Source organism: Lacerta agilis, chromosome 11 (assembly GCF_009819535.1).
Source record: "Lacerta agilis isolate rLacAgi1 chromosome 11, rLacAgi1.pri, whole genome shotgun sequence".
Classification (NCBI taxonomy): domain Eukaryota; kingdom Metazoa; phylum Chordata; class Lepidosauria; order Squamata; family Lacertidae; genus Lacerta; species Lacerta agilis.
In genome coordinates, this window is record NC_046322.1 from 51,717,125 (window position 1) to 51,789,213 (window position 72,089).

At 42.4% G+C, this 72,089-nt stretch overlaps 1 pseudogene; it reads left to right on the forward strand.

Moving 5' to 3' along the window:
- The first annotated feature begins 17,267 nt into the window (after nucleotides 1-17,267).
- Nucleotides 17,268-17,702, forward strand: LOC117055068 (annotated as a pseudogene).
- The last annotated feature ends 54,387 nt before the right edge of the window (nucleotides 17,703-72,089 follow it).

Below are 72,089 nucleotides of genomic sequence, written 5' to 3' on the forward strand. Positions count from 1 at the left end.
AATTTATGTTGTGTATGCAGCCTATAATTCTTTCCCCCAAGTTTGTTTTAGATGAAACATAATTGGGGGGTCCTCAGAAATCTAGAGCAGAGGATCTGTAGGGGGTGAAAAGCCTGTTTAATGTTTTATCTGCTTGCTGCTCATACAATTCACCTCCTGTCCCAGTTGCTTTCCCACCTGTAACTTTGTCCCCACCCCCGGGGCAAACTGCAGCTCAGGTGCACGTGAAGCTGAGCAGTCAAACAGCAGGCTGGGGAACAGTTATTTTGCCCCTTACCCCCGGGGGTTATTCTCCACTCCTGTTTTTAGTCAGGATTTGGGAGGGGGGAAACCATGGGAATGCTCATCACACAAAGTTCTTGTCTTTGGTGTTAAAGCTCGCCTTGGGCAGGCTGAACCGCCAAATTGAATTTCTTTCCCCACTGAGCTCCAGCTAAAGGGGAAGAAAAAAAGTTTTCTTAAATTAAGTATTGTACACCTTTGTGCATTATTTGGAATCATAACGACACATGGATTTCCTAAGCCGCTGCCGTTTCCCGGGGGGACTGCAAGAAGACGACCGGTATATTTGCTGGAAGAGAGACCGACTTTTGCTGTTGAGAGTCTGACCACTTTTCAGGCTTTGTGGATCTCTAATTGGTAGTGAATATCTGGTTAAAAGCTGCGGGAGAAGGAATCTGAGCGGCCTGATTAAAATAACAACAAAAAAGTTAATAGTTAATCTATTCTTTCCTGTGACATTACTTTGTTAATCCATTTAATCAGATCCAATAATTAGCCCTTGCTGAAAGAGTGAACATTTCATTTGAGAGCAGTACAAGGCCAGGAGGAGGTAGGATTTAAAAACCTGTCCCTGTGCTCCTGTTCTTCAGTCTTCTCTGTGAGAGATCCATTATTATTTTTTTTCCCTGAGAAAAGCATCCAAGAAGGGGAACAAGCCAGCTTTTCCTTTCTGAACTGAGGAATTAACTCCAAGCAGAAATATATATTAATTAGAGAACCAGCACGGTTAAACAAAAACAACAACAAATGACTTCTCTGAAGTAAATTGAACGGAATCATTGGACCTCTATTAATCTCCAGTAGTTCATTGCGTTGAAAAGTGTTGTGAAATGGGTAACACCGGGAAGAGGATGCTAGAGGAATAAAGTAATAAGAGAGGAATGGGGATGTAGCCTGGAAAAGCAATGAAAGTTCATCTAAGGCAGGGATGGTAAACCTGGCGTCCTCCAGATGTTGTTGAACGACCAGTTCCACCAGCTCTAGCTGGCAAGGCCAATGGTCAGGGATGATGGAAGTCATCCATCAGCAACATCTGGAGGGGACATCATTGGTTTTGCTTGTACAGTGGTACCTCTGGTTACGTACTTAATTCGTTCCAGAGGTCCGTTCTTAACCTGAAACTGTTCTTAACCTGAAGCACCACTTTAGCTAATAATAATAATAATAATAATAATAATAATAATAATAATAATAAATAGGAATAATAATAATTTATTATTGGCCAAGTACATTTTCCAACATACTTGGAATTTGTTTCGGCTACATTGCAATGTAAACATACAGACACTGTTCCTCTCACAATACAAAGAAGCAAAGAAACCCCACCCATATTTTACCTCCCCTTAAGCTATACAACTACGAATTTAACAATTTAATGGCACAAGGGAAAAAACTATTCTTGTGCCTGGCCGATTTTGTATATGAAGTCCTGTAGCGACGTCCAGATGGAAGTAAATCAAGCAGATGATGACCGGGATGTAAAGGATCTGCTACAATTCTCTCTGCTCTCTTCCTAACTCGGGTAGCATAAATTGTCTCTATTGAAGGCAAGCTAACACCAATTACCCTTTCTGCAATTCTTACAGCTCGTTGGAGCCTTTTCTTGTCTCTCTTGGAGGCTGTACCATACCAAGCTGTTATAGAATAATAATTATAATAATTAATAATAATTTATTATTTGTACCCCGCCCATCTGGCTGGGTTTCCCCAGCCACTCTGGGCGGCTTCCAACAGATATTAGGATACATTAAAATGTCACAGATTAAAAACTTCCCTGAACAGGGCTGCCTTCCCTAATGGGGCCTCCCGCTGCTGCTGCACCGCCAGAGCACGATTTCTGTTCTTATCCTGAAGCAAAGTTCTTAACCTGAAGTGTTATTTCTGGCTTAGTGGAGTCTGTAACCTGAAACGTATGTAACCCGAGGTACCACTATATGCAGATACAACTATAATGCTTCAGTTCTCAATGCTAAGGTGGTTTGTCCCAACATTTCTGAGTACAGGTACCATAGCTGTCAACTTTTTCCTTTTTCAAAGGGAAATTCCCTTATTCCGAATAGGATTCCTCGCAAGAAAAGGGAAAAGTTGACAGCTATGATAGGGACCCCTCATTCATTCATTCATTTTAGGCCCTCTTGTCCAGGAAAACTAATAATCTAAATTTATAGTGTTTTATAGATTATGCTTATTACTTCAAGCTACAATGCCAAGGGCACCAAGTCATAACATAAAATGGAAAAGAATAGTGTTATTGCTGTTTTCTCCCCTCTCACAATGCTTAATATGGGCAGGGAACTGAGCCCCCCAATACTGAAGGGACCAACATCCCCTGCCACTGCTGGACACCCTCTGTGTGCTCACATATTGTTTGTTGAATAGGCACCACCAGTGATGTGAATTACTGCACAAATCATTGCAGGTCAGTGTGTTGCCAGCTTTGCAAGTGAAGACAAACTGTTTTCACTATTTGTTTCAGCTGCAGAGTGCATAGTTTAGTAAACAGCCCGTAAAAGACATTCTGCAAGCCTTATGCCTCGTGTTTTCAGTTTGGTATCTTACCTTCTTCTCCTGGAAGTGGTGCAAGGTGATTCTAGATGAAGCTATAAATCTCGAAATAAAAGTTTTTACACAGGTTTGTCAACTGCAAAATCCAAAAGGCACATTGCATCAACGCCTACCCATGAGTAGCTCTGTGTTAGCTAAAAAGTCTTTGCAGTTAACAGGTAGAGGGCAGAGAAAGGTCCACATTAATACTTTTCACAATTGTTTGCTTTGTTCCAGGATGAATACTGGTGAAATTATACAGATGAAAGAGAACGACTTTCTCCGCAGCATTGATCAAATGGCAAGGAAGACAGGAGAACCCAAATTATCACTTGCTGATTTACTGTAAGTGAAATTGAAATGTCACATCGTTTTGAAAGGAATATGCAAACCTTAAAAGCAAACAAGAAACCTATAATCTATGGTTCAGCTGATAGAATATTAAAAATAAGAATTTTTTGGGGGGAAGAACTTTATCACAAATTGCAGCCAAAGAGTCAGACACACACACACACCCCTTTCCAGCAACTACTCAGAGTTTGTATTTGCTGAAACTGCATTTAAGTTAAAAGCACTTGTGTTGCCCTCATTACGATTCCCATGCTGTGCTTTTCTATATATATGCTGATCTTAATATTTGACAAGCGGTGGTTTTATTTCGGGGTGGGGTTGAGAGAGATCTCAGCAGGGACTTCATTTCTCTTCGGCAGCTCTTCCTCTGAGTAGGAACAATTTCCCCCCTCGGAGACGTGATACGCAGAGCTTTGTTCACGGTGCAAATCCTAGATCAGCAACAGAGTGGATAGCAAAGCATTTCAAGGTACTGCTGTGCTCTGCTTTTTAGGATTAATCGGGGCTTTACCTTAGTGCCAGTTTATAGTGCACTAAATGAACCATGGCTCCTTAAAAATAAAAATAAAAATAATTTATCATTTGTACCCCGCTCATCTGGCCGAGTTTCCTTATTCTGCAGCAGTACAGTCATACCTCAGATTGCACTCGCTGCGGGTTGCACGTTTTCGGGATACGGACATGCCGAACCCAGAAGTACCAGAACAGGTTACTTCCGGGTTTCGGCGCTCACGCATGCACAGAAGCACTAAATCGCACTTTGCGCATGCACAGAAGCGCCGAATCACGACCCATGCGTGCGCAGATGGGGCCCTGCGGGTTGCGAACATGCCTCCCGCACGGATCACGTTCGCAGCCTGAGCGTCCACTGTACAATGTTTCTTCGCATCCTTTCTGTTGCATGGGTACCACTTTCCCCACCATACTAAATACTGTATTTTTACGTCTATAAGACGCCCCCATGTATAAAACAGCCCCTATTTGGGGGGACTCAGATTTAAGAAAATTGGAGGAAATGGCCCAGTGTATAAGACGCTCCCTAATTTTTGACATTTTTTTAAAGGGGGAAAAACTAGTCAGGTTGTGCTCGCTGCGTGTTGTGCGTTTTCAGGATATGAACACGCAGAACCTGGAAGTACTGGAATGGGTTACTTCTAGGTTTTGGCGTTCACGCATGCGCAGAAGTGCCAAATTGTGTCATGTGCATGCTTCCAGGTTTTGGCGCTCACACATGCACAGAAGTGCCAAATTGTGTCATGTGCATGCTTCCAGGTTTTGGCGTTCACGCATGCGCAGAAGTGCCAAATTGTGTCACACGCATGCGCAGACGCAGTGGAGGAGGTTGCGAATGCTGCGGGTTGCGAACGCGCCTCCAGCATGGATCGTGTTCGCAACCCGAGCATCCACTGTACATGGAAAAATACGGCATTGTATTACCGGGGACATGTAACATTTTCATCGATGATCACATCCCATTCAATATCAAGTCCTGTGTGAATGTCAGAGGCACCAATTGGATCGTGCCAGTAATGTCTCAAATAGACAAATGCCCTCAGTGGCTGTATGCTCCCCATAGCATGGCCATAAGATTTGAGTGCTCATGGAAGAACTAGTTTTTGTTTGTATTTATTGTGTTTTAAATCTAAAGCTTGGAAAGCAACCAGAGTGTCTTCTGTTTTCCTTGTTAACCTTAACTGTGACCTTCCAAGGAATTTGTAGGGCATGAACAGATCAGATCTAGTTTGAATGCATTTTATTTTGTACACATTTGAAGTGCTGCTTCTTCTTAGGCGATCACTTGCAGCCGAGTAAGATTGTCTTCCATAAACACGGTTTAAACAGAGAGTCTGTAGGGGACTGTGGAGGCCAATACTACAGATCCACACGTCCTTCTACAGTGGGGACATAGGTTTCTGGGCAGGAGTTGATCATGGTGAGGGTTTGTCAAGCGTGCCTTCCTCTTAGCACGTTTCTCCCTTTTGTCCTGAGTTCGAGCGTCTTCAAAGCCCCTGAACCCTTTGGTAAAGGCTGTTCTCCAATTGGAGCAATCACAGGCCAGTGTTTCCCAATTGTCGGTGTTTATACTATATTTTATTAGATTTGCCTTGAGAGAGTCTTTGCACCTCTTTTGTTGACCACCAGCATTACACTTTCCATTTTCAAGTTCCATTTTGAAGTGTAACAGAATGTTGATAAATCTGAAGGAAGAAAACTCGGAATGAGTGAAGTGACATCTCTAACTGGTTACAGCTTTTCAAGCCTGTAGGGTTTTCAACATGCCGGGAACTTTACGTGTTGTATAAAACCACCTGAGGGGAATTAATTCTCCTTGCCCCTCAAACTATTGTCTTTGATGACTGTAATTTGGTCCTTTCTCTACTATCATAATGATGATCATTTGCTGAGCCTTTTCACAGCTTCGTAGGTATTTAGAATGCAAATACGAGACATTACTGATTATTGCCTGTTTACACCATAGTCTGCATAGCTTGGGTGCTGTGGCCGAGGTTTTTGACAGTCTAGGTGTGACTGCATTGCACAAAACAGCAAAGCAAATATATATCATTTGATCCTGTTTCCACCAGCCCTTTGCATTCAGAATTTGGCCAATTATTTGAATTCCCAACCATTTCCCTATATATTTTTTATAGTGAGAGGGTAATGCAAATCTGCTGTTGTTGTTTTTTTTAAAAAAAGCATTAGCATCCCACTCTAATCAGCCTCCTGCTTTTTATCTGTGGGTTCAGAAAGATTGCATGAGCAACATATGTCACTTCAAACTAAAATAGGCGGGGGGGGGGGAGAGGAGGTTCTTGTTTTGGTTGTGGGTTGTTGTTTTTTGTGTTATTGTGAGGGGGAAGCTGCAATTATTAGCGAACACTTGTGTTATTAATTAAATGAGGAACTCTAAAGATGTTTCCTATGAAAAGGACCAAATGAAAGCAATTTTAAAAACAATTATTGCATCCACTGTGAGAGATATGAGCCTCCTAAAAGCCTTAAAAATATAAATCTGCCAATATCCCTCTTGTTTCAACCAGCCTAAAATATCACATCTTAAAATGTCATGCTACACAATGAAGAACTTTCTATGGGCTATTTTGGACATAATGCTAAACCATAGTTTAGGGTTACAAGAATAAACCTAGGTGAGCTTTGAGCTTGTGTGCTCCACTCATCTTCCTTTTCTGGAATGGCTATAAGGAGGATTTTGGAGATTTCCATTTCCATTTTGGATGAACCATAGCTTGCCTTGTCATGTGAGCCTGGACAAAGGCTGTTTCAACTTCACTATGGTTCAGTGAAATAAAGAAACTCCAAACCGCAGTTTATGAAGCGGTTTTGTTTTCACTAACTGTAGTTAAGATTCACCGTAGTTTGGGTTTCAGGTGTAGTCCTAAATTGAGATGGAAAGAAGATAAAGTCCCTACCAGGGAAAAATGGCAGATGAAGTTGATGGATTATGCCGAAATGGCTAAAATGACCAGAAGAATCAGAAATCAGGAATTTTAATAAAGAATGGGGGAAATTTATAATTTATCTTTAAAAGACCATTGCAAACAGTTAAAATTGTCAGAGGGATTGGAATAACACTTGGTGAATTTTGGATATAATGGAGATGTAAAAGATTTGGATTGTTCTAAAAAATGTAGGAGGAAATGGTTAAAAATAGGACCCACAAAGAGGAGGAGGGTAGTCCAGGAGATTCTTCAGAATCTTGTTTTTATGTTGTATGTTGGATATGTGATTGTAAAACTGTAATTTGAAAAACCAATTTATTTATTTTTAATGTTGCTAATATAAAATGAAATCAAATCTCCTCTTCACGACCACACTGGAGGGAGTGGCAAGCAAACTCTGTGGGGCTCATCCTCATCAGACAAAACCATGATTTGCCAATAGATGTGCAGAAAAGACCCATCGTCTTTTTTTTAAAAGGCCCACGTGGTTGTAATCTGAAATTTGTTAGTGCCATGCACAATCCGCCACATTCCACTGAAGCAAATTCATTGACAAAATTCACCGACATTTCAGTGGGCTCTCTTTACATTTCTGATTGAATGTGTGGGCATGCTGCCAAACTTTTCATGGGGAAGTAAGCAGTGGCGTAGCAAGCGAGGGGCGATGGGGGTGGCGCGCCCCAGGTTCCAGGGGAGGGGGGTGACACTCGGTGGCCCCTCCTGCCACTCCCTGCCACCCAGCACCCTGTCCGTGCTGCTCCACGGATGGCTGGGGCAGCCCCACGAGCCGCCACTCGCCTGGCGGCTCCCCTGGTCGCCGCGGGAGCAGCAGTGCCGGGCCGAATGCACTGCGCATCCCCAGAAATTTGAAGTGCGTCACAACGTCACAACGCACGCGTCACGATGCCCTGTCCCCAAGGGGGTTCCTCCGCCCCTGGAAGTAAGACGGCAGTTGCTGTTTTAAGAAAAGAAGACCAACCAAGGCTTTTGATTTTCGCTTTTATGAAAGCTGAAGAAGGAGCTCATATGGCAGGACAGTGGTGGAGCACTTCTTCCTGTCATTCGCCAGCAGTGACATTTCCACATATAATATATTTAACCACATCATGAGCATTCATGAAAATGAATCTCCTTCAGACTGTGGTTAAATCTAATGCAGCTGGAGCAGATTGGGGGGGGGAGTTGTAGCTGTACAACCATCATCTCTGGGGACTCAGCTGCATTAGTAGAGAAACAACGATTTGAATGCACTCTAAACATGCAACACCAGATGTCACCAGAGAGCAGGACATTTTTATACACGATTTTCCATAGGGTTTATTTTTCTTTTGTTATAACGATCTAATTTCTGACTTGTTTCTGGCAGGGTGTAGATCCACCCTGGGCTAAACATAATTGAACACTGATGCTGCCTGATGTGAAACAAAAGTTCATCATGGGAAAATGACAATGAAAAGGCACAACAGAATGATGTTTTCTTATAATACACTCACTGTAAGACAAAAAGGTATTTTAAGGGAACCGCTGGACTGAAGTAAGCAGAATATGGTCCACACATCACTATTGGGAAAACCATAATTTTAACTATATGCTGCTGTGCCTTTAATCCTGAGGTGTTGTGTGCTACCAAATGTCTTCATATAATTCTTTGGCAGAGCCACTCTCCAACACAAACAATCTCACATCGAATGTATAAATAGCAAATGTACTTCAAGTAACGTATTTCCTTCCCTAATGACTTTTGAGTTGTAGAGACATAATTGTTCCCCTACACACAAAGCGAAGCAATTTGGTAATCTAGTAGTGAGCATTTCAGTTCGGAGCTCCTGTGTTATAACTCTGCTTTACCAAATAATGAAAGTATTAAATCCTAAGCACTCAGCAGAGGTTCTATAGATAAATAGCTATCTCATCAGGTCCTCTTTTCTCAGGAGGGCTGCTTTTCATTTAAAACAAGCAAATGAAGAATTCCTTAATCTCTCTGGCTGTGACAAACAGCATTTCGATGTCCTGAGCGCAATATGCCCATGGAGCCTGTCTGGTTTCAGGTGCAAACATTTTTGTCCAATGACTCTGGCATACCCTCCAACATTTATCCTATGAAAATAGGGACGTCCCATTCCATAATGATAATTTTACTATTTATACCCCACAGATCTGACTGGGTTGCCCCAGCCTCTCTGGGCAGCTTCCAACATATATAAAAACAAAATAAAACATTGAACATTAAAAAAAAAAACCTTCCCTATACAGTATTGCCTTCAGATAGCGCAGGGGTCGGTCAGATAACTCCATACCCTCCAACACTTCTCGAATGAAAATAGGGACATCCTAAGGAAAGGTGGGACGTTCTGGGATGAAATCAGAAACCGGGACGGCTTCTCTAAATTAGGGACGTCCCTGGAAAATAGGGACACTTGGAGGGTCTGATGTGGGGTTCAACTGCATCCCAGTTCAGCCCTGGCAATGCATTTGTCACAGTGTCCCAATGTCATTAGCATAAAATGGCTGCCTGTGTTCCTGCCCCACGCATTGTAAATGGGATTGTTCCTTTCTGTAGAAAATCTGGTTTATTTATTTTTAAAAAATAACAGCAACACAACAACACTGTTGCCGATGACCCATTTACAATATCCGAATGACCCATTTGAAGTATTAAATTCTCATTTTGGAAGCACCCTGTGAAAGAGGTGCAGGGAACTTCATGTGTGAATAGCTGATACATGAGTGGTTCTTGCCTGAATGAAGCTTCTGAGCCTGTGCTTACAGTTCCTGCCTCTAGAGTGGGAACATCAAATTCATTCCCAGTCAAAAAGGTCTGAGTCCATCCTGACAAAAAAAAATCTTGTTCAGGGATAGGGCGACTGAATATTCTGATTTGCAGCAGCTCTCCAGCTTCTCAAGCTGAGGACTTTCCAGTCTCCCTGACATCTTTTTTTTTTTAACAAAAATTTATTGGTTTTCCACATTAAAGAAAAAAGACAAATACAACTAAAGAAACAACAGCAAATAATAACAATCATACAAAGAAAGAACAAATACAAAAAACATCAACGAATTCAAAGAAAACAAATACAAACCTTACATACAGGAACACACCACTGTTAATTTTTATCTTGTTTCAAAATCTTATTTGGAGGACTTCCCCCGTTCTCTCTCCTGCGTTCAATTCTAATCTACTTTAGTAACTTTCCTAATTATTTTAACTTTACATTCACCATCATTCTTATTCTTCATCTCCACACCTTATATCATTTAAATTCTAAATATAAAAAATACTTCATATTACGAATCTTAACTTCTTATTGCCTTTTCTTCTCTTAGTTCCATAAAACTGTTGCTATTATTATTTCTAATTCATACCTTATAAGTTATTAAAACAATACAATATCATAAAAGCATAAGTATTTCTTCTCCAAACCAAACCAAATCCATTTTTACTCTCTGACGTCGGGGTACCGTGATAGGCCTTCCTGTTTAATCAAATGTAGTCTTTCACCCTACCCCCCTTCTTACCATCTTTAACTGTACATGCCAATGAATCAGTCTTGGGCCTTCTGCATGCCAAGCATGTGTTCTGTCACCAAGCTGTGGTCCCAGGTGCAGATAGGTATGTGCTGGTGTCTGCAACTTTGCTGGATTTTGATGGTGAATGAAGTTCTGGTGACTGCCTGTTCTTCAGCAGTTCTTCAGATGATGCTAAACTCCCACTCTCATAAGACTCAGCCAGAGAGGTTGCAACAGCATTTGGGGATGATGAGAGTTTAAGTCCAACAACACTGGAAGATTCCCTATCCCTGGTGCATGCAAAAGCTATCCTATCCCCCTCCCCCATGGCTGCTGCATGTGAACAATCCCAGGAAGAGATCCGCAGAGCATTTTATGACATTGTTGAAAACTGGGCAATGAAGCCCTTATTCTGAGGATTTTATTAAAACTATATTGTTATGCTACATTAACTCATTTTTCATTCCAATAATAATAATAATTTTATTTCTTCTTTTTTGGTGATCACTCATAACCAAGTAAGATTGTCTTCCATGAACACAGTCTTAACAGGTAGGTAGCCATGTTGGTCTGCCATAGTCAAAGCAAAATAAAATAAAAAATTTCTTCCAGTAGCACCTTAGAGACCAACTAAGTTTGTACTTGGTGTGAGCTTTCGTGTGCATGTGGTATCTGAAGAAGTGTGCATGCACAAGAAAGCTCATACCAAGAACAAACTCAGTTGGTCTCTAAGGTGCTACTGGAAGGAATTTTTTATTTTATTTTGTTTTGACAGTCTTAACAGTGAGTCTGTAAGTGACTGTGAAGACCAATTCTAGATCCACACGTCCTTCCACAGTGGGGACATAGGTTTCTGGGTGGGAGTTGATCATGGTGATTGTTTGCCAAGCGTGCCTTCCTCTTAGCATGTTTCTCCCTTTAGTCCTGAGTTCGAGTGTCTTGAAAGCCCATGACCCCTTTGGTAAAGGCTGTTCTCCAACCGGAGCGCTCACAGGCCAGTGTTTCCCAGTTGTTGGTGTTTATACTATATTTTACTAGATTTGCCTTGAGACAGTCCTTAAACCTCTTTTGTTGACCACCAGTGTTACGCTTTCAATTTTTAAGTTCAGAATAGAGTAGTTGCTTTGGAAGACGGTAATCAGGCATCCAGTCAACATGACCAGTCCAACGAAATTGATGTTGAAGAATCATTGCTTCAACACTGGGGATCTTTGCTTTTTCTTTATTATTTATACCCTGCCCATCTGGCTGGGTTTCCCTAGCAATTCTGGGTGGCTTATAGCATATAGTACAAATGTTCATTACTATTCCTTTCCGGTCTATAGTTTTATTTTGTTTTTGTTTTGTTTTGTTTTGCTGTGGTGTTTTTTTTAAAGACACTGTTCCACTCGTTCCTGACTCCTTTTGTAAGCTGCTTTTTAAAAAATCAGTTCAAAGGCAGAATATATTTGCTTTCAGTAAACAAAGAATGATAATTCCCTATGGGGCATTGATGACTTGATGTGTTTGCAGTTCATTCACCCAAAAGGGCTTACCCCTTCCACTTCAGAGAAAAAGGCAAAGGCAGGCAGGCAGGCAGGCAGGCAGGCAGGCAGGCAGGCATGGAGCTGCCCTGTCCATTGACATGAATGGGTAAGCCTACTCAGAAGTAAACATCTGAATGGAAACAAAGGATTCCAATCAGAGGCCATAGTGTATATGACATTTGCTCCTCAGCTAAAATAATATAACCCTTCTAAATCCTTAAGTCCCCGAAGGCTTGAAAGAGCTGGAATTAGTTTAGCCTGGGTTACATCCCTAATTGCCTGATGTCGCAAAACATGTCAAGAAAGAGGCAAAGGCACATTTTAAGAGGACAATAAAAATGGCAGTCATTTTCCTGCCATTGCACCAGCCTCACCCCCTTTTGCTCCCTAATGGAGAAAGATGATCAAAGTTGAAGTCTCCACTGCCCATCACCGGCAATAGAAAGAGCATTTCATCTTGGAACAGGGCATCAATTTCCGAGAAGTGACAGCAGCAGTACGGTGGCTTCTCCAGTTGGAAAAGTTTATTCCCTGCTCTGCACACAGCCTTCCCACCCTACACCCGCCATGCAAAGCATCCATCTGGAATGAAATAGACCGCAAGCTAGAAATGTTTCTCAAGCATCTCCAAATCCGCAAGAAGGTAATTTAATCTTTGAAAGAGTGGAAACATTCTGTTTTTGTTTGCTGGATATTACAAGAGGAAAATACTTTCTTTTTTCCCCTCATAAAGGTCTGTGCGGAGGGATGAGTTCCAGTTTCTCTCAATTTATCATTTTTACAATCTTACATTGAGTTGTCCACATTTCCACATCAATTTGTGGGTTGTTGTTGTTGTTGTTGTGTTGTTGTTGTTGTTTAAAAAAAAGCGCTCATGAAAATTCACCACCAAATTTCTCAAAATGTATAGTTTTCTGTATGCAGTTTTGCCTAATGTAGTTTTTTTTTGCAAATATCCCTCCATGTGATGGATTTTTCTGTGTTATTTTCACTATATGCATTTTAATGCACACTTCACCCTAGTATCTGCATTTTTTGTACACATTACTTGACTGTGGAACTGTGATGCAGCATTCAGAGAACTGAAAAATTTGGAAGGATGTCTGGGTTTCATTTCTCGTATGGTTTCAGAAAGTGATATTTAGCCTTGTAAGTGGGCCCTAAATCAAATTTCTTCTCCATCCCTACATGATACCAATTGCTAAGGGCAAACCTGCAGAAATCAGAAGTTGAGGTTCCCTCAAAATGTGTTTGTACATTGTATAGTAATTATATATGACAATAATCAATTGAACCATAGCCCAGTCTACCTGTGCTGTCTCTTAAACCGTATAGCCCTGAGCTCTTACATAAAACTGATTATAACGCTGTTCCTGTAACAAAGGCATGCTCCCTTAACAAGCGCCTTATTTTTTTATTTTTAGGGAATCATCAATCTGCATTACTAATATGAAAGCTTAACGAAATTATCTTTGTTTAGTCAAATGATTTGTTTAGTCAAAAATGTTTTGCTGGCATGCTTTTAATACTAAAATTGCATGTGCTGAACTTCCTAGCATGGCAGGCTTGAGATTGTGTGTGTGTGTGTCCTTTTCACATTATATCGTGCTTAGATTCTCTGAACCAGCAAGAAAGATCCATATGCAGAAACAACCTTCTGTATGTAAGGACAATGTGGCTATATGTAGATGTACTGGAAGAAGCAAAGATCACCAGTGTCAAGGCAATGATTCTTCAACATCAGCTCCGTTGGACTGGTTATGTTGTGCAGATGCCTGATTATTGTCTTCCAAAGCTCAATTGCGTGTCAAGGACCCAAGGCCAAACCTACAAAAGTTGTGACGACTGCTACGAGGTAGGTGGAAACCAAATGGCTGGTGCCAATTTGCCAAGTGGAAAAATTCCTACCAGGTCCCCTCAACAAGTGACCAACCAAGGCCCATAGTAAGGCCAAGATGTCGAACACATGAAAAGAGGGCGGGAGATCTGCAGGAGCAAGAAACAAGAAGAGCAATCCCCCTGCTGCGCGGCTACTTTTAAATGCTAAGTCACACACCCCGGCTGTGATGCTGCTGGGACACCCCGATGATGTGGGGGCTTAGCCACACCCCCACTGAGTGTGGGAGGCCACGTGGTCTACCTGCAACACTGCCCCACTAGGAAGTGGAGCAGCTTTCCCAACTCAATAATGGAAAGCAAAACACCAGTGGACAACAAAAGAGGTTTAAAAATTCTCTCAAGGTAAATCTTTAAAAATGTAGTATAAACACAGACAACTGGGAAACACTGGCTTGTGAGCGCTCCAATTGGAGAGCAGCCTTTACCAAAGGGGTCATGGACTTTGAAGAAGCACAAACTCAGGACGAAGGGGAGAAACTTGCTAAGAGGAAGACACGCTTGGCAAACCCTCACTATGATCAACTCCCACCCAGAAACCTATGTCCCCAATGTGGAAGGATGTGTGGATACAGAATGGGCCTCCACAGCCACTTACGGACTCTTTGTTAAGACCGTGTTCATGGAAGACAATCTTACTCGGCTTTGAGTGATCATCAAAGAACAAGAAGATGGACATATGCTCTCCTGCACCGCAATGCTTGAGGATAGGCTATTGGAACGGATGGATGGAGATGAACTTTCCACTGAGTGTCACCAATTAGTTGGATGCCTCTATCCTTTTAGTAAATCGCAGCACAACCCTACCTTTGTCTACTCAAAAGCAAGTCTGATTGAACTCCGTGAAACCCACTTTACCTGGGTTTAGGATTGTGCTCTTAATTAACACCCTGAATAAAAGGGGTTCAATTCAAGCCTAAGGGTACACGATACAGCGACTTCTTTAAAAGCGAGGCAGGTCTGAGTCTGGATGAGTCAGGATGTGGATGGGAGATTGATGGAGAACCTGTAACGGACACCTTGACCTCCCCAGAGGAGAGGTGGGATAGAAATGTCAGAGGTTCACAGCTAAGTTGAAGCTCGGCTCGTAAATATGTCTGGCAACAGTAGAAATCTTGAGCTCTTTAAAATTCAGAATGTATTCATGTTACGTCTTAGCAGCTAATGCCTCCAGGAATCAGCAACAATTATCATCCACGTTGCTTAGTTTTGTGAACTGTGAGTAATCCAACCCTCATCTTCTGTCTGCGTCTTTGCTCTTATTTTCTATGCACAGCATTACTCAACTGATGTTAAAAATACTCGACGTTGGTATCATTCTGCACCCAGTTTTCAACAGCATTTGTTGCCTTGACAGATCCCCTTCAGTATGCAGCTGCCAAAGCAGCTTTCTTTCATTCTTTTATTGCATTTTCTGTGCTCCCTGCTTGTTCTTAGCATTTCCACTAAATCTCCATCGGTATTTATCTATTGCATCTAATACAAGTGATTATGTGTGGGGGCGGAGGGGAAAAAAATAAAATTGCAGGCTTAGCATTATTAGTTTAATTAAACTGGTCAAGATTTGTATTTCCAGCTACTTTAAGTCCTTAGGAAATGGTTAGCTTTGAAGTTAATTACTGATTGTCTTGCTGGTGGGGAGGCTAAGACCATCTCTTTTGATTTGGTCATGTTGGCATACTTCTAAAGGCTTGCTCGAGGCACCGAAAAAGCTCTGTTGTTTTCTACTGAGACAGAGTAAGAACCATTTGACATTCTCTATCATGGATTGTGGCACCTTGAGGAAGTTTTATGTGGGATATGAAATCCTTGCATTTTATTTTACTTAGTTCATTAAACCTCTAAAACAATTCTTAGACTTGTCCTGTACAGTCAGCGGGGAAACCAGTGTGGTGTAGTGGTTAAGAGTGGTAGACTTGTAATCTGGGGAACTGGGTTCGCTTCCCCGCTCCTCCACATGCAGCTGCTGGGTGACCTTGGGCTAGTCACACTTCTCTGAAGTCTCTCAGCCCCACTCACCTCACAGAGTGTTTGTTGTGGGGGAGGAAGGGAAAGGAGAATGTTAGCCGCTTTGAGACTCCTTAGGGTAGTGATAAAGTGGGATATCAAATCCAAACTCTTCTTCTTCTTCTTCTTCTTCTTCTTCTTCTTCTTCTTCTTCTTCTTCTTCTTCTTCTTCTTCTTCTTTTGCCCCTCAATTGGGTATACGATTTTTGCCCTGTTTGGGGCGCCATGCGGTATTTGTAGGACGAAGTGGACAATGTTTCAGATGAGGATTGCAAATTGTTGTACAGGGTACCTACTTTCCCCATTCTTTTTAATTTCTTTTCAAGAAATGAACTGTAGTTGCTACTGTAGGTGACATGGTGGTTCTCACGTCCCTCACCCCACTTGAATAGTACAGAGGTACCCAACCAGCTGTCATGGGCAGAGTCTTCGTCTTGCGCCCAATATCTTATCTAAATGGTCAGTTTGTCACCATAGAGAGGAGGCCCAATGTCACGCGCCTGGGATGTCATGCGTGCAATGCAGACGCATTGTTGGGAGGAGGCCGAGCACAAAGCACAGCACCACACACCTTCAATGACCAGGGGCTTCTCGTCTTGCACGTTCAGGAGGAGCCGGCCAAAGATGCTGCACCACGCTTGGTCTCCTCCATTCCCTCAATATTGCCAACAAATATTGAGGGGACTAAATACACCTGCATCCCTAGGAGTTGGTGCCTATGGTCATAACATTATATATAGTGGACAGGTGAACAATCATAAGTTATTTATTATCTTAACTTTCTTTCTCTCTCTCTCTCTCTCTCTCTGCCTCTTTCCTTCCTTCTTTGTTTTTCTTTCATTATCTCCTCTCTTTCCCTCCCCTTCTCCTCTTTATCCCTTCTCTATATTTCTCCACCCTTCTCTCTTTCTCTTTTCCTTTCTCTCTTTCCTTTTTTATTTTTCTTTCTGGTCTGTGTTTTTATTTAGATCAATTTCTTAGAGTTTTTACAAAAAAAATAACAGATGATAATCCTGATCCCTTTTTCCAAATTCTAATAAAATTATTGGAGAGAGAGAGAGAGAGAGAGAGAGAGAGAGAGAGAGAACAGACAAGACTAGGAAGTAGTCTGATCTGGCATAAGGCAATTTCCTGTGCCTCAGGGTTCCAAGTAGCACAATATCAGTATATAACCCCTGACATCTGGCTCTTCCTGTTATGTAGAATTTAGGTTGCTGAACACTATGGTGACAAACTGACCATTTAGGTAAGATACATTTTGTGTGCATGAAATAGCACATTGACACGGGTATATCTTTCCACACCCCAATGCTCACTATGCTATCAAATGCATTATTCAGAACAGTAGTTTCCATGAGCCACTAAGGAAGATAATAACACAATACAATTCAAAATAGTAACCATGCACATTTATTAAAAATCTAATTAAAACTATTTAATGCAATTAATTCAACAAATATGTTGATCTAGATCTAGTGATATTAGCTTTTCAAAGTCTGATAGTTATTTTCACTTCCAGTGACACTCCCCTCCCCCACGCCACTCCCTTGCTTCTTAGCACCCCTTGTGGGGGTGGGGTGCCCACTTTGGGAACCACTACGCTAAACGAAATACAGCTCTGTGACATGTTAAGATTTTGTCAATAGTAGGAGGTGGCACTTTTCTCTCTCTCTCCACGCTCCCTCCTTGTGCGGGTGCCGCCATTCTCCAGCAGACACTATGCTGGCCCTCAGACCCCTCATCAAGCCTAAGATTGTCAAGAAGAGGACAAAGAAGTTCGTCCGTCATCGATCTGACCGCTATGTCAAAATTAAGTGTAACTGGCAGAAACCCAGAGGTATTGACAACAGAGTCCGCAGAAGGCTCAAGGGCCAAATCTTGATGCCCAACAATTGGGTATGGTAGCAGTAAGAAGACAAGGCACATGTTGCCTTCAGCATTCAGAAAGTTATTTGTCCACAACGCCAAAGATCTGGAGGTGCCAATGAGGGGCAACAACTCCTGTTGTGGAGAGATTGCTCACAAATTTTCATCCAAGAATCGGAAGATAATGGTGGAAAGAACAGCTCAGCTTGCTATCAAAGTCACCAATCCAAATGCCAGGCTTCGCAGTGAGGAAAATGAATAAATAGTTGCTCATGTACAACCGTACTGTATTTAATAAAAAGTCAAAAAGTGAAAAAAGTGAAGAAGAAAAACCAGTAGGATGTGGCTACATTCTGGGGTCTGTAGGAACATTTGCAAACCAAAGAAATGATAATGGGTACCATATGCACAGCAACCACTCAGACACGAGTCTCCTCACCAAGAAACAGGCTTGAAGATGGCATTTTTGCTTTTCCTTCCGGGTCTAAGGGAGAGGGACCATTTTCCTGAAGAGTGCAGATGCCAAGAGTTAAGCTTCCACCCTCAATTGCAATCTCGAGGAAGATCATCTTAGATAGATATTTATTATTACGGCTATTGGCCCATCACGCATGATTTTTCAAACAACATATGTATACTTAGCCTTTCTACTTAGAACTTCGAAAGGACTTTAAAGTAACAGACTAAGCAGTAAATTTACAACATAAAACATCACCCCCTATTTATAAAATTATAAAATTATAAAAACTATAAAAAATTATAAAAACATCAATTAAGGTAACACATAATTACATCCTGAGTCATGATTTAAAAGGAATGTCCAATCCGCCCAGAAGTCCGTTTTTCTTATTTTGGGATAGGACGGTGATCAGAAATCTGGCAACCGTAAGTGATCTTGGAGGGTCTTCATCATTCAGTAGGTATCTCAGTTTGGCTTTGTTCGAGTCATCGGCAATTCCCTTTAAATATGGAGCAAGAAACTTACTCCTGGACGATGAGTGAAGAGCACAATCAAAGATTATGTGATACAACGATTCTGGTGCTCTGCAATTACAGTCACATAAGAGCGATATTTGTCCATTGGAGAATCTATTTCCCAACACGTTGGATGGGAAGGTGTTAAATCTTGCCTTTATAAAGGCATATCTATGAGCTGAGGAAGTTAAGGAATTCAAATAATTTGGGAGTTTTAGGGGGGTAGTAAACCAAGGTTTAGAGGTGAACAGGTACCATTAAAGATCATCTTTCTCAATAATTAACTGTACATGGTCAATGTGGTATGCACCTTTCACAGCATGGCTACAATTCTGCAGGGTATTTCCAACAAGCAACATTTGCATATTGCAAAGTCAAAAGCGTCTTTCGCAGCAGCATCCAAAGCAGATGGTTAATGAATCAACAGAAAACACGCATTTTATAAAACAGAATGCAGTCTCGAAGCAGGAATTTGCAATTGTGAAAAGGCATGCCTTAGAAAGGAATGCTGAAAGTGATGCTGTGTTCGTGTTTTTTTTAAATAAGTTTTGCATATTATTGGTGTGTGCAAAATCAGAAATCTTTCTCAACCCAGGTGAGGCACTGAACCCTCTAACATGAGTGATGATGTATTCATAACAGGAAACACCAGTTTACAGAGAAAGTTGCTTTTCTTAACAAAAACTGTGTTGGTAGGTATGATGAGAATAAGCAAAAATGCTGAATGAAAGAGCTTTTCCGGGAGATCAAAGAAGAGTGCTTGCTTTTAGTTATTTAAAACATACAAAACTGAGTTGTTTGTTGACAGTAATTACTCTGAACTAAGGTTAAAAACAATATAATGGCATGTCTTCCCCCCATCTGTCATGAGCAGAAACTTGGAGAACGCGTATCACAATGCATAAGCTTGTGGAAGAATGGTAACACTTTGTATTTTTAAAGTAACCTGGCTTTTAAAGGATCCTGGGTTTTTTAACTGAAGGATTGAGAAATGTGTTTCTCTACATTGGTGTTATTTAGGATATTTAGGGTGCATTCGGGGCATTTTGTGGCATGATGCAAAGGGCAAGATGCCACTGCATCACTATTCCTGTCCTCCAACAAAGGGAAATAGCCAGGGGACTTAGGAGGAACAGCCAGATTATTGGTCCATCTAACTCAGTATTTTTTACACCGATTGGCAGAAGATCTACAGGGTTTCAGTCTCTCCTAGCCCTGTCACGAACCTGGGACCACGTCTTTTTGTTGTTGCAGGCTAACATTCTCACTTAAAACAAAATAAAATTAAAAAATTCCTTCCAGTAGCACCTTAGAGACCAACTAAGTTTGTTCTTGAGCTCATACCAAGAACAAACTTAGTTGGTCTCTAAGGTGCTACTTATGCCGAAGAATTGATGCTTTTGAATTATGGTGCTGGAGGAGACTCTTGAGAGTCCCATGGACTGCAAGAAGATCAAACCTATCCATTCTCAAAGAAATCAGCCCTGAGTGCTCACTAGAAGGACAGATCCTGAAGTTGAGGCTCCAGTACTTTGGCCACCTCATGAGAAGAGAAGACTCCCTAGAAAAGACCCTGATGCTGGGAAAGATGGAGGACACAAGGAGAAGGGGACGACAGAGGATGAGATGGTTGGACAGTGTTCTCGAAGCTACTAACATGAGTTTGGCCAAACTGCGAGAGGCAGTGAAGGATAGGCTTGCCTGGCGTGCTCTGGTCCATGGGGTCACGAAGAGTCGGATACAACTGAACGACTGAACAACAACAACAAAAGGTGCTACTGGAAGGAATTTTTTATTTTATTTTGTTTTGACTATGGCAGACCAACACGGCTACCTACCTGTAACAACAATTCTCACTTAAGATAATTTTGTCTATCATGAGTGTTCAACAGCGGATGTAAGCCTGCTATTTTGCAAATAAAAAATAAATAAAAAATTGAAACAATATGCCATAGTTATTTGCAGGGACACTGGTTCAGAAACTGGCAGAGGCTTTGCTTAATTTCATTTGCATGCAAGTTACGGTAATAGCACAGCAAATTAAATTCTGGTCCAGCTTGGGCTCCAAGTTTGTAGATTTCCCCTCCTAGTGAAAGACTGCCTGCTCCAGTCCTAGGCAAAGCTGTGATGGTAGTTGTGCTACCTGGACCTATAAAAACATCATGCTGAGCTCCCATTTTGTTAGCCCCGCAGGCTCGTACATAATTAGACCTTTAATGGGAAGAGCCAGTGGTAAGTGAGAAGTTCTAACATCTCTGTAGAGGGAGATAGTTAAAAGAAATAGCCTATTTAGAAAGTGTCAGCGAGATGGGCCCAGTGGCCTTTACATGTTCCAAGAATATCATCATATACCTTCTGCAAAGTCCTGGTTCACTGGAGGATGACTCCCTGGGTCTGGTGGCCGCATCATTTTCTCTGTAATAGATTTTCCTTTTTCCAATCTGTTGCGTTCTCTGACAGCTGCTCACCAGGGTGACACAATTTGTGGTTTATCTGTCTCTTCTGAAGGCTTGGACATGTGGGGGGAAAGTGTTGTGACAGCCATGTTCAGCCTGTATTGTACCATCTTCTCTTTAACCATGGGTAAATATTGATTGAAATATTTTGCTTGGAATTAATTCTCTCAACATTTCTGTGTTCAAAACAAAGCGAGCAGATTGACAGGGCTGCTCCTTTTCCTTCCAAAACGCCAGGAAACGCCATTAGAGCCGCTGCAAAACGGAGAGCAGTGTAATTCATGGTCTCTTGCGACTGAAGAGCAAGACCTGGCCTCGTAAACAAGAGCTTACATTTTGTAAAGCCTTCTAAGGCTAGTAGAACACAATTATATGCCTCTTAGGTTTTCAGTAATAATTACTTCTTACTGGGTTAATTGTGCTCCCATTCCACCTCTGGTTTTACTTTGCTGTGCAAGAAATGCAGGAAGCATACATGAGGAAGTGCTATCACCTGCCTCGCCTGCTAATTGATTTATCTATTAAATTCACATAAATTTGTGCATGGATGAAACGATAGATCTGAAGCAAGAAGCATTGTGTTTCTGTTCTTAAATGACATGGACGGTCTCATAACAGGTGTCATGTTGGAAGAAGCATTCCCTTCTGAGGGGTGAGAAAAGGAAGAATGCCTCTTTGCCACCTGCAGTTATCTGGCTCTGCCTGCAGCCTTATTAGGCTGAGTTAATTGGATTAATTGAGTAATGGAATCACTTTGGCTATCTGTTATTTTTCACCCAGGTTAAGGATTCCCATGCCATGATTTCTTACTTGGTTATCACACAGAATCATAGAGTTGGAAGAGACCACAAGCGCCACCCAGTCCAACCCCCTGCCTTTACCTTTTACTTAGTGGTGGAGTTACTTGTCCTTCTTCTGATAGGATATGTTCTGCAATGTAAAGTTAAAGGTACCCCTGACCGTTAGGTCCAGTCACAGACAACTCTGGGGTTCTGCACTCTTCTTGCTCTATAGGCTGAGGGAGCCACTGTTTGTCTGCAGACAGCTTCCGGGTCATGTGGCCAGCATGACTAAGCCACTTCTGGAGAAACCAGAGCAGTGCACGGAAATGCTGTTTACCTTCCTACTAAAGCAGTACATATTTATCTACTTGCACTTTGAAGTGCTTTCAAACTGCTAGGTTGGCAGGAGCTGGGACCGAGCAACACGAGCTCACTCCATCCGGGCATTCGAGCCGCCGACCTTCTGATTGACAAGCCCTAGGCTCAGTGGTTTAGACCACAGCACCACCCGCGTCCCGCTCTGCAATGTGGGAGGGGGCAAAAATGGTGGGGTCAAGGATGATCCTTTGGGAGGAGTGAAAAATGTCCCTATCTTCATCTGAGGAATATTGGAGGGTCTGCTACTTCTGAGCTATGTTACCCATGTAGGCACTGTGGTAGTCTGTTGCATACTATAATCCAGGCCTGAGATGTGGTGGTAGCAGCGGCAGGGATATCCAGCCTCCTTCTCCTCTACCAAAGCATAGAAATTGCTTAAAATAAAAAAGGATGGTACTTGCAGGCCTGGCTACTTGAAAGCAAGCAACAACCCATTTGCACATGGGATTCCTTCTCAAGCCAGTGATATACAAGCAGAGGCCAGCTTCAGTGGTCCAGATTACATGTTATGTTAAATGAGTGTACTGCTCGTTTATTTGTATTGTGTGTGTTTCAGACAGAAGCTGTCTGAAGGCTACCAATGTGGATCAGGATTGTGGCATGTGGGGAGTGGGGTTTTAACCCTTTCACCCATACTGCATATTACAGCGTTGCTTTTTTTTTTTTTTAAGAAGGCACAGGTAAATTGTTGTTGTTGTTCAGTCGTTCAGTCATGTCCGACTCTTCGTGACCCCATGGACCAGAGCACGCCAGGCACGCCTATCATTCACTGCCTCTTGCAGTTTGGCCAAACTCATGCCAGTCGCTTCGAGAACACTGTCCAACCATCTCATCCTCTGTCGTCCCCTTCTCCTTGTGCCCTCCATCTTTCCCAACATCAGGGTCTTTTCCAGGGAGTCTTCTCTTCTCATGAGGTGGCCAAAGTACTGGAGCCTCAACTTCAGGATCTGTCCTTCTAGTGAGCACTCAGGTAAATAGGAGGAAGCAACAACCCCAGAAGTCTTGCACTTTTGATTTATGTTTTCCCCTTTGTCTTTTAGTTGTCTGTCTTGCCACCAAGAACTGACACATAGTTTGACAAATTTGTCTTGTTCCTAAACTTCCAGAGGCACAACATGAAAACATACAGGGGAGGGGGGGCAGCCAAGGAAGAATAAATGAAACTTCTTTCCTAGCTCAAGGTCTTGGATCAAGTTTGTAATCATTCTAGTATTCTTTATAAACCAAGAAATCAAACTTGCTTTTTTCCGTTCCTACTGACCATAGATAATGGATTCTTTCTAGGGGATAAACGGCTTGCTCTCACAAAACGTTCTGCTTCTTTCATTGTTTACACTGCCTCTTTTCACTCTCTGCTTCTCCTTCCAATGCTAGTCAAGGTATTTCATCCACTTTTTATATATACGACAGTCTAAAGCAATCAGGAAAGGAAATGACACCTTGTGCTTGTTTTCGAGGTCCCCTGCACCCGTAATGCCAATCCTGTAGCTGAACAAAACAAAAGTTTTGGACAGTTCAGACACCATCTCTTGCGATATGTGAGCAGTTCCACTTACTCTTTGACACAGGGTAACATGGAGAAATGGAAGACTGAGTATTTATTTGACAGAGTATATTGGAGTAGCACTCAGTGTACTTTTTCTAGAAAGAGGTGCCTCTTAAAAGAAGTAAGTAAAGGATCCCTGGACGGTTAAGTCCAGTCAAAGGTCGAAGGGGCCAGCTTGTGTCCACAGACAGCTTTCTGGGTCATGTGGCCAGCATGACTAAACTGCTTCTGGCATAACGAGACACAGTGACAGAAACCAGAGTTCCCAGAAATGCTGTTTACCTTCCCACAGCAGCAGTACCTATTTATCTACTTGCACTGGTGTGCTTTCGAACTGCTAGGTTGGCAGGAGCAGGGACAGAGTAACGGGAACTCACCCCATCACAGGGATTCATGCCGCTGACCTTCCAATTGGCAAGTCCAAGAGGCTCAGTGGTTTAGACCACAGCTCCACCCGCGTCCCGAATAAATAAGCACACAATCACTGATAGGTCCACTTGCCATTCTGAGGCTCAAAGCAATGAAAATGGTGCCTCCCCAGCTGTTGCCATTGGCTGTGAGTTTCTTGTGATGTCACAAAAGCACTTGGCAACGGAGTGGATATAAAGGCAGGCCAAGGGGAAAGTCCTTTTTTATTTCCAGAGGGACACACCTGGCAATGGAGATGACATTCAGCTCATTCTGCCCAGGTTTCTTCCACTTGCAGGAGGCAAACTGGTGAAAGGAAGGAGGCAATCCTCTGGCAGTGGGATGCTATGGAGCAATAATAAGGCAAGTTTGCTTGCTTGAAGGCTGCTGGTATCTGTGGATGGAAGCTGGTCTATGTCTCATGATGGACCTAACAGTAGCTTCTGGCACAATGGGACACAGTGACAGAAGGCAGAGCGCACAGAAATGCGGTTTACCTTCCTGCCACAGCAATACCTATTTATCTACTTGCACTGGTGTGCTTTCGAACTGCTAGGTTGGCAGGAGCTGGGACAGAGGAACAAGAGCTCACCCCATTGCAGGGATTCGAACCACCGACCTTCTTATTGGGAAGCCCAAGAGACTCGGTAGTTTAGACCACAGCTCCACCCGCATCCCGAATAAACAAGCACAAAATCACTGATAGGTCCACTTGCCATTGTGAGGCTCAAAGCAATGAAGATGATGCCTCCCCAGCTGTTGCCATTGGCTGTAGGTTTCTTGTGATGTCACAAAAGCACTTGGCAACTGAGTGGATATACAGGCAGGCCAAGGGGAAAGCCCTTTTCTATTTCCAGCAGGAATGGATGTGACATTTAGCACTGCCCAGGTTTCTTCCACTTGGAGGAGGCAAACTGGTGAATGGAAGGAGGCAATCCTCTGGCAGTGGCATTCTTGTTGTTGTTCAGTCGTTCAGTCATGTCCAACTCTTCGTGACCCCATGGACCAGAGCACGCCAGGCACGCCTATCCTCCAATGTCTCCCGCAATTTGGCAAAACTCATTCTAGTCGCTTCGAGAACACTGTCCAACCATCCCATCCTCTGTCGTCCCCTTCTCCTTGTGCCCTCCATCTTTCCCAACATCAGGGTCTTTTCTAGGGAGTCTTCTCTTCTCATGAGGTGGCCAAAGTACTGGAGCCTCAACTTTAGGACCTGTCCTTCCAGTGAGCACTCAGGGCTGATTTCTTTAAGGATGGATAAGTTTGATCTTTTTGCAGCCCATGGGACTCTCAAGAGTATCCTCCAGCACCATAATTCAAAAGCATCAATTCTTCGGCGATGGTCCAGCTCTCACTTCCATACATTACTACTGGGAAAACCATAGCTTTAACTATACAGACCTTTGTTGGCAAGGTGACTTCTCTGCTTTTTAAGATGCTGTCTAGGTTTGTCATTGCTTTCCTCCCAAGAAGCAGGCATCTTTTAATCCCTAGTGGGATGCTAGGGAGCGATAATAAGGCAAGTTTGCTTTCTTGAAGGCTGCTGGTATCTGTGGTTGGAAGCTGGCGGACATCTCATGATGGACCTAAGAGAAGCTGGCAGATGTTCGTCAGAACATTATCTGGAGAACTCATCTCAGACCTCAGCAAGCAGAAGAATGGTAAAGGTAAAGTTAAAAGACCCCTGGGCAATTAAGTCCAGTCATAGGAGACTATGGGGTTGCGGCACTCATCTTGCTTTCAGGCCAAGGGAGCTGGCATTTGTCCTCAGTCCTCAGACATCTTTCCAGGTCATGTGGCCAGCAGGACTAAACCCCTTCTGGCTCAATGGAACACCGTGATGGAAACCAGAGCTCATGGAAACACCATTTACCTTCCCGCCGCAGCAGTACCTATTTATCTACTTGCACTGGCTTGCTTTCAAAATACTAGGTTGGCAGGAGATGGGACAGAACAACAGGAGCTCACCCTATCATGGGGATTTGAACCGCTGACCTTCTGATCAGCAAGCCCAAGAGGCTCAGTGGTTTAGACCCACAGCGTTACCTGCTGTAATAACATTGGCCTGTCCACTCTATGTGATTCTGTTACATGCTTCACAAGGAACTAGGCCACATGGGGGGGGGGGAATAATAATAATAATAATAATAATAATAATAATAATAATAATAATCGTCGTCATCATCATCATCATCATCATCATTTATACCCCACCAACCTGGCTGGGTTTCCCCAGACACTCTGGGTGTCTTACAGCACATATAAATGTCAAACATTAAAAACTTCCCAATACAGGATTCTGCACAGTTTTAGACATTCAAATCCAACCCTTAAGGAGTTGCTGCAGAAACAGCCTTAGCTCTGCGCTTCCATCCCCACATTAAAAGTGTGCTGCCCACCTCTCTGTTCTTGGTTACCGTCTCACAGAGTGTCTTTTCCTGCTGAAAAGAGAACGTTAGGTACATACATACATTTGCATTTGATGTGTACGTTTCGCCCTGAAGTCAAGAAATAAATGGGGGGAAACACAACTTGAACTAAATGACCCAGAGAGTTTTCATTTCATAAGAATTAAGGTCATTAGTGGAACACAAACAACATTTTAAGTGAGCATGGGGAGAAGGGACAAATAGGAAGGTTTTGGCATTCATTCAAAGTACACAAGGCTCCTCGTGGATTAAGTGAATACTTGAGGGTCGATTTCAGAAAATCCCACTGGAAAAACGGTTATGTCCATGTGGAGATGGCAGTATGGAGTCAGTGGCTCATGTTCTTCTGGCTTCCACTCTTTATAAAGATTTGAGGAGAGAGGTTATTACCCCTCTACTATTGTCCGTGCTACTGTCCTTTCTTTTAGCAGATCAAGATGATCAGGTGACAGCAAAAACTGCAAGGTTTTTAGCGGGAGCAATTAAAATAAGATCTGTTATTTGATTATTGATGCAAACTCCCAAAATATATTTTCTATAGTTTTTACCTCTTTCTTCGGTACGTTTTATTTTATTTTATTGCTACGGCTAGTGGCTGATGCAAATGAGGATTCTTCTGATTCCGAATGCATGAGGAGAAACATGTACAGGCTACCTGCACACCTCCTTCTCCCTCCAACTCGCCACAAGACACACACACACCCAGGACCGGTGCTAGGGCTTCTTGCATCCTAGGCGAGACCACCTTCTGGCACCCCCCCCCGCAAAAGCCTGCTTTAGTGGGAGGTGGGGGTGGTGGAGAGGCAAGCAGCAGTTTCTCCGCTGTAGCGAAGAAGCTGCTGCTCGCCCATCCCACCCCCCTCCAAAGCCTGCTTTAGCGGGAGCCAGGGGGTGGTGTAGGGGGAAGCAGCACCTCTCCGCTACAGCAGAGAAGCTGCTGCTAAGCCACCCCCCGCCCAAGCCTGGCCAGCGCCCCCTCCATTTTGGCGCCCTAGGCAATTGCCTAGTTCGCCTTAATGGACGCGCCGGCCCTACACACACCCCATTTGACAAACCTTGGATTGCTCCAGGTGGAGACAAACTGACCTAGGACAATCCAGGACTGCCTCAATCCGACCTGTCCAATTCCTGGATCAACCCAAATGAGCCCGGTTAGGGATCCAGGATTTGGCTGGATATGGTGCACATTCCCAATGAACGTAGACTTTGTGCTGAACAAATTCAGCAGGTCCTACAATGGAAGGCAGAGGGCCTTCTCGGCAGTGGCGCCCTCCTTGTGGAATGCCCTCCCATCAGATGTCAATGAGATAAAGAATAACACAAGTTTTTGAAGGCATCTGGGAAGCTTTTAACGTTGGACATTTATTGTGTTTTTATGTGTGTTGGAAGCCGCCCAGAGCAGTTGGGGTAACCCAGCCAGATGGGCATGGTATAACAACAACAACAACAACAATTCATATGTTTGTCTATTTGTTGTTTACAATGTAGAGGGTTAAAAAAGAAAGAAAAGAAATTGCACTGATACCTGAAACTCCAACAAGGGATATTCTGTTTTTCACAACTAAGTGAAACATTTGAAACAGAGGGAGGGGAGACTCATCGCCACTTGTCAAAAAATTAAAAAAGGCAAAATATGTTCCTCAATTGACAGTATTAAAAAGCAAATTGCCTCCTATTTCCATTATGCATTGCCTTTTTGTCTGTGTATGTGCTGTGGGTGTTAGCTAGAGAGACATTTTTTCTGCTTCCTGACTTCCAAAATTAATACAGCGTTTATTTTGGTGCCTATCTGAATGTGCTAATAATGCTGTTGCTGAAAGGCATGCAGAATGCTAACTAAAGAGAAATATGGATATTGCCCAAACTAATTGGTTTTACATTTTAAAACGAGTATGCATAGAGATTTTTCACTCCAGCTACCCGTTTTTTGGGGTATTTTATTATATCCTTATTAATCATCAAATAGGCAGTAGGATTTGACCTACTTCCCGTCCTTCACTAGCGTAATAATTTAAGGAAAGCGTTGAATTCTAAGGACCAATTCCAGTATTTATAAGCAGGAATGACTGATGTGAACAACACTTGAATTGCCGTATCTGCAGTAAAAAGAAAAGGGGAGGAAAAGTATCTGGTATCTGTTCAGAGCTTGGGATGCACATAGTTTATAACTGTATTTCATGGGGATATATATTCAAAACTAGATAATTTAGGTATGCATTTAAATAAAATAAAAAATAAAATAAAAAATGCCGATTAAGGCAGAAAATGCGGACATCACCCATCCAGAAAACACCCACCTAGAATGCAAATGCAAATACTATTTTTATTAATTAATTAATCCATAAATAAATTTTAATTTATTACCGGTAATTTATATCCACCTTTTGATCAAGGTTCCAAAGGCAGCATATGTAGGGGTAAGATACTGCCCCATCCCTGCAAAAGTTAACCTGGAAACTAAAACCAAAACTAAAAATCAAATTAGTGTAGACAGTCTAAAGCAGGGGTAGTCATATACCTACCGCCCATTAATGCATCTTTCTTGATGGTAAAATTTCCTTACCATCTACCAGTTCTCGATGGAAGGAGGAATCAGCTTTTGCCGTAGAACCCCCTACCGCCTGTGGCGGAATAAGGCCTGGTTCATCATGGGTTAACCTATCACTCCCATGTTAGGTAGGTGTTCCCTGGGAGGCGGAGCTACTTGGCATTCTAAAAGGAGGGGGAACAACCTAAAAAGGCAGTTGGGGGTTTGGCAGTTGGGTGTGGAGGTTAGAAAGAGAAACTGGGAGGTTAGGCTTTGGGGAATGGGAGGAAAGGTCATTACCATTGCTAACGGGATGCTGGAAAGATTATAACTGAGCTGAATTATATAAGAAGATTTGTACCAGTATTAACTCAAGACATCCATGTTTTCAAGTTACCTTAATAAAGTTTAAAGTGCTTAAACGTTCGCTGACTGTGGCAGTGCGTCAGTGCCTCAAGAGGTGTGGCTGAGGGGAAAAGCACTAAGGGTTTCCTGTGATAGAGGGAACGGGTGGCTTATTTTCCTGGCATACAGAGGACTGGGCAGGGAAGCCAAAGGTGCCACGCAGTTGCCAAAAAGGGAAGGCAAGCTGCAGTAGTTGGGGAACCCAGGGCGGGAGATCCCAAAGGTGGCAAGAGTTGTTTCGAACCTAAAGCACTGAGGTACCCCAGAGGCACTCCCATATAACCACTGAAGGATTCATCCTAGTGGACAGTGAAACTTAGGGAGAGTCACGGTTGGGGAAGTATCAAAAGGGGAGGGAATAGGATCCCTCACACCGCCTACCTAGAATCCTGAAATGCCCACTAGTAGGCGGTAGGGACCAGGTTGACAACCCCTGTCTAAACAGAGCAATATCAGATTTCCGAACAAGGCTGCCCATGTAAGATTCTTTTTTCTGTTTGTCTAGAGTGAAGGAGAACCTTCCAAGTCCTGAGTGCCGCTACTGAACAGCCCCTGCTAGATACCCATCTACTGTACAACATCTGTGTATCCATTTTCGGAAAAGTAGAGGAAATCTCCGAGGTTGCCTACAGACTGTAAGTATTGTGTGAATGAAATGCACTCTGGAAATTTAGGTTTGAACAATTCAAGTGGATTAAAGCTCTCTGTCAGCGCAACACCACAGATCCAATAATAATAATAATAATAATAATAATAATAATAATAATAATAATAATAAAGAAATAAATAATCAGTGCTTTTTTCTGGGGGTACGCATACCCCTAAACATTTTGTGAATCTAAGTTTGGCCTCATTAAGGGGTAGTATTTCAATATTTGCAGGTAAATGAGAGTACCCCTAAACGGGGTTTTTTTTTTTTTTTTTTTTTACACAAAGAAGCACAGATAATAAAATAAACCTCAGACCTTTCATGATAGGGAAAGACACTGTAAAGTGTGGGATGAATGCATTATTAGCAGGAAGATTTATAAAACTTTGCACAAGCAAATCAGGAGTATGAAAATTCCTTGCCATATAACTACTCTGTAAACAGATGAGAATGAATGCTCATTAAAGACCAGGCATAATCTTGTGCATAATGTATAGATCACCTACACCGGGTAATCAATAAAAGAATTGGCTGGATCCGTGGATCCAAAGTATGGGGCGAAACACACCCTCCAGCAAGAGCGAGCCCCAGCAGAGTTCAGAATCATGCAGCACAGTGAAGAGTGGAAATAACAGGATGTTAGATCTTTGAAATACCCAATTCTAGCTACTTACAGCACTTCCCCTCTTTTGCGATGAACAAACCACACCATTTCACAATTTAAAATGCTTTACTTACAAACGCCAAAGCTCAGATTCATGCCTTATTTCATACAGCAGCAAAAAGAACACAGGCAGAAATTTTGGGTTACAAAATACAGTGAAATAGTCTAAACATGCAGTCTGATCTTCTAGCAAGCAAGCTCAGGCACGCGGTATCTCGGTGAGTTCACACGATGAAAGAGAATGAACAAAGGAGGAAACTTGTAAGAATTGAAACTATCGGGATAATTTGGATATGCAGAAGATATTAAAAAACAACAACACAAGGAACCACAGAAACAGGGGGAAGTCAAACTTTGAAATGTTAAAATGATTGTAAAATCAGTGAAATGTATATATCTGAAGTGTGTGTGTGTGTGTGTTTGTGTGTATTAGTATCTCTTAGAGTGGTGAATTTAGCAAGAAGAAATCCCAATGAAAATCCTCATCATTATATATTTTACATGGCTGTGTATTTATATATATTTTAAAATTTTATATATGGATGTTTTATGGTGTTTGGCCTATGCTTGTAATGCCTAATAAAGGTTTGGTGAAGTACTTCAACCTCAATTCAGTGCTCACAATTCATCTGTAGAACACTTCTTGGTATGCAAGCAGTTTCAGATTCAATGCTAAAACACCTTCAGTCTTCAAAGAAAGCAGCCATTTCTCCTAGAACTATTTCAGTTTTGACTTCCAAATGTAATATGAGAGCCATGCCTTTCAAGCTTGTGTAAGATGCCCAGTTGAGTTCGGTCACTGGCTGAAAAGGTGAAGTATAACAGAATTTTATTTAGACAGTTTGGTCTTCTACGAGCTGAGAAGAAAGTGTGTAGGGTAAACTTGTGTTGCCGTAAGGCAAGAAAATGATTGATTGTGTGTGTTGAAAGGGACTCAAAAAATGTGTGTCCTCATCTGTGTAATAGGTTGTGCCAGAAGCTTGTGTTGGGTGAGGAACTGGAAGAAAAGAAAATGGCAATCTATTTTTGAAAGGGGCTTTTTGTTACTAGGTTCCCCCCCCCTCTCAGTATTAACAAAAAGCTGAAATGCTTCCCAGGAAAACAGGTGTAGCTAAACAGAAACTTAAATACTTTTCTCACATCATAGTGCACATTTAATACCCTAATAAACTAAAGAAGATTTTAAAATCTTAAATATCTGTTTGGCTATTAAGTTTGTTGATGTATTTTACCTAAAAGCACTTATTTGCAAAGGAATAAAACTACCTTGGCAACATCCATTCGTAAGGTACTGCTTTTTGCCTTGCAATATGACCAAACAAATATGTAGTCTACTGTAACTGAAATTTCCCCCTAAAAATAATAATAATAACACAATTCTCATTGTGTGGATCATTTAAAATATTGAATTCCATGACTGCAATTAGTATTAGATGCAGGTAAGTGAATAAAGACAAGAATTTTGCCTTTTATACCCATCTACACAAGTAAAACACAAGTTTATTTTTATTGGAAATCTAGGGCACTTTTGCAGGGGAGATGTAAGTACTTTTGAGATTTTTTGATCTTCACCGCACAATAAATCTAGAGATGTTGGTTTTTGTTGCCTAAAATGATCAACCTGGGGCATCTCCAAGTCTTTTGCCTTAGGCAAAAATTCAAATTTTACTCTGTTGGGATAATGCAAGGCTCCAGGCAAGCTGCTTTTTAAATTTCTCGTCCTACTTTTCCTATCTGTGAATCCTTCCTTCCCTCCACAGGTTAATTGGGATAATACAGAATAAACAGGAGCAGCTAAGAGGTAAGTGTTGATTCTAAGCAAGTGCTTGAAAGCTGAATGATTAGAAATTTACTACAGGGTAGTTAGAACAGAAGAAGAACTATGTCTGTTACATGCATGATGAAATAAGTCAGATGATGACCAAGCCTGACTGCAGTTTATAGTTAGTGAGGAGAGAGCTCAAGTTTGAGCCTGGGTTGGGATTGTTGGGAGATTCATTCCCCATGTGCAGTCATGGGATTGTTGTCTATCACATGACTGGGTATGTATTTTCATTCCACAGAGTGGGAGGTGGAAAGTGACGGAAGACAAGATGTTTTGTCTTACTGTGTTCCCTGAAGTGGGACTGTTGTCCTTTGTTCTTTCTCTCTTTGCTGCCTGATGCTAGAGAGAGACAGGGAGTCATGAAGGAGAGCTCCATGTGTATTATATGTAATAAAGTAGATTAGCCTACATGCTGGGTTGCTGTGGTCTGTTACGCAACTGTGCAAACCTCTGCAGATCCTAAGAGTGTGCTGATGTCTTCCCATATCAGTTGCAGTGATGTTCGGGCTGAGGAAGGCTAAGGAGCCCCCGAACAATCGTCCAGGAAGAAGGGAATATGCCAGTTGGGCATGTGTCTCTGCCAGGGTCCTACTTGTGAGTAGGTGTTTCCTGAAAGGGATGGCATGCTAAGCCAAGAACGGCACAGAAGCAAAAAGGACTGCAAAGCAAAGTGGCTGGGACCAGCTCTCTTAGGACTCAGCTACGTTGGCAAAGAAAAAGTGTTTTATATGCGTTTTATATGCATTATAACACTGTGGCACCAGAGGGTGCTATGGAGTTCCGTTTTTGCTAACTTGATTTCTCATACAAAGTTTGCAATGCTTTTAACTGAAACACTTCTTTGATGGGTCTAGATCCAGCCTTAGTTTGGCTTAATGTATCATGCAAACAAGGGCATTAATAATAATTTTATTAGTTTTCAATTACAGCAATCCAATAATTATAACAATGACAGATTACAATGCAATTACCAATACCAATCATTCAGATGCCAAATTATATAATTTAGTTCCCCCCCCCACGTGCTACAGTTGGTGGTTTGATGATTTACTTTATTTCTGCCTTCCAAAGTCTTGTTAATTCCAATTATACTCCAGTCAAAATAACAATCCCTTATACGACAACTGTAATATTTACGACTTCCATTTGTATTGATACACTAAATGATTTCTAGAACTACAACTGAGGCACTCAAACTATATCCTTGTTCTTCCTGTGCCTGGCAATTATTCTGCCTGTGGTGTTTCTTTCTGTCCTTGTAAAATGTTATGTCTATATTTTCTTGATTGTTGCTGTTCTCCATCATGCCTGGGGCATTAGGAAACTAATTAACTTAACTAAGATAGGTCCATTAATTTCAGTGGGTCTTCTCTGAGTAATACCTTTTTGAATACCAACCAATGTATTTGCCAGGTACTGGAAGGCAAAACCCCGAAATTTTTGCCTCTACCCCCAAGTTACTGTGGTCCTCTGTATCATGTTCCATACTGCTTCAGAAGATTCTACAACCCTGAAGAACAGGTATTCATGAGCATAGGTTGAATCCAGGCCACTGTTGGATACAACTCAGACTCGTTTATAATATTAAAATGAAATTCAAGGGAGAGAGGTGAGAAAGGCCAAAAAAACCTTCATAGAATATCCAAGTGATTGAATGAATACCATCTACTACAAGAACAGGCCAAGGAAGGGGGAAAGATTGTTATTTGTTTATTTTAAAAAATAGATTTACTGAATCAACGGTTTGTCACATTATCTCTTTCGTTGCTTTTAAATTTCAACAGATTTTTTTTATAAATTCATCCTGCTCATAGTCACAGCTAAAATACAAATTACATTGAAGGGTTGTTGTTTTTAACAACAAAGACACATATCACGCAATAGGGATATTGCTTCATGCATCAAATTTGCAGAAATTATTAAATTATCAAAGTAGTTAAGGATAATGATCTGCGCAAATCTTTTTTTAAAAAAAAACACACGAATGCCTCTAAATGTAGGGGTATGCCATTGGGAGCACTAAGTTAGTAACTCAAAAGAAAGATCAATTAATGATAGCTGGAGATATCGTACCGAAACTAGGTAAATATTCCCTATAAACCGTGTTCCTAGCAGCTGCTAATATTGTCAAAACACCTTGGAACAATGTTCCAAGCATTCAGGAGCTTTAAGGCATTGTTGTACCTGCTCCTCTTTCTCTTACTGCTGTATAGTTTTCATTTTGGCAGCAAATTTTCCATAGCAGGTCATAGAAGTGGTTGCCATGGTCTTTATGATATGTAACCACCATGTGTTACAGGACTAAATAGAGAAGTATCCTTAAAAATAAGGAATTTTGGAATCCATATGTATCAAGGAACTTTTTGTATTACATTGTCTTCCACTAGGGTCAGTGCTAAGATCTCAGCATGGCCAGTTGCCAGGACCTTCTGCCTAGTCTTCCATTTCCCTGTTGCTTTGATGGGTTCCCTGCTTCTTGATCTTGTCCCCAGTACACTTGTACTGCGTTATCCTCTCTATTCTTTCTGGGATGAGCTACCAGATTTTACCTAGACTTGCCTCCTGCTCCTGGTAGTTGCATGCTGAGTGTTGTCCAGAATGAAAGCCTCTCTTGTTTTTCATCCTTGATAGGCATCTTGCACTTTGCCTCTAGCAAAATCCCACTGGCTGCCATTTTGCGTCTTCTGTTCCTGATCCTGCCAAGGCTGCCCACGCTCAAGCCTACCTGTCAGGGACCATGCTGAGGAGGGCTGCACTGAGGAGAAATGGTGGGAGCCACCCCCTCCCCCTGATCCTTACCCTGAATCTTCCCAGGAACAGGAGGACAGCATAGATTTGGAACGGTGGTTTGCAGAGGGGCAGAGTTAAGAAGGCAGAAGCTGGGAAATACTGGATGGGGAACAGCTAGAAGAAGAAACAATGGAAGAGAGAGGGTTAACAGATTCACAGTCGTTGGACAGCGTTCCTCCACCATCAAGAAGAGCTCAGAAAGTCTTGCAACAGAAAGTACAGAGGGTAAAAACTCAGTTTACAAGACATAGGAGTGACATAGATTAATAGAGAGGGGGGGGGAGTGAGCCTTAATTGGGAGCACCGCCATTTCTAGGAAGATGTGTTCTTTGTCTCGCACTGTGATTATTAAAGAATCTAACTGGTAAGACATTCCTTTCATTTGATCTTATTTACTGTCGCATAGGAGGAAGCTGATTCTCCGAAGTCTGACACGACCCTACTGAAGAAGCAGGAATATGAAAATCAGCATTCACCAACTTGGAGCCCTCAAGATTCTTTGGTTTACAAAAGCCATCAGCCCCAGCCAGGGTAGCCAGAACGCTTGGGCCTGATGGGAGTTGTGACACCTCTGGAGGACACCTGTTTGAGGAAAGCTGAACTAACCAACCCCACCATTTCATTCAAATCCATATGTATCAAAGGAATGTGCCCTCTGTTAATCTCAATACGTGACTTTTCCACAGATGGTATCAATGCATGCTTTGAAAAGCTCGGTGCTCATCTCGTGCAAGGGCAGCGAGGAGAAGAAAGGGCAATGACATACATGAGCAAGTGTTTCAAAGCCAGTTAATGAGACACTCTGCATAAAAATGAGCTTCTCCGAAACAGACACCATCTCAACTTTAGTGGCTACATGGAGAATAGATTCTCATTAAGTTTTTAAGATTAATGATCAAAATCAGAATTCTGAATGTCATATGTATGACAGGGGTGTCAGAGTCAAAAGGATAAACACCCCACCTCCCCCCCCCCCAGCCTCTAGAATATTTGCCACATGATGTGATGCAAATTCAATCATGTGTCTTGTGAGGCCTCCTCATTCATTTGCTAGATTTTTTTTTTGTAATAGAAATCATGTCTTGTAAATCTGACCTTTTCAGTATTCTGTATTTTGACTAGCTATCTAATTCACCCCCTTTCACAATTCACTCTGAAGCAGTAAACAAGGTAAGAACAGAAAAGGACCAGTGAATGGCATCATGGAGCTCTGAAAAGGCCACTATGAAAAGGCTTAAAAGGATCTGTCAAAAATCCAAGGTGCTATAAAGTATTAGATGCTGTTTTCAAGACAAAAGATACACTGCACAGGCAGTGCCCATAAACCAGAGCAAAGAAAGCCTAACTGCAATTTAATATTAGGTTCTATAGCAGGAGTCAGCAAACTTTTTCAGCAGGGGGCTGGTCCACTGTCCCTCAGACCTTGTGGCGGGCTGCACTATATTTTGAAAAAAATATGAACGAATTCCTATGCCCCATAAATAACCCAGAGATGCATTTTAATTAAAAGCACACATTCTACTCATGTAAAAACACCAGGCAGGCCCCACAAATAACCCAGAGATGCATTTTAAATAGAAGCACACATTCTACTCATGTAAAAACACCAGGCAGGCCCCACAAATAACCCAGAGATGCATTTTTAAATAAAAGGACACATTCTACTCATGTAAAAACACCAGGCAGGCCCCACAAATAACCCAGAGATGCATTTTTTAAATAAAAGGACACATTCTACTCATGTAAAAATACGCTGGTTCCCAGACCATCCGCGGGCCGGATTTAGAAGGCTATTGGGCCGGCTCCGGCTCCCGGGCCTTAGTTTGCCTACCCATGTTCTATAGGGTCTTGTGTAATGCAACTTTTGTCGTTGTGATCCCCCTCGTTTCTGGTTGACTGCAGCTCCCATCAACCCCAGTCAGGCATTTTCGGAGATTGGCCCTATATGGATAATAATTTGATTAGTTTTCAATTAAAGTCCAATAGTAGCCTCATTATAACAATGCCAGATTGTAATAAAAATTCCTAATACCAATCATTCAAATACCAACGGACCAACGGACTGACATGCCAGCTGTCTCCACAGTAGCAGCACAGTGCCCGGGGTGGGGAGGCTGAGGTGGCCACGGTAGAGGCGACGGCGCTCCTGCTCTTCCTCCCCTTGCCGGGCAAGAGTCAACAATGAGCGCTCGCCCCTCCTCTCTCAAGCTGACCCCGCCACTGCCATCGCCGGGGGCCTTCCGGTCGTCTCAGCGCCACCTCCGCCTCAAGTCCATCGTCTGGGGTTTGGGGGGGGGAGGAAGGGGGGGAGCAGCCAAAAGGAGAGTACCCCTAAACATATTTTTAAAGGAAAAAAATGCACTGTGGAGTAGCATATAGAAGTCTAAGCCAAATTCAGTCCTGACAGTTTAGCTGGAAACAACTAAAAATCAGGGCATTTTTTGGTACCATGTGCTTCAGTTATTCCGCAATTTCTCCAGAAGGGCATCTCTCAACAACAAAATTCAACCTGTGTAGCTGCTTCTTCGTGGAGACTTTTGAGAGTTGTCACTCTTTGAAGGAATTGGGAAGTCTCTAGCTCAGTGTGCACAGCTGTTTCACAAATGCTCCATTTCTTTGGAGGAAGCAGGGTGGTTAAACCAGCATAAGACAAATTTATGTCTGTAGCTTACATGTGCTCTAATGCAACCTCTGCAATGTAAATCACGGCACCTATCCTTTTAAAAGCACTTAAAAATGAACAATATTTTATGTCTGCAATTCACTACTTAAAAAAAAAAATGTTTCTACTTCTCCCTCTAAAACCAGACATATCTTCCAGATTTTTAAATATAATTTCAGAGACTGCCAATGTCACAAAGGGTTGAACTAATGGTTCTCTTCTCCTCTTTCCCTCTAGGACCTTACAGCTGAAAATTATACTATATATATAAGCTACTAATAGTATATTGCATGAGACAGAAACAAATGGGCAAGGACGATATGTTTGTGGGGAGAAATGGAAATATAATCAGATGGCAATATATACATTTGCTACAGAAAACAACTGTGCTTCATTTCCAGTGAGAATCAAAGAGAGCGGGGGGAAAAACCATGGATCTTTTTGTACTGCTAGAAAGTTGTCTTGTTGCTTGAGGTCATGAGTTGTCCTTGTGGAGATGTCCAGAAGAAGGGTTAAGCTCCGTTAAATTGAACTTCTGTAAAAGGTTGAATTACACACATGAACCACGTTTCCAAGTCTTAGCACGAGCCAATTGATTTCATGGGGAATTTTGCCTGAGTAAGCAAATTCCACAGTAGGCTGGAAGGCCATTTTAAAGATGATCTTTCTAAGCCCAGGAAAAGGAGAAGCATCAATTTCTTGTGTTTCAGCAAATGGCTAATGTGCTTGTTATGGCAGCACTGGAGGCAAAAACAAGCTGTAGCAGTGGAAGAAAACTGACAACCATTTTTCACACACAGACTGTCATAATACTGAAAAAAGTGAAGCGTGGAAATATTGCCTTTTGGGACATACTAAGCCGAATGAGCAGAATTTCCAGGAGTTCGTAGATTTACCTCAAGAGAGGTAATAGTACCACTATATTCTGCTCTGGTCAGACCTCACCTGGAATACTGTGTCCAGTTCTGGGCACCACAGTTCAAGAAGGATACTGACAAGCTGGAACGTGTCCAGAAGAGGGCAACCAAAATGGCCAAAGGCCTGGAAACGATGCCTTATGAGGAACGGCTTAGGGAGCTGGGTATGTTTAGCCTGGAGAAGAGAAGGTTAAGGGGTGATATGATAGCCATGTTCAAATATATAAAAGGATGTCATATAGAGGAGGGTGAAAGGTTGTTTTCTGCTGCTCCAGAGAAGCGGACACGGGGCAATGGATTCAAACTACAAGAAAGAAGATTCCACCTAAACATTAGGAAGAACTTCCTGACAGCGAGAGCTGTTCGGCAGTGGAATTTGCTACCAAGGAGTGTGGTGGAGTCTCCTTCTTTGGAGGTCTTTAAGCAGAGGCTTGACAGCCATCTGTCAGGAATGCTTTGACGGTGTTTCCTGCTTGGCAGGGGGTTGGACTGGATGGCCCTTGTGGTCTCTTCCAACTCTATGATTCTATGATTCTATGATTTAAAAGAAGATACGAACCCTCTGCATGATTTCATGGTGGACATGCAAGGGCAAGAGTGTTCGGAGGGGTGCATGTCAGCCCCAGCTTCAGCACTGGAACTACGGGTGGAGGAGAGGTTTTATTAAGTCTGTGTTTAAAGGCAAACTTAACTAAGTCATACTTTCCCAAACAATTGGTGGACCAAAACTCAGCACCCCCCTCCTTATAGACTTGCATTGCTCAGACTTGTGCAGTGCAGTTCTTCAGCCAAGTAATTTGTACACAATGCACAAAATAACAAAATTCACTATATATGGGATTCACTGTATACAAAATTCACTATATATGGGAAAACTGCTTTGAAAAATGTGTATATCAGGCAAAATGGCCCAGGAAACATATTTATTAGGAGAAATTGGCATAAGACTGACCATCTGGAGAAATCTGCAGTACAACAACAAAAAAAGACCTGGTCACCAGCTACTATTAGTCTTGGGGAGGTGGAAGCTGTCAGTGGCACTAGTGGGAAATTTACCTCATGCCAAACTGGTATTAACTAGAGGGGGTGGGCGGTTTCTTGAGACTACAGCAGGGAAGGAAAATATTCTCCCCATGTACCTCAGTCCAGATTCTCCTGCAATTTGTGTTTATGTGTATGTGTGTGTGTAATTTTTTAATTAAACTTTCTGTTTTACAATTTAAAGTACTCATTTTTTGCATCCTTAAAATGACAATGACGTCCCTTCTTCTCTTTCCATGGTTCATTTTACATACCATAAATCATATTTTACAAAAGCTATACCCTTCAGTATTCCATTATTACATCCATCATGACTTATTTACACTGTAGAATTTATCTTAATGCTGCCAGTGCTTTTAGCTGTACACAGTTATTTCCCATATATTCAATAAACGTTTTCCAATCTTCTCTAAACGTATGTTCTTCTGGTTCTCTTATTCTATATGTTAAGTCTGCAAGCTGTGCATATTCTGTCAATTTAAGTTGCCACTCTTCTTTGGTTGGGACCTCGCTCGTTTTCCATTTTGGGGCTAATGAAACATGGGCCGCAGTAGTGGCATACATAAATAACCTTTTTTGTCACTTGAGAATTTCAGTCTGAATTATCCCCAACAGAAAGGACTCTGGTGTTTTTTTGGGAAAGTACTTTTAAACATTTTTTTCAATGCATTATGGATCATTTCCCAATACACTTTTACCCTTTTACAAGTACACCACATGTGAAAGAACATTCCCTCCTTGCATCTCCAGCACTTACCTGATTCAGTCTACTCAGAGTTAAATACCATCTGTGAATCATTTTCAGGTAGTTCTCCTTCAAAGAATAACACGCTGTGAACTTCAAATCCAGCCCACACACTTGGAAGAGGCCAACTGGTGAATGGAAGGAGGCAATCCTCTGGCAGTGGGATGCTATGGAGCGATAATAAGGCAGGTTTGCTTGCTTGAAGGCTGCTGGTATCCGTGGCTGGAAGCTGGCGGACGTCTAATGATGGACCTAACAGTAGTTTCTGGCACAATGGGACACCGTGATGGAAAAACCAGAGCACACGGAAACACCATTTATCTTCCTGCTGCAGCTGTACCTATTTATCTGGTTGTCCTGGTGTGCTTTTGAACTGCTAGGTTGGCAGGAGCTGGGACAGAGCAACGGGAGCTAACTCTGTTGCAGGGATTCGAACCACCGACCTTCCGATTGGCAAGCCCAAGAGGCTCAGTAGTATAGACCGCAACTCCACCGGCGTCCCGAATAAACAAGCACACAATCACTGATAGGTACACCAGCCACTGTGAGGCTCAAAGCAATGAAGATAATGCCTCCCCAGCTGTTGCCATTGGCTGTGGGTTTCTTGTGATGTCACAAAAGCACTTGGCAACTGAGTGGATATACAGGCAGGCCAAGGGGAAAGCCCTTTTATATTTCCAGAGGGACACACCTGGCAATGGAGGTGACATTCAGCACTGCCCAGGTTTCTTCCACTTGGGGGAGGCAAAGTGGTAAATGGAAGGAGGCAATCCTCTGGCAGTGGGATGCTGTGGAGCAATAATAAGGCAATTTTGCTTGCTTGAAGGCTGCTGGCATCTGTGATTGGAATCCTGGCGGATGTCTCATGATGGACCTAACAGAAGCTTCTGGCACAATGTGATGGGAACAAGAGCACACGGAAATGCTGTTTAACTTCCCGCCACAGTAGTACCTATTTATCTACTTGCACTGGCGTACTTTCGAACTGCCAGGTTGGCAGGAGCTGGGATAGAGCAACGGGAGCTCACCTCACCATGGGGATTTGAACCACTCATCTTCTGATTGGCAAGCCCAAGAGGCTCTGCAGTTTAGACCACAGCACCACCACGACATGTGGTGCCGCCGCCACCAGGAACGGGTCTTAAAAAAGATTGACTGTAGTATACATCATGAACGCAACTTTCACCTCCCACAAATCTGATTTCAGGGAAGAATCTGGCAACCTCCGGCCATGCTCTCAGCAGAGAATACAAGCTTACAGGATGCTGGGCTCATTGAGCATCAGGCTACTGCATTCAGGAGAGGGTAAAACATGACCATCACAACATTATCGCTGCAACAGAGGAATGCCTACCAAATATACAGTTACGCTGATGGGTGTTCCAACAGAGAAATAAAGGTTTGTTCCCCATGTTTGAGGCTGCTTATCAGTTTCACACCGGCCACATTGCCTAATTGCATAGCTTTGCATAGAATTAGAAGAACGTTGAAGGTGAATATCCATCTTCGCAACAATCATGGCTTGCTTTGAAATACTCTGCAGAGCTCAGTCTGAAATGGCCACCTGCCAAAAATCAGTGATGTTGAGGGCTTCTGCTTTGTTTTCCTAAGCATGAGAGCCGCAGCACATCAGACGAACAAAACAAAAGCTGTCTCTTACACCTCCGAATGCCACAAAAGACAAAGCGCACCAAAATACTCACCTGCGGGCTCCTGATTACAAATTGCTGCGATGTGAAAACCAAACGGAGGGAAATGTAAACATCAGTTGAAGTGAAGAAGCAAGGTGGGTTGTTGTTTTTTGGAGTTGTGTGTTTGTTTGATTGTTTTTTTGCACACTTCAGGAAACTATTTTTATTTGTCATCCGGCAAGAGCCCATATGTTTTATTTGTCTACTCATCATTTCGTGTAGTGAAGGCTAGGTATCCACATCAAAGTTAAGCGTAAATGACATGACATCTGCCGCAGGAAAGCATAAAAACGGCAGTACTGTGCTAGGAATGCGTAGTATAACACATGGAAGTATATAAATTTCAGAGATCCTTAATAAAAGAGTAGTTAAGCCACTCAGGACATATTTATAGTAGCTGTGGAGATGTGTCATTTTTGAAAAAGAAACTTTTGTCTCCATATGATGAATAAGCAGGCAATAATCCCTAAAGCTCCAGATATTTGACAATGAGTCTTCAAAATTGGTTATGCATCGTAATTTTGAATACTATATAATATTATTGTATGTCAATTGTAACCACAAAATTAGCCAGTCTAGTGCTAAGTGTGAATTGCTTAACTTTTTTCTTACATATGGAAGTTTTTTTCCCCTTACATATGTATATTGAAAGAGGAGTTGCTGATGGAATAGAGATACGCAGTAATATGCTTACCTGACTGAAATTATGTACATGCTTTTTCACTTTTTCAAACTTTATTTATTTATACATTTTACTAGTTTTATACATTTCACTAATTTCGCAATCATTTTAACATTTCAAAACTTGACTTCCTTTCCCCTCTTTCTGGGGTTACTTAAATTTATTTTCAATATCTTCTGTATATCCAAATTAACTTAATTTGCTCATTTATTCATCTACTTTAAATATGTACCCTTATAAAACCGCAGGTTATCACAATAATCCTGCCAATGTTCTTATCTGTTTACAATTTATCAGTAAATATTCAATAAACCATTTCCATTCTTTTATAAAAAGTCGGTTATCTTGATTTCTTATTCTTCCAGTAAGTTTTGCCATTTCTGCATATTCCATAAGTTTTTGTAAACATTCTTCCTTTGCTGGGACTTCTGCTTCTTTCCATTTTTGGGCAAGTAGCATACATAAATAAGTTTCTATACGTTTTTGGTAGTTCTGTCCCTATAATTCCCAAAAGAAAAGTTGCTGGGTTTTTTTTTTTTTTACAAAGGTTATTTTAAACATCATTCTCATTTCATTATATATCATTTCATGAGAAATGAAATTATGTACCTGCTTATCTGGAAGTAAAAACTACTGAAATCAGTGTAACTTGGGCCCCAAGCAGTATCATACCATTTAAAGCTGTATCATACCATTTAAAGCAGGGACATCTCTCCTCAAAGAATCCTGGAAGCTGCCGTTTGTTAAGGGTAATGAGAGTTGTTAGAAGACCCCTATACCCCTCACAGAGCTACAGCTCTCAGAGCTATTTAACGAACAATTCCTCTCCATGGGGAATTTTTGGAACTGTGGCAAAGTAGTAGCCTCACTGTAGTATATACATCAAGAAAACAGAAGAAAACAAACACCGAAAAACATATTTTTTATATGTCCTGCTGCCCAGCTTTGCCTCTCAAAATGGCCAATATTTCATGCAGCTGCTGCATAAAGTACAGGGCTGGGAAGAAGATTTCGACAGCATTGAATGTGCCAGTGAAAAACTAACAAAAAAATATTTTCATCATTATTTTGTTTTCAGCCAGCAAGACAAGCCTAGGAGGGATGTCACACGCAAGCAGGTGGCAGGTCAAATTAGGTTTGTTGGCTGTGTCAGGATTGTTTGAAATGCACCTTTTGTCATATTCTTTCCACAGTATGTACCACAGTGTCCTTAATCCAAGGATTAAAAAAAAAAATCAAGATTCAAGCAGTTAGCAGTTTTGTACAGACAAGCTACCTGAAATTGCTACCTGTCATGATCTGCTATGTAGACTACTGTCTCTCCCACCTGCCCTCCTCTGGTGTAGACAAGGTAATGTTATAAGTTTTGGGGGCCAGAGTCTGTGGGCACAAGTCGCCCATAAATCCTGGAAGTAATGGAAGTTAGAATTAATCGAGGTTTGATTAAACAGCGCCAAACATGGAAGCCCTCTGTTTACGCTCACAAGCCAAGCCAGCTTCGCAGAGCTAACTGAATGAGAGTTATTGGAAGAACAAAGGCTAATGATGGAAAGTCATTAACCCATTCAAGAAGCCATCAAGATGGCGGAGATGTGGCAGACAAGGAAGGCTTGAGACCTTCCTCCAATTATGCATTAGTGGGCAGAGATCAAAGAGGTTTAGAATTTCAGGGTGGGTGACGTGGGGGGGGGAATCATTTTTTCCCGCACTGGGCTAGCAGTGACCGGCAAGAATTATAGAATCAGAATAATAGAATTGTAGAGTTGGAAGGGACCTGGAAGGTCCTGTAGTCCAACCCCCTGCAATGCAGGAATCTCAGCGAAAGCATCCATGGCAGATGGCCGTCCAACCTCTGCTTCAAGACCTCCAAGGAAGGAGTCCACAACCTCTACAGTACAGGGATCTCAGCTAAAGCAGGCATAGGCAAACTCGGCCCTCCAGATGTTTTGGGACTACAATTCCCATCATCTCTGACCACTGGTCCTGTTAGCTAGGGATCATGGGAGTTGTAGTCCCAAAACATCTGGAGGGCCGAGTTTGCCTATGCCTGAGCTAAAGAATCCAGGACAGATGGCCATCCAACCTCAGCTTAAAAACCTCCAAGGAGAGTCCACAACTTCCAGAGGGAGTCCATTCCAATGTCAAACAGCTCTTGCTGTCTGAAAGTTCTTCCTGATGTTTAGTCGGAATCTCCATTCTGGTGATTTGAAGCTATTGGTTCAAGTCCTTCCCTCTGGAGCAGGGGAAAACAAGCTTGCCCATGGCGCCCTAATACATTTTCGCCAATTTCACACAATTTCGCCAAAAACCTGATGTCAGCCGATTCACTCGAAAGTGGTGCCAAACAGGTGTGAGCTTGCCCATGCAACGTTTGGCAGGGAAAACCCCCACATTTAATGGCACCCCAGAAAATGAACTTTTGGTGCCCTATCCCACGGGGTCATGGTTTCACCAAAAACCTGACCTTGTCCAATTCACAGCAAAGCGCCGCTATACACAAGCAAAAGCCCCCCTGCAACGTTTGGCGGTGAAGACCCCATATTTCATGGAGCCCCACAAAATGAACCCTCAGCGTTCTATCCCGCAGGGTCACGGTTTTACCGAAAACACGGTGTCGTCCATTTCACTCAAAAGTGGTACAAAATATCTGCAAAAGGCCCCTTGCAACACCTGGCAGTGAAAACCACACATTTCATGGCACCTGATACAATGAGCCGATACAATGGGCTTTCAGCGCTCTAACCCATGGGCTCACGGTTTCGCCGAAACATAATAAATGGTTTTTAATAAATATTGTCATCTGGTGTACCCCAGGATGCTTTCTGATCCGCACTTCTCTTCCCCACTCTCTGTCATTGTCTGTTGGATAATCTAAAAAGGTTAGTCTACAAAATATTGTTGCAGGCCACCCAAATCTCCAAGTGGTGCGTGAGATTTCAGGGGTTCCTGGCACTTACCCAGGGGCTGTGTTTCCTTTTGGAAACAACCTGAGCCTGAGGTGGAGGGGTTCGCAGCATTAACCCACCAAAATAATCTTGTTTCTCCCATTCCCCCAGCCTTGGATTCAAGCAGACGTCTGGCATGGCTTTCTCTCCAGTGGTGGACCTTGGGGTCTCAAATTTCTGCGGCACCCTGTGCGATGCCAAAATTCAGTGGCCCCCACCTCCTATATCTGCCTCTGTCCCACTACTTTTGGAGAAAAGGGGCAGGGCTTCCTCAATCATGAAGCCTGCACTGTGGAATGCATCCCCAGGGAAATGCTCCTTGCGCCATCTTCAGAGTTGTTCCACCATTATTCTGGGGCTTTTTAGGGAAACTTTTATGAGATGATGGTTACTTTTTGTGGGATGTTTGACTCCTTCCAAACACTCTAAACTCTGGCTTTATCTGTTGCTGCCTTGCACCGAACTCCTTAATCCCCCTTAATGGCCCATCACCCAGGCTATCACCTCACCAGGAAGCTAGCCTGGCTATTAAAAGCCTTGATTAAATTCTAACACTTGCTGGATCCAGGATTAGAGGGGTTTGGGATGTTAAACTCTAATCCTGGATCCAGCTTTGCCTAGAGCAGGCATGTCCAACAGGTAGATCGTGATCTACCGTTAGATCACTGGCCGTCTGTGGTACATCACCGGTAGATCAGTGGCTCCCCCCAAAGAAGCTAAAAAACTTTGGCTCCCCTAAAAAAAAGCTCAACATCTTTGCCCTGCACCCCTAAAATGACCTGAACCACAAAAAATAGGGCTTTCCTTCCTTAAAAAAAAGCTCAATGTCACTTTCCTCTTCCCTAAAGAAGCTCAACAGCTTTTACATGAACCCACCAAAACAGGGCTTTCCTTCCTAAAAAAAAGCTCAACAAAAAGGGGGTAGATCACTGCCAGTTTTTAACTCTGAGTAGATCGCAGTCTCTTGGAAGTTGGCCACCCCTGGCCTAGAGAATCATTGCTGCTCCTCTCCAACCCATGCTCTCCAACTTGATGCAATGTCAAATAAAGATTTTCCTTTCCTTTCCTGGAAGGACTATCAGTCTAGGATTAGTGAGCAATTACTGTTTATTTTCCTTTTGATGCATCTTCTGCTTCCTCTCCCTCACTTCCTCTGGACTCCTGTAATAAAAGACTTGCATTAAACCTACGGACTTGATCAAGCATTTTGCTAACTGAGGATCAGTCTAAGCCACTTGCTTAATTTTCAATCTGTGCCCCAAGGTTTCACGAGGAAAAAGGGGAGTCTGCTAAGAGGCCTGTCTTTTCTCTGTGAATACATTCAGATTACATGCATTCAGATTTTGGAAATTCTACGAAGAGCGTGCCTTCCCACCTGTCCTACCTTGCAAGTAAAGTGTGAGCAAGTGAGCATTTCGGTACAGTCTATCAGGTCCTCTGCTCCCCCCCCCCAATAATACGTACCTCATTTCTGCGAAGCTACAACTTTCCCCTTGTTTCAATGAAGAGAGACAGTTCTAACCTCCTTTCTGCGGCGGATGGAGGTTTCTTGGCATTTTGCTTAGAGACAATTTACACCCTTGTCACACAAGATGAACTAAGATTTATAAGACAATACCGAGCAGATCTGAACGTCGTATCCCCTGTAATGAAAACAAAAACTCATCGGCATGGGAAGGTTCTTTTCCAATGAAAATAAGCAATTCTGAAGAGGAGATGGTAAGGGACTGCTAAAATTGTATATCAATGGCTGACCTGTACACATGGCGTATAGAAAAGTTGGACTTTGATCTCCTCTTGTACACCTTTCCTTTTGATACTAAAACCGAGAGAGAGAGAGAGAGAGAGAGAGAGAGAGAGAGAGAGAGAGAGAGAGAATCCAAATGCCAAATAAGCAAAAAGAGGTCATCAACTCAAACAATTAAAAAGAGAAGTCCGTAGAAGAGATTGTTTTCGAAGAAGAGCTCTAATTTCATGCAAATTTCCGTGCATAGAGGACCCAGCAGTGCTTCAACAGTAAAAACCATGTCAGAATGAGAGGCTCTTGACATTTTTTCAATGGTCAGCTAATCGAGTTTTTGATGGAATATGTATTAGTAACCAAGCCTCAAGAAAGCCTTGAACTTGATGACCTGAAGGACGGTAGACAGGAATTTAATCTATGCTCAAACCATTTGACTCTGGCCATGGAGAGGAAGTTCAGGGACACGAACATGCTACCCACAGAAGCCTACATGGGTTGTGCACACACCAGAGTGCTAACGCATATATGGGATGCACACACCTGATTTTTCCATGTGTGTTTTTGTGTGCATTCATTTGCACGCAAATGATTGTAATTGAACTTTCTCAGGGTTTCCCATGCACACTAGTGGGTGGTGCTTGGTGCTATTTTTCTAGAAAAAGTGGTGCTGGAACTCACAATGAAAACCTCATTTGTTCTCTTATAATGACAATAGTGCCCACCTGAGAGGTACCAGAACTGAGTTCTGGTGACTTCTGGCGGAAAAAGGCCTATTGCTCAACATCCACACACCCCCCAAATAATAGTAATGTACTACAGTGGAACCTGTGTTTTCAAGTGTAATCCTTTCCGGAAGACTGTTCGAGTTCCGTAACATTCAAAAACCGAAAACTCAATACAGAAGCCTCAAAATGGAAAAAAATTAATATGAAAAACTCAATACGGAAGCCGCCTTGGGAGTTCCAAAAACTGAGGTTCCACTGTACTCCATTGTATTTATTTTCCCCGATTTGAACTATAAAATGGTGATTTCCTTGAGTCAAAATGAGAGTACCCCTAAACTTTTTTTAAAAAAAGAAAAAAGCACTGGATAGGCTCATGTTTGTACATGCCAAACACTCCTACTTTGTGACATATTTGTGACGTGTCAATGATGCTGTTGAAAAATGTACAGTATTATGGGAAATGGGGAGAGGTCTTAAAAGTTCACACAACCCCGTGCTCGAGGTTCCTACTCTTTGTGTGTTTGAACCTTGTTGCAGCATACAAGGATCAGGTCTACTGATCACTGTTTTGCTTCTTTAACTTGGCTGGAGACTCCTTCTTTTTTGGACCAGAGAGACTCGTGGGGAGTGGCACCCCAACAAGCTGGGCAGCGGTGTATATCTGCACCCTGGGATTTTTCTTATTGATTGCATTAAAAGTGTCCTTTCTGGGTCTCAGCTTGATGACTAGCAAATGTGTGGGATAACCTCAAGCCCTTATGGTGGTTGAACAAGTCATATTGCTTCTTTAGCCTGGCTGGCTGAGCCACATATGTGAGACCTTATCTAAGTCTTACTAGACCTCACTCCTCTCATGAGTAATCAAGATCCTATGTCATATGACATGTTGATCTCTCCATTCTCATGATGGCTGGGAGCTCCTGGTTATAATAAGGGTTTGCTGAATCAGACCAGCGGCCTGACTAGCCCAGCTTTTTGTTTTCACAGTGGCCAAACAGAAGTCAGTGGGAAGCCTGCAAGTAAGGTAAAAAAGGGTAAAGGACGCCTGGATGGTTAAGTCCAGTCAAAGGTGACTATGGGGTTGTGGCGCTCATCTCGCTTCATGCTGAGGGAACCGGTGTTTGTCTACAGACAGCTTTCTGGGTCATGTGGCTGGCATGACTAAACCGCTTCTGGAGCAACGGGACACCGTGACGGAAACCAGAGCACATGAAAATGCCATTTACCTTCCCACTACAGCGATACCTATTTAGATACATGCACTGGCGTGCTTTCAAACCGCTAGGTTGGCAGAAGATGGGACAAAGCAACGGGAGCTCACCCCACCATAGGGATTCGAACCGCCGACCTTCCAAACAGCAAGCCCAAGTGGCTCAGTGGTTTAAACCACAGCACCACCTGCATCCCGTTTCTTCACCTTTACCTGCAAGTAGCACCTTAGCACAACAGCACTCTGCCCACATGTGATCCCGAGCAACTAGTATTCAGAGACAGCAATGTTGTGGATGTGCTTAGATATATTTTCTTTTCAGGGAAAAAAATGACCACCATGCCATCCAAAAAAGTAAAAACAAAAGGCATCTTTCACACAAGAATACTATACAGCTTTCCCCTTGTTTTGCTGTTTTTGCTTTTTCCAACTGCAGAGCTTTGTGTTCAATAAAACTGTGCTTAGCTAGTTGTTTATATTCCATTATTGCAGCTATAAAACATCTGCTTGACGTGAAGTCTTAACGCTATTCCCATAAGCTTAGTATGGCCAGAACTGGCTAACTTTATCTTATGAATAACATTAATTAAAATAATAAAGCAGGGTTGTTAATGCGATGCAGTCTTTTCATTTAAAATATTATAATTCAAAAGTATAAATGTGATCATAGTCAGGCCAGCATAATTCAAGTAAACCTGCTGTGAAAATGTTATTCCAAGCTAGCTGCTGCTTATAGCATATAACAACCGCCACGTAATGCATGGCACTTTGATGATTTCCACAAACGATAGATGATGCTTTTTAAAGGTTATATTCCAAACCATAATATATGCTACTGTGCTTGATGGATTAAAACAGCATGCCTTCCATTTGTGATATCTTTTAAAATAGCTGGAAACGAGTTTTGAAGTACGTTTAATGTTCACTTCTGACATGAGTGAAAGATGCTCTTCTTAATGTCACCAGGATTTGTCAAAGAGGTGTAGTAGACAGTAAAACAGTAAAATTACAACTACAAAAAGGCACTGGTAACCATGATTCTTTCGAACATGTCTGTTTTCAGTCATTAACACACACACACCCTGCCCCAAAACCCCCCACCAAAACATACCACCCCAACAACTACTGAATCACAAATCACTGTCAGAGTGATAATCAGGATTAACTACATCACATTTGTTTTATTCCTCTTTAGAGTAGCATCTGCTTTGGTTATGAGCAAAGCTTTAAAGGAGGAGACTCTTGAGAGTCCCATGGACTGCAAGAAGATCAAACCTATCCATTCTCAAAGAAATCAGCCCTGAGTGCTCACTAGAAGGACAGGTCCTGAAGTTGAGGCTCCAGTACTTTGGCCACCTCATGAGAAGAGAAGACTCCCTAGAAAAGACCCTGATGTTGGGAAAGATGGAGGGCACAAGGAGAAGGGGACGACAGAGGATGAGATGGCTGGACAGTGTTCTCGAAGCTACTAACATGAGTTTGGCCAAACTGCGGGAGGCAGTGGAGGATAGGGGTGCCTGGCGTGCTCTGGTCCATGGGGTCACGAAGAGTCGGACACGACTGAACGACTGAACAACAACAAAGCTTTAAATCATTGCAAACATGAAGAGCAATTTTTATATATTGTTGTGAGCTTTGGGGGGCGGAGAGTTAGTCTGCACACTACCCAAATCTCTTGTAGTTCTTCAGGTCCTGGATCTAGCAAGGGTTTAACTCTAATGGAAGATTCAATTGTTGAATGAGTTTGTCAATGATACATTTCGGCATTACATATTGGTCATAAAACAGATATGGAAGCATGGGAACGAATGTGGAATATGGATATAAAATTTACAGCATGTTAGGGTTTAAGAGAAAATGATATGAAAATGATATATCGTTGGCATCTAACTCCACCCCCAACGTTCCGCCCAGACACTGAGGTCCAGCTCCGAGGGCCTTCTGGTGGTTCCCTCACTGCGAGAAGTGAGGTTACAGGGAACCAGGCAAAGGGCCTTCTCGGTAGTGGCGCCTGCCCTGTGGAACGCCCTCCCATCAGATGTCAAGGAAATAAACAACTATCTGACTTTTAGAAGACATCTGAAGGCAGCCCTGGTTAGGGAAATTTTTAATGTTTGATGTTTTATCGTGTTTTTAGTATTCTGTTGAGAACTGCCCAGAGCGGCTAGGGAAACCCAGCCAGATGGGCAGGGTATAAATATAAATAAATAAATAATAATAATAATAATAATACATTGTTGTTGTTGTTGTTCTTGTTCAAATGTGTCCAATGGGTGGTGGGCAGCCCTCCTCCTCCTCCTCCTCCTAACTATTCTTCATCCTGTCTTTCATGTTCTGAAAAGTTGAGAAATAGGAAGGAAATGTGTGAGACAGAGAGTTCACATTACTTTGATACTTATTTGCACTGGAAGATTATTTGCTACATTGTGTAACACCCTTCACCTAAGGCACTTGCAGTAATGTTTTCCCTTTGGAATGACCCAATTTAATAAATTAGGGGGAATGAGAAAAAGCTACGCAAGGCTATCTAGTAATCTTTATGGTGGAAGGGGAATTTGAACTTTTCGGTTGTATCCAAAGTTAGTCGTACTTAGAGTAATCCCAGAGAAATTAATGGACATGACAAACTTTCAGTGGGCCTTCTTTGAGTAGGACTTAGCTGGCTATAGCTCAGTGTTTTATGTGTATACTGGTAAGTTTAATACGGAAGTTACTACACTAAGACTGATATCAAGAACCGCAATTTATGACCCATTTTCCAATGCATGATAATCTACTCCACCCTGTGCTATTTTGATCAGGTGAGGATACTGATAATTTCCTTTGTGATTATTAAGACCTTTGGCATTACCTTATAAGAATGACAGTGCATTGAACTCCAAAGGGACACTTTACTGCTCAAGAATGTACATGAGTGATGAAAGCAATTGACGGTTTACAAGGAAGAGCGAACATGCTTGTTTTCTCCCGCTCTGGACGGTAGGACTTGAACCAAGGGCTTCAAGTTACAAGAAAGGAGATTCCAACTAAACATCGGGAAGAACTTTTTGACAGCAAGAGCTGTTCAACAATGGAACGGACTCCCTTTGGAAGTTGTGGACTCTCCTTCCTTGGAGGTTTTTAAGCTGAGGTTGGATGGCCATCTGTCCTGGATGCTTTAGCTCAGGCATAGGCAAACCTGGCCCTCCAGATGTTTTGGGACTACAACTCCCATGATCCCTAGCTAACAGGACCAGTGGTCAGGGATGATGGGAATTGTAGTCCCAAAACATCTGGAGGGCCGAGTTTGCCTATGCCTGCTTTAGCTGAGATCCCTGTACTGCAGAGGGTTGGACTAGATTGAGTCCCTTCCAACTCTAAGGTTCTATGATCTGTAACAATTTATATATATCCAGAAACACACATTTCAAATAAAATACTTCCGAGTAGCATGTGGCTTTTGGGTCTGCCCCCAGGCTCCTGATGTAGTATCTCGCCAAGGCAACACGGGGAATTAAAATAGCAGGTGCATTAATTGATATTGCTATAATTTGGCTATTATTGGGGGAATATTGGACAACTAAGAAAAAAATAAAATAAAATAAAATAAAATAAAATAAAATGGCAGGTGCAGTCAGGTTCCTGGTGCTGCTTCTCAGAGCACTGATCCTGCCTTTCACCAGTGACCCCAGAGAAGCCGGCTGAGGCCCCAGCAGGAGGAGGAGCTCAGCAAATAGCATTTTTCCCAGAAGCCTCTTGAAAGATACTCGGAGTCCAGTGTGACTTTCATGCTCTTTATTCAGCTCATAGTAGTGAGGAATGCAGTTCCCCCAAAACGTTTGCTTTATATACACTATTTACACAATGGGCCCCACATGATTGGCTAATTCCGGGATACTCCTGTATGCCAATCGGAATGCGGATTCACTTCCACCTGGAGCTGGATTGGGTGGCTCCTGCGGACCAATCAGACTGCTGCAATCTCAATCCTATTGTTCTGGGACCAGTCAGACTGCTGCAATCTCAATCCTATTGTGCTAGGACCAATCAGACTGGTGCATTTTGGATCCTATTCAACTCAGTACATAACACCTCTCAAGCCTTATAAAGCTTGTGTCTCTTTGTTACGTTTTGTCTTTATAAATATGGACTTTATTAAGGTATTTAGTTGGGTTTTCCTTCTAAAAGGTTAGCCAGTGAAAGAAGGACTCCCAAGAAAACAAGAGCACCCAGGTCTGCAGAAATCTGGTGAATGAGAGCATAACCCTGCTTGTCTGTTTATAAAGTTCTAGCTGTGGCAGTGATATATTGGTCTGACCTTTGCACTGAGCATTTCCGAGCTTTCAAAACTTCTCTGCCTTTCACTTCCTGCAGCTATTACTTTATTAGTTACATTCCTCCTGCTCCATCTCCCTGCCCTTCCTCTCTAAGGAGTCACACCTACAGACGCTGCTATGGGCTTGGAGTGCCGCAGGTGATTTTCTGCTGAAGCAAAAGCTGCGTGTACAATGGGAAAGATGTCAAATTCAACTTGCTTCCACGGTGCTACTTTGTTTGTTTCGTTGACAGAAATAGTCACAATTAGCCTAAGCATATTGTCAGAAATGCTTATGGTCGATGTCATATTTTGGTGTGTGCATTTCTGCAGTTTGTTGCATAGGAAAGTACCCAGAAAAAAATTCAGATCAGAAGGAAGGAAATTTGCTGAATGCTTTTCCAAATAGGAAATGCCATCCATGGGAATGGAAGAGGAATACCTAAATTTTGGAAACAGAAGGGGGGGGGGTCTGTGATTTGCTAAAAGGGAGTTTGAAAATAAAAATAAATAAAGGAGACTTAGAATAGGCAGGTAGGGTCATGTAAGGGCTTTCCAAATTAATTTCCAATGATTCAGGTAGTCTTTGAGTAATGTCTTGAGCTGCAACCCTTTCCAAATTTGTATATGATGTGTCTCGTTCATTTCAGTGGGACTTTCTCACACACCTGTGAGTAGGAAGAAAGTGACCCCCCCCCCCCTTGGCATTCACAATAGAAAGAGCAGATTGGAACATCAGACTGGCTAAGGGAACAAGAGGAATTGGAGGAAGAATTCGATTAGACTAGGAGAAGACAGTTCTATCTAAAGCGTTGCGCAAAATAGGAAATGAGGAATGGAGAAGTGGCAAAGGGAGGGAAAGGCATCATTGAATAGAGACAGAAAATAGACCAAGGTGTATGCAAGCGAGATTGATGGTGAGATGAAAAGAGGGAGGAAGACAGAGGAAGAGCCAGGTGGGTGTGAAAGTTGGGTCAAGGTGAATTGACTCCGAAACAGGTCAGTGAATCAAACTTCATCTAAATGTTCTCATTTTGAGCACCCTCAGACTTGCATTATATAGGTGGGTGTAAGAGCCCAGGAATGAATTAGAAACAGCTCCTTCAGGTATTAAATCGAAGTCCAAAGGTCACTGCACTGTGATAACATCTATGAATTTTATCTGTCTGCATAATTAAAGCAGCGCTGAATGAAAAGCTAACACCGAAACATGGCCTATATTAAAATGCTGTTTGAGTACTTTTTCTGTGCAGAAAGAAAACGTCCCAAAGTTCCTCTGCAGTTGAGACTTGACTCCAGAATCTTATCTACATCTATAAAATTATATTATGGCTTCTGAGGCAGTAAACACTTAACAGATTATTATTTTTTTCCGGCTCAGGGCTTGTTCACAATACGGACATTGTAGGACTACAAAACCCATCATCCCTGACTACTGCCCATGCTAGCTACATCTGATGAGAGTTGGACAACATCTGGAAGGTCACACAAGTTAGTTTCTTCTGCCTTACTAGTAAACTTCTTTCCCATGTATTCTGTTATTGTCTCTTTAACAAACAAATGAACACGTCACATTGAGGAAACCTGGATAATGGGAGAAATCCAATGTGGTACAAAGCAGATCACTCTGTCGGCAGAAGCATTTTTTGCTTGCCTGATGATGGAATTTTCTCTGTCCACGCCCCACAGAAAACATGTTCTGGGAGGTTTTCCTAACCTCCCTGAGCCAATATGGGGAGGTTATGGGGATGCATGGTGGGGGGAGTAAAGGGGAAAGCCCCATTGCATTAGAAGTTTAAAGATCTTAATGCCCTTGCTCCATTTGAATGTATAAACACCAACTTTCTTTGGAAACTTATCCAGGTCAAATCTTTCTTGACACCAGCAGGGAGGGCAAGGATTGGTATGGCATTGGGTCCCAGCATCCATTCATCACTCCACAAGCCCCACGTTGATGGAATGGACCTGCTGGGTTTGGATCGCTCCAAACCTGTATGACAGGAGTCAGCCAGTGTTGAACCTTGCCGTGGTGCAAGCCAAGCAAGCAAGGTCTCACTGGGGGACCAGGGGGCAGATTCCAACCAGGCAGATATCGAAACCACACTTGGGTTTGCCGTGGTCAAGCCTCTCGTCAGGCCCCTTATGGGGAGCTCCTTATACTATGCTGACCCTATCCAGTGCCATTTCCGCCCTCATACAATGTTCTTCCGCCTAACAAAGGGAAGCCATAATTTCACTGAGGGAAGGACAAAAACCCCACAACCTGTAGGAATGCTTAGGAGTCTTGATGATGATATATTATTTTATATATCTCATCCCAGCTTGTGTTAACAAGCTCCAAACTTAGCAGAGTTCCATTCCCTTTCTAAAACACAGCAGAGACAGTTGCACAGGCTTGCTAAAGCCTCTAGAAGAAATATATATTCCTGGTATATTCCCCTTCTTCCCTCTTAAAAGTAAAGACACAACACTTCTCTTTAAAAGTATAAAAAGAATTTACTCACAGCTTTTCATCCTGTGTTACAGTACAGTCTCAGAGGGCAGGCTAGTTTAGATAAATGTATTTACATGTGTGAAGCTAGTTCCTTAAGGGGACGGGCTTCACCTGGCCCTCTCTCGGCTGTAAGCCAAGAGGGCATCCTTGTTCCTAGATGTAGGAGAGAGAGAGAGAGAGAGAGAGAGAGAGAGAGAGAGAGAGAGAGAGAGAGATGGCGTCTGGTCCCAAGAGTTTTGTATACAGGTGAGACCAGACCCACCTCTAGTTACACAGGAAGTTATCTCAGTCCAGGTAAACAGGAAGCATTGGCTGGAGGACTGAGATACACTTCATGTCCACTCTAGCAATGGTATGTTTTGACTGCTCTTGTGTTTACATCTCACACAACCAAGTGCCAATCAGGTTGAGAGAAAAAAAAAAATCCTGCCCTGTCACCCAGCAACCCAAAATTGCTCAGTGGAGGGCTCTAACCCGAGGGTGGGCGGGCGGGAAGAAAAATGGCTGTGAGCTCCAGGGGAAGCAGCCTTATATAGTTTTTCCCCTCCCCACTTCAGCAAAGGCCAATGGGACAACTTTTTCCCATGAGCCCATCACACAGAGAAGATACTGGGCTAAACCTTGCCCAGTATTTTGCCCACGGCTCTGCCGGGTAAAGGTTTCCCGTGATTATTGGGCACGGAACAGCACTTATTAAAAATTGTGATTGAATAGAGAAATGTAACATAGGTTCACTTACACCACTCTCAAGGTGCTTCTGATTATATCCATTCATTTATTGGCTTTATATATCCGGCCTTTCATCTAGTGAGCTCAATGCAACAGGCATGGTTTTTCTCTTCCATGTTTTATCAACCCTGTGAGGCAGGTTAGGCTGAAAGATTGTGAGTGAGCTTTGTGGTAGAATGGGGATTTGAACCTCAGGCTCCCCAGTCCTGGCCTTCTTGCTTAATACACAGATTAGAGTTTGTGATTTGGGGAGCATTCTGTTTTCCTTACTTTTATCTCCTTTTTTTTAAATTAATGCGAACTGTTCCTTTTGGTAAACCAAATGGAGAAATCTCCATTTACAGGGCTTCTGGTTCAGAAATTTAATAATGTTAAAATCGTGGTTTTTGTGTGATTTTGTGTGCCCCCTTCCTTTTTCCAGCCATGCCATTTGAACTGTGCTTAGCAAATCCATGAATTGCTTTTCTTTTGCACCCATAAAATCTGACAATTACAATGCACTTACATTATTATTTTTTAAGTATGTATGAAGGCTCTTGAAGCATATTTCCTCATGACAATCTCAAAATGTCTGGTTCAGCATTTTCTAATTCAATGATAAGAAAAATACAACTGTAATAAATTTTTTGATGCTATTGGCTGTGAACATTTTCTCTCTCCTCTGCAACAGCTGCTGCTGAGGCACTGAAACATTTGTCAAAATATCAAGAGTTGCTGGCAGATATTTATGGATTATTTTTCTATTGCCCAGGTGGGTTGTATTTCCTGCTCCCTCTATGAAATATCTGCAGTTTGCATATATTCCCTGAATATCGAACAAGACAACCAGTTTCTGCCCCCAATCCCACCACTGTTTGATGGTGTTACACTATTGTTTGCAATATGGAAGGAGCTGTTGAGGCACCTCAGAAACGCATACAAGGAATCATTTTTTCCTTACAGAAAAATCCTAGGCTGAATGTCAGTCTTTTACTGATTGCCCTTTACATCAATTTGTATTTCTGCTTCAACAGGCTTGCTCAGAAAACTGAACTCAACACCTCCACAAAATCCATTTCCTAGCTTTACATCTGAATCACGACCTGATTTTCCACGTTTAGTCATAGAGAACAGAGGACTCGGCTATGACTCAAATATTAAACCAAAGGCACAATCTTGGTCTCTCTCTCGGGGCCTCTTGGATTGTTGTGGTTTTGCTTTTTATAAGTACGCCGTGTTTATGGGAATTGCAAAGCTATAAAACACAATGAGGCAACCATATCTGCAAGGTCTAAATAGCACATAAAAGCTTATTGTTTGGGATTCACAGGTTCCCACTGTGTTGTCACCAATGGGGAGAAAATATTTTCCCTTCCTCCCATGATATATGAAAGTCTTTGGATGACTACACCTGTTTCTTAGGGTGCTTAGATGGATGCAAAGTATTTAGGGAACGGAACTGTGGCAATCTTGTACTCACTACCTGCGACAAAGTAAAAACAAGGTAATTTGTGTAATACTGCAAATAATCCAATCTTGCAATTGGACTGAAAAGCTGAAAAAGTTTCCAAGAACAACTCAATACATCTATGCCAAGGAACTTTCACAGCTTGCACCTTTGTAAAAAGGGAATTAAGGCTGAAGAGCAGGAAAGAGACCGATGATAACGCAAAACAAAGAGAAAGCAAGAAAATGCAAGCAAGGAAGGAAATTAGTTTTACCAATTTTCTTCCCCATAAATGTCCAGAAAAATGTGAGCAAGTTTTCTGGAATGTGTCCCTTTTGTCCAAGTAAATAGTAGATTCATTTATTCATTTCCCACTAACTCAGGCATTCCTTCTAAAGAGGCTTCAGTTTAGGGCTACTCTCAGCCTCCATTTATTCAGAAGTAGCCTTTCTTTTTCCATTTTATTTTTTTTTACTGCGAGAGTTGTCCTGACAAACCAGAGGAATCTGTGAGGGTCCCTGCCAGTTAGGTCCCATTGCCGCAACTATCACAACCTCCATTACTAAGCTGGCAAATGGAGGCATGGGCATTTAGCAGGTGCGAAGGTTGGGATGGTATATCAGACCCAAACTCCAACTCATAGAGGGTCTAGAGCAGTGTTTTTCAACCACTGTTCCGCGGCACACTAGTGTGCCACGAGATGTTGCCTGGTGTGCCGTGGGAAAAATTGAAAAATTACTTTATATATAGTCAATATAGGCACAGAGTTAATTTTTTTTAACATTTTCTAATGGTGGTGTGCCTCGTGATTTTTTTCATGATCTTCATCATGGGCTGGAATTGGAGAGGAGTCTCTGCCTGTTCTGCACTTTCTCTGTAGCTAAGGTGGGAATTATTCTCCTTTTTAAGGAAATGAGAAACCTCACTGTTATGTACTGAGTTGAATAGGATCCAAACTGCAGCAGTCTGATTGGTCCTAGAACAATAGGATTGAGATTGCAGCAGTCTGACTGGTCCCAGAACAATAGGATTGAGATTGCAGCAGTCTGACTGGTCCCAGAACAATAGGATTGAGATTGCAGCAGTCTGATTGGTCTGCAGGAGCCACCCAATCCAGCTCCAGGTGGAAGTGAATCCGCACTCTGATTGGCATACAGGAGTATCCCGGAATTAGCCAATCACGTGGGGCCCATTGTGTAAATAGTGTATATAAAGCAAACGTTTTGGGGGAACTACATTCCTCACTACTATGAGCTGAATAAAGAGCATGAAAGTCACACTGGACTCCGAGTATATTTCACTCACTTTATTCCTGTTCTCTGCTGTCTTGTCTTGATATTAAAAGCAGTATAACAAGGCTAGTCAGTGTGGTCCCTCCCCAGATGTTAGACTACAGCTCCCATCATCCCTGACTGCTGCCTGGGACTGATGGCAGTAGTGGTCCAACATCTGGAGGGCACAACATTGGCTGCCCATGAAGTACCAGATGTTGGTGGGGACCCTTGAAGTTAAGGAAAAGGAAACCAAAAGGAAAGTTTCCTTTCTGACTTCTTTAGCCTTATATGATCCATGCTGACTGGATAATTTGTCAGGAAAGAATTGGACATTTCTGCTGAATATAGAGTTCAAGCCAGCATATAATCAAATTTGATTCTTGCTAGAAAGTTCTTGCTATCTTTACTGCTCTTTCCAAGCAGTTACACACCGATTCAAGCTACTCCCTTAACCTTGCGTCTTGGTGGATTTGTATTGATAAGCATTCTTGAATTCCTGAAGCTGCGAGGAGTTCAGGGGCAGCGTTACAGAGTTTAGTTTACTTTGGATGAGAGGGCACAGGAGAACCATGGTGTGTGTAATATCTGCTTATTTACAAGCATGTAAGCATTTTCTCTGTTGCAAATAGCAGGTTTCCGCACAACCGCTGGTGAATGAAGCCGCTTGGCCACCCAGAGCAGTAAACCCGGGGGCTCCTGGCCCGCCCCTCGCCTCTGCCGCAGTCAGAAAAAGGAAAGCAGGCACTGAGCAGGTTTGCGAATAAGCCATCGGTGTGTGCTTTTTACCGGGTGGCGGGGCTCAGCTTGGGCATCACGGAGGGGTGCACTGAGTGTCACCCCCCTCCAGGGTGGCACCCGGGGAGGACCGCCCCAACATACACCCTTGCTCTGCCCCTGCGCACAACACAACTGCTACAGGTTATCCAAGTGCATATTCATGTCAGTCAAATTCAGCCACAGGTTTTCTTTGATCTGTTATAAGAATTTAAGGTCTCAAATATATAAATTAATGTTATAAATTTACAAGGCAAACACATACATAAGTATGTAAACCACATGTCTGAAATAGTACAGGAGAACAATCATAGAATCATAGAATCATAGAGTTGGAAGAGATCACAAGGGCCATCCAGTCCAACCCCCTGCCAAGCAGGAAACACCATCAAAGCATTCCTGACAGATGGCTGTCAAGCCTCTGCTTAAAAACCTCCAAAGAAGGAGACTCCACCACACTCCTTGGCAGCAAATTCCACTGAAACCATTTTGACTCTCCCAAATTGACTTCAAATGTTTCTCTGCAAGGAAATGGGAAAGGCTCCCCCCCCCCAATGTCTCTGTGCTCACAAATCCTGCCTTAAGGGCACACTTGGGTATGAATAGGGTGAGTCTGTGACCTGGACTCAGGAATTAAGTATTTACAGTATCATCACAAAAGAATGGCCAGGCTGTCCAGGTAAACCCATTAACAGGTTTCCTGCCAGACAGGATTCTGCTGTAGAATCTGTGATGTATGTATGCAGTATTGGGAGGGTGGTCTTCAGCTACAAGGTGGGTTGTGGGGATTCTTGCTGACACCTCCCGTGTATAGGACGAAGTTGGCCTCACACGGGGCACCAGTTGCGGGGATAGGCAGCCTGTGGACAGGACGGCCGGTAATCCTGGAGCCTGCTCCCACCGCGCCGTGGACGAAGAGATCCGCTGGTTGCAATCTGAGGGTTTGAGTTCTGTGAGTCCGTGAAGATTTTGCTTCGTAGATAATTGCAAGCGTCTGTCTGGTCCAAAAACTCCAAAGAGGAAAATAAAGCTAAAGGTGGCCAAAACTGAACAGCCAAATAAAAGACTTTAAAAGCAAAAATGAAAATAAAACTACTGAGACTGCAGTCTGGAGGGAAACGGCTTTGGCTGCCCTGCGTGGATGGTTTCGCTTTCGCTTTGCCTAGGCTTGTCATGCAACGTTCTTCTCACTGGGCTTTTCCGCGCGTTCTCCACACCACAAACAGGGAGCGGCAGCTATTTATTGAGTGAATAATCAACATCATAATCGATACATAAACCAATCACAACTCTGTTGCTGCCCTAAATTGGGCAGGAAGCAGACTAACTGACCGTTGCCTAATTTAAAGTTTGGAGCCACTAAAACCCCGTGGAGGGATCCCAGCAGTAAATCGCCTGCCGGATCCTATTGTTACCTTTCCTTCCAGGTGGAAGGATACAGTAAAATTAAGCACAATTAAACACAAATAAACACAAATAACCACAGGTGCGAGCGCACCTGAAAAGTATATTCCCACAGTGGGTAATTTCAAATGTCTATATAAGGGCTTGCGCACCATTGTTCGGAGTTCATGTGGTGAGTGAGGACCATGTTGCAACAGTTTAATAAAGACCAGGCTTACTAGCTGCTTTGCTTCTCAATATTCTCTGGTTGGCCTCTGTTATTTTCTCCTACTGATGGGACTCTATACAAGCTTTTGGATACGCCATAAGGGAAAAGGAGCAGATTTTTAAAATTACAGATCACATCCATCTAAAGCACTCTTGTAGTGCTTTATCAGCCATGGCTCCCCCCACAAGAAACCTGGGCACCATAGTTTGCTGAGAGTGCCGAGGACTTTGGCTCTGGGAGGGGTCCCCTAACAACTTTCAGCATCACTACAGTTCCCAGGACTCTTTGGGGGATGCCGTGATGGTTAAAGCGTTCTAAGGGTGCTTTAAAAAGGATGGTGTGAATCCATTGCATATTGTACATTGCCAGTCTTTTGTGTTTGAATCAAACTTGCAATGAACTATGTCTCTAATCCTCCAACTAGCTGAAAACAGGAGAGCGATTTACAACGGAAAACATTTACAAGAAAGCCAAACTCAAATGGGAACTTCCTTCCCGTTGCAAATAAGAAATGTGGCATGAATGTTACTTGTCCAAAAATGGAAAGAAGCAGAAGTCTCAGCAAAAGAAGAATGGATACAAAAACTTATGGAATATGCAGAAATGGCGAAACTTACCAGAAAAGTAAGAAGTCAAGATTACAATTTTTTTAATAAAAGAATGGAAATGGTTTATTGAATATTTACAGGTAAACTGTAAACAGATAAGAACATTGGCAGGATTATTGTAATAACCTGCAGTTTTGTAAGGGTATATATTTAAAGTAGATGAATAAATGAGTAAATTAAGTTAATTTGGAATATGCAGAAAATATATATAAAAAAACAAATTTAAGGAACCACAGAAAGAGGGGGAAGGAAGTTGAGTTTGAAATGTTAAAATGATTGTAAAATTATTGAAATGTATAAAACTGACAATCATAAATAATAATAAACAAATAAGAAATGTGTTGGGTGATGATGATGGTTCATGACCAATAGTAGCAGAATGAGAATATGTTGGGGAAACCTCTTCCTTCATGTCCTGGTCACATTCTGGTTCAGCCCAACCATGCTGGATATCCATTTTTTAACAACAAATGAACAAACAGCTATGGTTTGCTGAACTACATGAGAAATGTTGCATTTTCCCCATCCTGGGGGGGGGGGGGGAGAGAATTCTATACTTGGAAGTTCATGAATGTAAACCACAGTATGCTAGCCTTCTGAGCACAAGTAGTAGAACTGAATTCATTTGTTGCAACACAGGGAAAATCAAATCACATTCAACCAACTTGGGAACTTGGAGCTAATTTCTATTCCATGTATTACCCTTGAATGATGTAACTGACTGGTTGCTTAATGCTGGTAATGCAAATATCCTACCAATTCTGAGCAGCTGAGAAGTTAGACACTATCCGACTGCTTAACACATCTTCGGTGGAGAGCATGACCTCATTGAAATTGATCCACAAATTCACTTAAATGAGTGTCAGACAGACAAGGACTCCATTTGACATATCCTCCAAACTCTTCTTTAGACCATAGAATACTTCTTTAACCTGATATCACTTACCAAGTCTCTGACACTGATCAATAACTATTTTATATGCTTTAGTCTCGTGTGCCATGACATAAAATGTAGGATACAGAAGCTCACTGTAACAGATAAAGTTACATTAACTATGGAATGCTCCATTTCTTCTGAATATGTTGCTTAGTGCCATATTATGTGATATATACTAAAATCAAACATACATACTTTTTTAAAAAAATAAGGAAATGGGGGGGGGGGACCATTACAGTGCTGCAATAACTGGTGTTTTAAATATGATGACCAACTGAAATTGAGAAAGTCAGTTGAGGCAAAAGTATTTTGGACTTCTGTCAGCTTTACAGTTTACAACTTTGAAAATGTAGGAAAAGAAGCTAAGAAGCCATGATTCAATTGTTAACACAACAAACAGCAGTACTATTCCCCACAGAGACATAATTTCATTATTTTGCTCATTACAATGATAGAGTGACATTAAGAAAGAATTCTGCCCCAGAAATCCATCACTAATGAAACCCACATCTACATCTATCAGAGTACATATAAAAAATAACCCACAGGTATTATTATACCAAGTGAAAATAACATACATGCTGAGTACAATGTCACCAGAGTCTGGAGGGTCTGTGGTCAATGGGGTACTTACATTCAGTGGAGGTGGAAGTATCTACAGGTAGTGAGATTTTGAGATAGGGAAAAAATGGTTAGAACATCAAAATGAATGCTAGTTACCGACACTGTTTGAGTTGGGAGGGAGCAATTAAGGACTTGATTAGATTCACATTATTTGAAGGCAGACAAAGGTGTTATAACACAACTGTGGAAGTGTAAAACAGCCATTACCATAGCTCACTGGGACAGTACACATTAGAAAATTGCAACTGTTTATTTGTCAAAACCTTGCAATCACGGGGAAAAGTGAAAAGGATGCCCCCCTTTTTGGAAGCACAGAATAGTTTGATTTTTTTTATATTAATAAGATTGGTTGCACAAAGGACACTGTTCGAAGAGATCTCAGTACAACCAGAAGGACATCTTCAGCAAATGAGGACGGCCAGGCAAAAATGGTTCTTTTCCAACTGTCCAGGATGACACTTCAACAATGGGGCAGGCATGGTCTTCAACCAACACAGCTGGAGCTAACTGGGCTTGCCTTCTGTTGCTTACTTTCTGCTTTCCCCTTCCCCTTTTATAACCCCCTTGCGTACCCAGTCTGAGCACCCCATCCCCCGGGAGCCAGGCCACCAAGGGTGAATAAAAGGACAAAACAACTATTGTGCTACTGAGAGCAATGCCGGGCCATTTTTAAGCCCTGGGAGTGGGCCAGAGTGGAAACCTTAGCAGCCTTGCCCTCTGAGCTGCTGCAGATTGGCCCTAAATCAAACAGCACTGCAGCAGCCAAAGGGAATGGGCCAACGGCCAAAACAATCATGGTGTGGCTCCGTGGGGAGGAAGGAGCCACTTTGCTGGGTCGCAAGTGCTGCCCACTCTTGGACCGGGTAAGTGGCCATTACTTTCCTAATGCTACAACCTTCTACCCTCTGTTCTTGCAAAAAAGAAAAGAAAAAGTGGTTGACAACCTCATACTACTTTTTTTTTCTTTAACTACTACCTGTGCTGCATAAAATGGCTCCGTAAAGCCTCTGGGTAGGAGGAAGCCATCCTCCTCTTCAAATGGATCAAAGGTGTGATCTTCACCAAACTTTCAGAATACCCCTGACTATCCAACTTAATTACACCTCCCTTGTTATCTTGACCTCTCTCATCTGCATACTACTCTTCTCCCTTTGCTTCTTCCAGATTCTGCCAACTCTGCATGGCCTTTCACAATTCAGTTCACAGTTTGGCTTGTCAGCTCTCCAGTGCAGACACAACGGTTACATATTTCACACATCTCTACATTTTTGGTTAATTGCAAGCATAGGCATAATTGCTTCCTACCGATTCAAAATAAAAGTTTTCCTCTCGTCAAGTTAGCTCTGCTCTGTGCCTCTGCGTTGTTTAGCATCACTGTAAATTACCCGAATGAAGGAATAGAGGGTATGCTCATCAAATGTGCAAATGACAACAAACAGAATTCAAGATTATCTCGACAGGATAGGGAACAAGGCCATAGTTAACAAAATGAATTCAGCAGAGATTAGGATAAAGTTCTCTACTTAGGTAGGGAGAATCAGATACATAAATCTAAGATGTGATGCACCTGGATTGACAGCTGTGCATGTGAAAAGGATCTAGACCACAAATTAAACATGGGTCAGTAGTACCATGCAATGACTTAGAAGACTAACACAAGGCTAGTGTCGAGATTGCAAGATGCAGGTGTATCATTCTATTATGTTTTAGTCAGACGTCACCTGTGTCAAGTTCTCTGGTTTCTGTCATGGTGTCCCATTGCACCAGAAGCTACTGTTAGGTCCATCATGAGATGTCTGCCAGCTTCTATTCACAGATAGCAGCAGCCTTCAAGCAAGCAAACTTGCCTTATTATCGCTCCCTAGCATCCCACTGCCAGAGGATTGCCTCCTTCCATTCACCACTTTGCCTCTTCCAAGTGGAAGAAACCTGGGCAGTGCTGAATATCACATCCATTGCCAGGTGTGTCCTGCTGGAAACAGAAAAGGGCTTTCCCCTTGGCCTGCCTTTATATCCACTCAGTTGCCAAGTGCTTTTGTGACATCACAAGAAACCCACAGCCAATGGCAACAGCTGGGGAGGAATAATCTTCATTGCTTTGAGCCTCACAGTGGCAGATGGACCCATCAGTAATTATGGGCTTGTTTATTCAGGATGCAGGTGGAGCTGTGGTCTAAACCACTGAGCCTCTTGTGTTTCCCAATCAGAAGATTGGCAGTTCGGATCCCCGCAACTGGCTGAGCTCCCACCACTCTGTCCTAGCTCCTGCCAACCTAGCAGTTCGAAAGCACACCCAGGCAACTAGATAAATAGGTACTGCTGTGGTGGGAAGGTAAAAGGCGTTTCCATGCACTCTGGCTTCTGTCACGGTGTCCTGTTGCAACAGAAGTGGTTTAGTCATGCTGGCCACATGACCCGGAAAGCTGTCTGCAGACAAACACCGGCTCCCTAAGCCTGAAAGTGAGATGAGCGCCGCAACCCCATAGTCGCCTTTGACCGTCCAGGGGTCCTTTACCTTTACCTTTTTTACCACAGTTTTATAAGGATACTGACAAACAAACATAAGGATTTGAACAAATGGAAAATGCCCAGAGGAGAGTGACGAAGACAATAAAAGGTTTGAAAGCCAAGTCCTATACAGAAAGGTTGAAGGAACCAGGTATGTGTAGCCTGAAGAAAAGGCAATATGGTAGCTATTTCAGATACCTGAAGTGCTGTAACAAAATGTAGAACCTAAACTAGTGGGTTCAAATTGCAATAAAATAAATTTCAAGTCAACATTAGGAAGAACTTCTTGGTGTTACAAGCTGTTCCAGCAACAGAAGAGACTAGATTGTCCTTTATTACAGATTTCTAAGAAGGCTTAAGAAGTACTTTGGCCACCTCATGAGAAGAGAAGACTCCCTAGAAAAGACCCTGATGTTGGGAAAGATGGAGAGCACAAGGAGAAGGGGACCGCAGAGGATGAGATGGTTGGACAGTGTTCTCGAAGCGACTAGCATGAGTTTGGCCAAACTGCGGGAGGTATTGAAAGATAGGTGTGCCTGGCGTGCTCTGGTCCATGGGGTCACGAAGAGTCGGACACGTCTGAACAACAAAAAAGAAGGCTTAAACATCAGTAGTGAATTTCTTTCATTAGTGGGAAGGCTAAACTAGATGACCTTTGACTTCCCTTCCTACCTTAAATTTCCATCTATTCTGGTGGGATTATTTTTTTACACTGAGCACTGGGATGCTTGCCAGACCTACTTACACACAATTAAACTAACATGTATTTGGTGCTTTCAGTATTCTTTGTAGACTTCATTGTAAAAATCATGTTCTGTAGTGAAGCAAGTCACGAAGCATACTTTAGATATGCTTTCCTGATGTGCACCACTGGCAGATGGCTCAATACCCTCGGCTTTATTGAGGACACTCTAGGATATGTTTTCAAAGAACTGCTCATTAGCTGTTCAACTTGCCTTGACATTAATGGTAGCCATACTGCTAAATCACGGCATGACATGTTGATAGTGTTCTCTCTCCTTCAGTTATATCCATGTCAAAGGATACAAGAGCGAGATACATGCACTGTATACTAAAGCATCTGCTGATTTGCCATTGCTACAGTCTCCCACTTTTAAAGGATAATGAAGAACTCTGATTTGTAGGCAATAGATAGAACTATCCAACCCAAACCCCAAGACACCAAATCTTTTCTTAAGGAAAGAGGCTTTTGAACTATCAGTTACCACATGTCCTTTGACAGAGCTTAGAGATCTGATAATTGTACACTGTCTCAATCGCCAGAGACTGCAGAACTGGATAGGATGTGTTTCTCTTAGTTTTGTGGGTGGAGGGGGGGGGGAGGAAAGTCCATGTTGGAAGATCTCATGCCTGGAACACCATCTTTTTCTCCCGTTCAGGCAACTGAATAATGGGGGTGGGTGGGTGGGGGGTACAAGAGAAGAAACTTTCCTCCTCTTCTTTTTCTTTTTATTAAAAAAACAGAGTCCTGAGAACTTGGGAAAATTTGATCCATGTGGTTCATATCATATATGTAAGCATGAACCTAGAAGAAATATGACTGTTTTTGAAAACACACACTTCTAAAGGATCTGTGTACATTGCCTTATTCTTCAAATATGGGGAACACAACTGCAAAATGAAATACTTTCACACTGACGGTGCTGGGTGGAGCTGGTGGAAGCTGGTGTCCAATAACATCTGGAAGACCACAAATTAGCTTCTAATTATCCATGTTTGAAGTTGGCTTGTTTCTCTAAGCCAGGCATAGGCAAACTCCGGCCCTCCAGATGTTTGGGACTACAATTCCCATCATCCCTAGCTAACAGGACCAGGGGTCAGGGATGATGGGAATTGTAGTCCCAAACACCTGGAGGGCCGGAGCTTGCCTATGCCTGCTCTAAGCCATAGATACAGTAACATGAGCCGTAGTTGGTCTGAGTTCAGACATAATGAGTAACTGCAGATAGTTGAAAACAGAAATGAAAACTTCAAATCTCCTCCTCATAGTTATGCTAGGCCAACTCTCAAGAGACTGTGATCTACTTTCAGAATTAAAAGCTGGCAGTGATCTACCCCTATTTTTTTGGGGTTCAGCTCAAAGTTGTTGAGCTTTTTCTAGGGAGGAGAAAAGCCCCGTATTTTTAGGAAAGGGAGAAAGGGGTGAAGTCGCTTACAAAAAGATCGCTATGGATCAAAACAGCAGCACAGAGAAAGCTCTTCTTCCCTTCCAGAGGTCATACAACAATGGAGGGCGGGGCAGGGGTCAGTTTTTAGCCAGAGATAGACTGTGATCTACCGAAACCTCACAGGGATCTACCAGTAGATCGCAATCGACCTGTTGGATATCCCTGTGCTAGAGGATTTGCACACACAAATTCAGAACGTCATGCATTCAATGCTTAACCATAGTTCGGCATTCCCATGCTGACCAGCAAATACAGGATAAGTTTACAATGAGCAGATGCACTTAATTTTACATAATTTACAAACTTCTGACATGGGGTCATCAAGCAGAAAAGGGAGGCAATTGTGAAGTGTCTTCTCAGCATAAGCTCATTTGGCCATATATCCCCATATCAGTAATTACGAAATCTTTTTTATTGCCAAAAGCAGAAAGCCTAGAAAAATAAATACAGGAATATTAAATAATAGTGCCATCTATGCTTGCTGTACTAACATTATCCATTGCAAATGTAGCAGCAGCTCAGCTGACGAATGAATTGGAGCTGTCTATTCAAATTAGAACAGCAGCCTTTTGCAAGCACAGCAAAACACCAGTTGCTACAGCACATAATTTATTTTCACGTTAGAACAACTGGTGCATGCACTCTCAAACGGGATATAATTCCACAAAGGGAACGGTTGCTCTCAGGAGGTGAAATCATCTTATTGTATGTCTATTTCTGTGGTTAAATGGATCTGTTTACAATATACTCAGGAGAAAATTGTAGGCAGCAAATGGAAGGAATGAAGTCTGGAAATCTCAACTAACTATGCATCATGGCGATGAAGAAGAGTTTCACAGTGAGGCAGAATGGGGTGGCGTTACATCTCCAAGTCATCTAAGGTTGTTGAGCATTTTAAGTACAATATAGAAAGGTCTAATTTCAGCCATACATCCAGGCCCTTTAAAAAGTCTTGTTTTGCTCTGGAAAGAGATCCCAAAGACTTCTGCTACTTATTTAGGCTTCTATAAATATTTATGAAATTTATAAATATTTTATTTATTCCAAGACTTGATGGTGGAACAGAGGATGGCCATAAAATGCAATCACTGGGGAAATATGTCTAGTAGCAGACTAACAGCCAGTTACTTTTTTGTGTGTAATTGTGGCACGACACCGATGCCATTCTCTTCTCTTGGTCTACAAAGCTGGAAACTGTTGACCTTCAGCCAGCTTGTACATAATACAAGAGCATGCTTATTTAAGTTATCCTCTGACTTTGTTTCGAGGCTGTAAAGCATTCTAATTAGCAGAGTCTTTCTTAGACCTTGGAATGCTAAAATGAGGACAGATGGCTTCAGTTCTGCAGCTCTTTCATTCCAAGTGCCTGTTAGACCACCAGAGGAAATTCTCAGGGGTTCGAGACTGTTATACTTCAAATACAGGTCATGTCAGTTGGATTCTGTACCACAAGGCTGCTAAACATGCCACACTCATCCCTACTCATGAGATTCATGTTCATCTCAAGGGTTCAACTGAAGACTTTCTAACTTGCCCTTAACCACTATCCCATATGAGTTCCTACCATCAACTGGAGGGAGGGGGGGAAGAAACCATGTGGCATTATGTTCAGAAAGGATGAATCAATTCCCATCTTTTCTTCTAGGTTCATGCTGACATATATGATATGAACCACATGGATCAAATTTCCCCAAGTTCTCAAAACTCTGTTTTTAATAAAAAGAAAAAGAAAAAGGTTTATTCTTTTGTTTCCGCTCTGTTATTCAGTTTTTAATTCATTCATATTTGTAATAACACATATTTCTACAAAGGGTGGGGGGGGGGGACGGGACTGCACAGCACAAGACATGATTCCAGCCCTGAAAATGTAGGTAGGGAGAGGCCATTCTGGTGCCCGTCCACTGAAAAACTTATACAGTAGCTTCATATTACAAGCTTGCGAGCTTCCAGAAACAGATCTAAATATTCTTTTACGACTGGATTAGCCTCTTGTGATACAGAAAAGTATTGATCGAATATCCCGCTTACAATTTAGTGCAGTACTGGCAAAACCAGAGCAGCACACGGAAATGCCGTTTACCTTCCCACCGGAGTGGTACCTATTTATCTACTTGCACTTTTTGGTGTGCTTTCAAACTGCTAGGTTCGCAGGAGCTGGGACCGAGCAACGGGAGCTCACCGCCAACTTTAGACCACAGCGCCACCCGCGTAACATGTATATTCTTATAATCAAAGTGTTTGGCCAAAATATTGGCTCTCTTTAAATCTGCCAGTAGGCCAGTTTTTATGCCTCCTTTGCATTTTTTTTTTAAAAAGCAGCCACTTTGTGACAGAAAGCAACAATGCACCGTTTGTAAGCAAAGCAATTAATATCTTCAAGGGGAAGAAAGGTTCTTTTTTGTTGGTACCGCTCAGGTTATGACAGCTTAAAGAGCCGTTCCCACTTCCCCTTTGGCAATTGCACTTTCATTATTCATCCCATTATAACTCCCCAAACTGCTATGCCCGGGAGTGGCTATTAGAAAGTTCCACTGTAATTTCAAAATACATTATATTTCTGTGGTCTTTAATGTTTCACATACACATTCATATAGAATATATGAAACCTTAAATTATAGCAGTTAGCTTTAACAACGGGCATATTTTGAAGTAAACTGGATAAGCGAAAACGGAATCAATCATGGCTGCCACACAGACCCTCCAAGCATCCCTATTTTCCAGGGACAGTCCCGGATTTACAAAAGTTATCCTGGTTTCTTATTTGATCCCAGAATGTCCCGCTTTTCCTTAGGACTGTCAAACGTTGTCATACGTGTGGAGGAAAAAACTTAAAAAACATTGCAGAGTTGAGCAGAATTTCCAAAAATAGACCAGAGGCAATATTTCATTCAGGAGAGTTTTTACTTGTGCTGAAGGCAAATGTAGCTGAATGGTTACAAATCCAATACAATCAGGATTGGCTCAGTTCATACACAATTCAGTTG